Here is a 64,427-nt window from a genome sequence, read left to right as displayed (position 1 = left end):
CTCAAAAGGACACAGTTACTAGCCATTTTTTCAGTTTGGAAAACGTGCCCCCAATAAATGAGATATTTGTAGACAAATTACGTAATAAATAATACTATCTTTAGCTATAGTGTATGCTCAAACAGTCAATGTTCAATTGAAGCAATTCGTTTATTTTTGTTAGAAAGACGCATTTGTAAAGCAGACCAATTCCATCAAAAACATGACTTTATGTTCTTTGTAGTGAATGCGCCAAAAATATATGATCACAATGATTTAAGAAATAGTGATTGTAGTATTTTTTCAATCCGGCTAGTATCATTAAGTGACTTGAAGATGAAAAAAATAAGGGAACTCAACATAGAAATAAAAAGAAATTGGTATAAAATAGTAAAAGCAATTGATGCTTGCAATAAAATAACAAACATCTTGGCAGAAAAAATATAAGGTATTGTAGTTACATATAAAATCGGAGAGAAAAATGCAATGGAATGATAAAAATATCATAAAATAATATGGTAGTATTCATGTTAGATGGGACAATATTTTTTTGGTTCGATAGATAATGTCAACATGTGCTCGGGACATTATTAACTTCCACATATCATATTAGTCTACAAACTACCTGAATTGTTCTCTTATTGCTCTAAATTTACAGAAAAAAATGACGAAAATCGAAAAAATGTGATAAATATCAAGCGAAGAACTAGGTTGCAAAGCAATTTAAGTAGTTAAAACCAAGCGTGTGCAACATTTAATACAGGAGGACCAGATAAAGATAACTGGGTAAAACCGCAGGTCGCACTTTCATTCAACATAGGCTTTCTGGTAATAGCAAGCACAAAAGATTTGGTTATTAATGACATGGGTGACAAATTAGGACTTGGTTTATCAGTGCCGGAATATAGTCGGGTTGAAATCGGATAGGTACCGACATGGGCACAGCAAAGGTTTGCGGTGAAATCAAAACAGAGCACCCAAAGTGCAATTCACGATAAACTGAATAGAATGCGTCGTTCACGGCGAAATTTGACAGTTACGTGTAGCCCGCCTCTTATGTGCCTGGCGGTTTATGGTGAACATTTTGCAAGTCCTATTTCAAATATCGACCATTAATCCGTAGTCAGCAGTACCCTCATTTTAAAATAGAACATTAGAAATCGTGAAAGTCAATTTTGAGAGAAGTGAAACTCGCGGATGTCAGTAGCGCCAAAATCGTTTATAAGTACAAAAACACGCTCGCATGTAGCGCCGATCAAATGCATTAAATGTGGAACTAGTACTTGGATTTTAATGTTAAACAAGTTGTGTCGTGATTAGTCGTGGGCAAATGGTTTTTTTAGTCGAATTATTCGAATATTTTCAACGAACACAACACCGAATAATGAGTATTGTCATTTCAGACAACCGTATTTGGGATGTCGGCCGCCGAAACGATCGCCGTCACAATTTTATTTTTCGGAATTCACTTGAAGTCTGAAAACTTCGCAACAATGCAGCGATTTTTATTTGCTAATTTTGTCAAAATCCAAGGCCGCAGTAAATATTTGACATTCCCAATTAATGATGATAAACTATATTAAAGCACTTTTTATTCAAATATTAATTCTCATGCAACGACGGATATCGCAGTTTGGTTTTTATTTTTTGGACAAAAATTTGATTTCACATCGGCGACGATGTCAAAGACAACTATTAAGGAGTGCTTTCGCAACACAAATTAATTTTATGCTGCTTTCTATCTTTTTTGTAGGATTTGTATCACAGTTTGTAAATTTAGGTTCCAATTTTAAGCGAACAGTATTACTGACCCCGGAATGCGATATTTGTGAAGCTGATAGTTGACTTTTTAATGCTTTTAATTTTATATCATGTCCGTGTTACTTTCATATTAAACAATATTCATTAAAAACTCCACAAATTCGTAATCTCTCTAATACTCAGTGTTGAGAATTCACGTGACTCAGCTTTGGAATAAAACAGTGATACTAAATACTTAAATAAATCAGCAATAATGGCATTTCTACGTGGTCAAAATAATATATCTCCCCAATATCTCGGAAAATTTCCATAGAATACAAAACTTACCAGTCGTACTTATCTGGTTCGACAATTCTAAATTTACAAAAACGGTGTTGGAGCGCTTTATTCAAAATTAGAAATTGAAACATATGATAATCCTTACCCGTAAGTGGGACACGTGGGACACGTTGGACATGTGGGACAAGTGGGACACGTGGTACAAGTGGGACACGTTGGACAAGTGGGACACGTGGTACAAGTAGGACGAGTGGGAGGCGTGGAACAAGTGGGGCACGTGGTACAAGTGGGACACGACATTCTGGAGACACCCTTTATGAAGCATGACTGTTCATTCCATAAGTACAAACATATTTCGAGTTCAAACATTTGTGCATTGGATCTATGGGAATGTGATAACATTTACCGAGGAAATTTGCCTATGTGATAATTCGACCAGAAGCCAACTTGACAATTTACGCAGTTGCACCCAAAACGTTTCGTCACGTAAGCACATTTCCATCAGTTGTCGTTTGCATCAACGTTCGATGACGCGATTTCACAACTGCCATTTGTATTCAACTATCTTTGTCAGGTCAATGACATGTCATTGGTCAGATACGCCACAATTTTGAGGGTGTTTTCAAGAGTTTGCGCTTTACAAGTTGTTCACGAGTTCCATAACTTTTATACAAAATATTCAATCAACTGCCATTTAAGATAGGATTCACATATTTCTCCCGGGGGAGAGGAAAGTCGATATGGCGGCCTAACCATATGGCGAACTACATTCCCCATGGGATTAGAACCTGAAAACCCAATGCGGGGTAACCAGAGGTGCGATGACAAGCGTATTCCCAGCGCTTACCACCATGTACTCAGGGCTGATTTTAGTCCTACCGTGTTTTTTCCAGGACTACATTTTGATTATTAAAACTAGAAAAATAACCTTGCATAATAAATGACCTTTGAGTTATTTTATACATAAATTTTGTTAAAAAAAATACGTAAAATCTGACTAATAGCTTATAAGTAGGAGTAAATGAAACGACATGGACTAGGCACTAGGGTACCAGTATATTGGAAATTCCCAATAAGAAAATCACGCTCGTACACCATCGAGTCAGCCTTCAGGTATCGACTAACTGATCCTGCTCACGATGATCACTGGAATACTCTTCGTCATTGTACATATGGGCCGAAAAGTGGTATTATATATATATACCATAAAAGTTTGTGGAAACTGCAATGTTTTTACTACACAAGAAGCAACGCCCGAAACTAGTTTTCGAGTTTTTATGTTTGTTGTTATAATTGGCTGGTATTTCGGCACATACACCGTCACATATTTTTCGTTCTTATGGTTTATACTAATCTTCACCACTTGCGCTCACAATTTTTGTTAACAAATAAGCTCCGCCCGTGAATTTTATTTTCTAGTGCTCGTGTATGCTTGATGACAATATTCTTTCTCTTCAGTAAGATTGTTGTGAGTTTTTTTGTCACTCGTATAGCGTATGAGTGAGGGCAAATGGGCACAATTTCTAGTTACAACTTTACTTTTCCTGCATTTGCATATAACTTTAAGTCTGTACTTTATGCGTGTAAATATTTCCTTTTTCAATTGATAAATAAACCTCTAAATAAACTCATACTTGAAGAAACTTATAAGTGCTCCCATTGACGGTAGTTCCGTGGCGGCGTCATCATTCCCCTACTTCATGCCTCACATCTGCGCAGTGCGCACGCGTTCCGTACCGTGGTGTCTGACATCTTTATAGCAAACTCTGAAAGTTCTGAAGTCTGGAAGTAGCAACTAGCCTTCGTAGATACAATACAGTATGTCAAACAAGCGGAGAAGAAGTGGAAAAAAAAGAAATTATGATATTGATAAGAAAAAAGCATGGAAGAAGCTGAAAAGAAAGCCGGTTATTCATTGGTATGTCTATATTAGGGCGCTACGGTACCGGTACCGGTATGTCAGTTCTCTAAATACTGAAATATTGGAACTCTCGTTTTTTTTATCGGAACTTGAGCCATTTGGAATTTATTTTATTTTTCTATGACTACTTGTACATCCCGAATTGGGCGAACTTGCACAATCTAATTTCTTCCCAATTTAATTAGGCTAAGTTAGCTGGGTGGCGCGGCGGTGTGGCTCAACGGGCTAAGCGTTAGGAATACGCTCGCCACCGCACCTCTAATTACTCTGCGTGGGTTCGCAGGTTCGAATCCCATGCAGGGATGGTTATGTGCGAGAGGATTGCTGGACTCCTCGCCGTCGTTGGGTGGTTCACGTAACCGCTGGTCGGTTACGGCTTCCTCCACCACCAAGTCCATGCTTCCGAAAAAAAAAAAATACAGTAAAAAACTAATCCCATACCCGACTTGGAATGGTAACCGGACGAGAGGCCGTGGTTCGCCATATGGATAAGCCGTCTTATCGGCTTTCCTCTCCCCCGGGATAAATATGTAAATCCTATACTATCCTTCACGTAACCGCTGGTCGGTTACGGCTTCCTCCACTACCAAGTCCATGCTTCCGAAAACAAACAATACAGTAAAAACTAATCCCATACCCGACTTGGAATGGTAACCGGACGAGAGGCCGTGGTTCGCCATATGGATAAGCCGTCTTATCGGCTTTCCTCTCCCCCGGGATAAATATGTAAATCCTATCCAAATCCTAATTAATTTTATTGAATGGCTGAATGGGAATTCATATTATTGAATTGGAATTGAAGTAAAGATCTGATTCATTAAAAAATATTTGATTTACCCAGTTATAATAAATCATTTCTGACTCTTTACAGCAAACAAATGAATGATGTTTGGGACAAAAAGAAAACAGTTCAACAGAATTTGCGCGATATGGGTCTTGCATTTGATACAAACAAAGCAGTGAAGATTCCTCGCCCTTCTCCGGCAATCATCTCAGAAGTTCCAATTAATCTGATACCAACAGAAGATTTGAAACTTCCTAAAGTTCGGGAAAGTAGGTTTTAATCACAATTCTGCAAGTCTTAATTCCGCAAAATCATATGCTTTAACCTTTTTAGTTTCAGTTCAATTTTGTTTTTCAGCATTTTTGCAAAACTTTTCATGAGTTAAACTCACATACTTTTTGCGTCTGTGTATTTTTATTTAAGAAAATAAATCATCTTACTGAATTCCACATACTCATCAACGATTTTCAAGGCCTCAAAGGTCTGTTTGTCTCAATATTCGTGCTCATTCTGTATCATGTATAGTCATGACTTCCCAGTGAAAACAAAAACATGAAGTTAATACTGTAATGCTTCATTCCAGGTATGGAGGTTGAAGCTGCTCTTGGTGAAAAAGAAAAACGATTTCTTGTGTCATCAGAAGATGTCATTTTCTGTACCCATATGATGGATAAATATAGGGAAAATTACAAAGCTATGGCAAGGGATTCAAAAAATCAATATCAACTGACACCAAAACAAATCAGAGATAAAATAAGGTCTTTCAAAAGATCAAAAACACAATACCAACAATATCTAGACAATAAAAATTGCAAGGAAGATCCAGTTGAAGTTATGGAGTCATGATCAGAATAATATGCATTTTATGGAGGACAATACAGTGTTGTGTAACCAAAAAAGAGCATCTGAGACTGTATAAAAATTAATGCAAAAAAGTGCCAAATTGGTTCTATCTACAGTAGAATTGTTTCAAATTGCTATTTTGTCTGTCATGTTGGTTGTGCTGCTCACACTTTCAATGGATAAACTATTCATTTTTTTGAATATGTAACTGTAGTACCTAAAAAGTCAAATAACATTTTCTATTATTGTTGCAATATACTTTAAAAACGATGTGAAATTACAAATATTATAAGTTAGAAAATTTGAAAAGGTGATTTTCACAATATTTCAGACCTACGTTAATGACTTCCATTCCACATAACTTTTCATAATATACAATTTACAGAAGCTGTTCCACATTCTACAAGTTTTAAAACCAAATTTCGATTTTCTAAAAATTGGTCACGTTTTTTTTTTTCTTTTTGTTCAATGATATTCACAATTAGGCGTTACTTACCTACCTATAAATGTTTGCGAAAATTTATTAGCTGACAGCTGCTATTCAGCAAGTGGGAAATAAATGAATGTTAAATAAATGAATTTCTTTCATCGCATACAAGAACCGGATATTTGGAGAAATCGTTAATTTCAATATATTGTGCCATTCATAATCGAGACATTATTTCTCGTTTTTTTTTTCAGTTCTAGTACTATATTTCTAGCCTTGTGTTAGACTTGTATACTGTGTGTATACATAAATATATATTGAACTATAAATAACAGAGATCTCTAAAATGGCAGATGTCGGTTCGGTAAGTGTTTCTTTACAAAATTTCCTATTTTGTAGCAAAAAATGTTTCTACAAATACCTTGATAAGCTTATCTGATATATAATATTACCGTATATATTTCATAACTTTGATGATGTTACTTTTTCAATTCTGCATAGTCTTACCAACTTATTACACGCTGGGTGAGGCGGGGGCCTTGGTGAGGTATCGGCTTCGAACTCAAAATCATAATTTGCGATGCCATCATAGTCCGGTCTAATCGCCAAAACCATTGCAATTTTGCTGGTTATCAGGCAGTTGTACCCAGTATCAGTGATGTGACAAAGTGTATTTTTTTTTATTCTTGCTGCACAAGTGTGAACTGAATTATGACCAATTTTTCATATATTCAAGTAATATTATTACAAAAGTTTTTATAATTTATGAAAATGTTTAACCAAATACATATATTCCTTATGGAAATCAAATTAGGGGTTGAATACATCATAATTTCCAGCCTGATTAAATTTCAGATATAGATAATGACAATTCTACATGTATTCCTAGTTGCTCATGTCATTTATTTTCTTTTTCAGAATCCCTTTGAGGCTTTGAGTGCAGTGAATGCTTTATCTCAACCTGCTGACAAGTATATTAACGATGTAAGCTGGAATTAATTTATACCTCTTTTAGTAGCAATACTTCTATACATCTTGAAAGTTCAATTTTCTACCATTTGAGTTCAATGTGTGTATTCATATATATATTTTTGTTGTTACATATATGCTATACGTTGCACAGTACCTACAGTTTAGGGTAATTCTCTTTAACAGTGTTTTACTAACTGACTTGCATTTTGATTGCTCTAACACAGTAGTTTTCAACCTCTGGGATGCGGAGCTTTTTAAGTAGTACACAGGCAACTTTGAATTATTGCCAATTTGCCATAATCAACTTTCGAGTTGGCTAAAATATGCCGGCAACGCTTTTTCTCTATCTTCCCTAATATATGTATTTGCTGCACAAAAGTATAAAATGGATGTAGTGCCACATAAAATACTGCCTCAGCGCGTTTCTTGTGCCATTGTTCCCCATCCAAAAGAAGGCTTTTTGTCAGTGGTAGTACGCAATAGGTAAAAGGTTGAGAAACACTGCTCCAACAAGTCCATAACATCATTGGTTTTTAGATCTTTTCACTGAGAGACTATGTCTTTTTTGTGATATTCACATAATAATAAGCTATTACACAGCTAAGTTACACAGCTAACTTGTAAATCAGGATGTATTTTTATATTTGTAGTCTAGTATCGAGCTTGCTTGGGCAATCAAAGCACATGAACATGCAGAAGTATTTTTCAATGTAAGTATTATTACTTTTTAAGTAATGAGTAAAATTTGGTCGAGAATACTAATTTAATTATTCTTGGACTTTGTACACTATTCACTATGCAGATATTTGGGGTGGGGGCATGGGATTTAAACCAGAGACTTCCACCTGCATCAAAGTCCAACGCTTTTATCACTATGCCGCCTGGAATAGTGTTTACTGTGAGTTAATGTTAATATTCAAAATCTTTTCAGCTCATAACTTCAGTTGATCCATCACATCTTCGTCTTTGCAGACAGGATGATGATATATACAAGAAGTTTCGTGATCATTTTCCTGATTTTATAATAGACAAAATTGCTGAAGAAGAAATGAAGTCGCCTGCGGCTAAAGAAGTATCACGCCTCTTGCAATGTTAAATATTATCAATATTGAATGAAACTTATTTTCTGTATGGAAGTTTGGAAAATCCTTTAATTACTTTTTAATTGTATAAACTCAAACATAACAGACTGGATTCACCTAAAAAGATCGAATATTTTCATAAAAGGTATTTTTGGGGTGAGCTCAAAAGGATTTAACTTTTTACTGCTAGGTCTATAAGCATTTGTTTGAATCATGTTTCAGAAATGGCGGAATTTTTGCACCGAATTTAAAGGAGTGATTCAAGACTTCAACTTTGGAACAATGCTTCGTCTTGATTGTAACGGAATATATGATTCAGTTAACTCTATATTTGGTATGTATAACATTGAATTTTATGTAGTAAATGTTGTCATGCAATTGTAATCAAATTTTCTTGCTGTTTTTGAAAAGTTGGCCAAAAGATTGTGGCATATTTGTTATACTATCATTTCTACATTCTTTTCAGTTACGAGAATTCAGTTTTTGGCGATTGAAATTGCAAGAAACCGAGAAGGCTTCAATAAACATGTTTATAATGCTGCCTGTTTGAAAAATAAGACCACAGAAGAGAATAAGGACAGTTAGCACACAAATCCACTCCATGTATCTTTTTCATGTGATTTCACTTTTGCGCTCTCTTGCAATGTTTGTGGGATTGTGCCTTTCCCTCTCATGTCAACTGATACCTGAGAGATGCCACCTCGTCATGCCTTGATAGGATACAGCTACACAGATCTGTTTCTCACAATCTTGTTGTTCAAACAAAGATCCTTGCCTGCCAGAGTGCACAAGTGTGTCAGGCTGATCAATATACAACAAGATTCGATGCTTTTCTGCAAATAGTATCTCCTTTACAATGGTCAAGATTCACGAAAAGCTGCACAAAGGCTGATATCGTTACAACAAGTTTAACTAGGAATTGGAAATTTGAGCAACCCATGATGCGCAGTTTAATTTTGTCTCTGTATAGGCCTATATTCTTGGAGAAATCACTGTTTAAGGTCGTGTGGTCGTATCTTTCAGTGTTAGGAGGATAAATTATTTTGAACCAATAAAATTATGATGCAATGTTTTATTAATTTTTGAAAATCTCTGGTTGTCATTAGATACGGGATGTTGCGAGAAAAGGCCACGAAATGAAAATTCAGAAGTACATGTACCCAAATGTTGGCATCGAAACAATGGAGTGTTCATTGTAATCCACTCTCGTCTTTTATTTGTCACGTCGTGCGGCCGCCGCAACTGGTAACTTTCGGCGCGACTGGCGCTGTTTGGAAGTTATGTAAACCGTGTTGTGTTAACGTGGCTTACTAATTACAGAAATTTGTTTTGAAATGAGAACCCGTTTTGCAAAGTTCTGAATCCCATCACGGGTTCAGTGGCTCTTAAACTTTGTATGCCGCGCCCCCCATTGAAAATTTTTACAAACTTCGCCCCCCCCCCCTCTTTTTGCTTCGAAAAAATGCTTTCGTGATGGGCAGGTTGCTATATATTAAGATGACGCTATATGAGTGTTGGTCTCATAGCGTCATTGCTCAGATTGTTTAGGCATAAAATGCTTCGGAATACAACTTCGCCATTCACTGTCGTATGTATAAAGCCAAATAGTGAGTGGTTGGTCATCATACATTCTCGTTTTCCGCTCAGTTTGCAATACCTGGTAAAGTCAAACTAATTTTTAAGTAAAACTAAACACGCAATAAACCTATGCTTAAATGTATTTTCTGCTTAAACGTTTACATGATACTCGTACAATTTCAATCAATTGTTTACATTCTCACTATTGAGCAATGCAAAAACCATGACACCTCTGAGAAAAACGAGTTAGTTTTCATTATATATGTAATCATCAGCGACGAGATGCTATAGCAGCTAACCCTCAAATGTACCCCATTTCATGTTAAAAATATGAAAACAAAGTTAATTTTTCCCAAAATTCGAACAAAGACTTTCGTAGGAATCAAATTACACCAGTATGGTGGCCCATCGTTGTCACGTGTAAAATTTAAAAAAAAAATGAAAAAATAAAATGAAAAAGCGAAAATAAAAAAATAGTTGTGAAAAAACATGAAAATAATTGAAAAAAATAAAATAAAAAAAAATTTAAATTAAAAAAAAAAAATTGAAAAATAAAACAAACAAAAAAATTAAAAAAAAAATTAAAATTAAAAAAAAAAATTAAAAAAAAAAAAAAAAATTTGAAAAAAAAATTGGATAAAAAGAAAATAAAAAGGTTGACAACGATGGTCCGCCTCGTGGCCCATCGTTGTCACGCGTTTTTATTTTTAGAAAATTTGATGCTGCTTGGGACCAACGTTGTCAGACTTAATCCTACACGCACAAATGTGTTTCCTGGGTTTCTAACTCACTACTGATTTTCATGACCAATATCCAATAAACTCAACATGAAAATGTTCTACAAATTCTCCATGCTACAAGTTCAACCACAAGCAATATATTTATAATAAGGATAAGAGAATATAGAATTGGATACGAAAATTTGTTTTTACGTGTAGAAGGTAATTTAATTGGAAAATGCTGCTTAACTGCTCAGACACTCGTGCGATGCCGGTACGGTATCGTCTGACCGTACCGGTACCCATGCAATCACTCGTGAAAGAATGGGAGATGATGAGTGATTGTATGGCTACCGGTACGGTCAGACGCAAAGCGACTATAACCGACTACCGGTATTTGGTAAGACGGTACGGTACCGGCATCGCGAGTGTCCAGACAACTGAGTAGTTAAGCAGCATTCTCCAATTAAATTTCCTTTATACACGTAAAAACAAATTTTCCGAATTTTCGTATTCAATTCTATATTCTCTTATCATTATTATAAATATATTACTTCTTGTTGAACTTGTAGCATGGAGAATTTATAGAACATTTTCATATTGAATATTGCTCAAGAAAATCAGTAGTGAGTTTGAAACCCAGGGAACACATTTGTGCGCGTAGGATTATGCCTGACAACGTTGGTCCCAAGCAGAAGCAAATTTTCTAAAAATAAAAACGCGTGACAACGATGGGCCACGAGGCGGAACATCGTTGTCAACCTTTTTATTTTCTTTTTATTTAATTTTTTTTTTTTAATTTTTTTTTTTTAATTTTTTTTTTTTTTTTTTCGTTTTTATTTATTTATTTTTTTTTAATTTTAATTTTTTTTTTTTCATTTTTTTTTTAATTATTTTTATGTTTTTTTACAAAAAATTTTTTATTATCGGTTTTTTATTTTATTTTTTATTTTTATTTTCAATTTTACGCGTGACAACGATGGGCCACCATACACCAGGTTTAAGAACATAACAGGTTCCATCCAGTCATTATCAAATTAAAATCTATATTCTCAAGACCTTTGGCACTGATTGAAATAATTATATCTAAGTTCCCATCCGTACGATGTACCTAATTACCCTTGTTGAGATAATAGGAATTTCTGTTTATAACGTGAATCACGAGCTCACGTTTACAGCATTTAATTGGATTTATGATCAACGTATAAATACGACTCCGATATCTTTCGATAGGGAGAAGACGATGTAAACCATTCAAAGCGAGTGTGGATAAATGTTTTAAGATTTGTATTCTGTGTGTTGTGGAAATTTACGAATAAAAACATATAGAGATTTTTAACGCATCTTCAAGCTGAAGGGTGAACGGGTGACTGGCAGTTCTGAGACAATCTACGAAATAGCAATATACGGTAACATCACATTCATCTAACAACCATTTATGCTATAATGCTAAAGATAGAATAAAGAAGTGGACCCGCAATCAAATTTTTTTTATCGTAAAAGCGGCATTATGAAATACTAAAAAAACAAAACAGAAAACACTATGAGTTCTGTTTTGGGGTGGACCGCGACAGATTAAAAACACTTTCTTAGACATTGCAAATCCTATGAATTCCTTGTGTCTGCGGCACACCAGTAGTACCAACCACCACCAACTACCGACTTGAAATAAATTTACTCCGTTGGATTTTATCGCAGACTTAGGAATTTCTGTAACGGTGATATCTCAAAATTAAACGAGTGACAGCATTGCGATCGAGCAGAGTAAGAGTTGCAGTGACAGCTCATATTGGTAAAAATTGGCAAGAATACAAATCAAAACAAAATGTAATCGGGCACTTTGCCACACATGATTATGGTTGCGGATTACAGTGGTATTTTGGATTAGTGGTGCTTTTATTTTATCAACGCAATTGCAGATTTAATTTATCATAATTAAATGAATGAAGCAACCATTTTAAATAAGTATATCTGTCATGGATTTAATTCTTCATTCAACAGAAAAACCATTACAAATCCGTTGAAAAAGTCGACTCTTTTACCGACTGGCGTAATCTCGAGGACTGACTCAGGAGCCGTGTCGCGGGGATTTCGAGTCGATGAATATGTATTTTTCATCTACTAATATACTTTATATGTATTTTAATTGTACTAAATTAAATATACTTTCTGGCATATTATACCATATCTTTCTAATGACGACAACGAATTTGCATGAGTGCAATATATATCAAAACTAAATATAATCGGGCGGTTGCTCACACTTTAATATGTCCGCGGATTGACGTGGTATTTTAGATCGGTAATGAGTTTATTTTGACATGAGTCGCCGCAACCGCGAGTTACCTTGAACACAAATTATTTAAAATAGAGAGACATTTTGAATTCTTGTAGTTATTACGAGACAGAAAAATTGATTATAACACGAAAAAGCTGGTATTTTTAACGAACGCGGAGACCGTTTCAGGAGACGTTACATGTAAATATCCGTTTTCAACTCGTGACCTCTCGCCCCCCCCCCCCCCCCCCCCCTGTGAGCATCTCGCGCCCCCCAGTTTAAGAATCGCTGGGTTAGACTTAGAAACCAAAGTGCCTTGCTTGGAGTGGAAGGCGAATCAAAAATTAATTAATTTTACTGCGTCACCTAGCGGCTGTTGTTTATTTCACACTTTATGCAAGACCAAAGTATATATGACATAGCATTTTCAGACTTTGTGGTAGTTTAGAATTATACCTGTCTTGTTGCTGAAGGTCGCAATGGGAGCGTATTCCAGCGCATTTGTACCCGAAGAAAGTTCACTGGTTTCTTCGGCTATCAAACCATCAGGTCCGGAGTGGATAGTAGCGCATGTAAACACTTGTGGTGTCCCTGTATTGAAGGTGATTTATAAAATATTTGACCGATGCCTTAAAGCTTTCCAGTCGCAGAAACACTCATGAGTGTTCTTATGTGCATTATTGTATTGATCATTTCTGTAGCTGGGTCGTGTACAAACATTCAAACAGATTTAAAATCATTCACCTGTGATTTTCTTTCATCAGGAAAAACACTTAAACTCAGCAGCTGAACAATACCTGAATACAGCAATAGCTAAATCATATTTGGTTAATAATGCTATGTAAACTCTGAGCATACACTAGCTGACTAGGGTCTTCAGGTTCAGCAGCATTACCTCTGTACCTGCGATAGTCTATACCGGTACCGGTATGTGTCGGTTCAAGGACTGTCATACCAGAGTGCAAACAACATACGGTAGTAAGGTTGTTCACATCCCAGCATCCTGTCAATACGATACCAGTTATACTGTAATAGGCTAGAACTCCAAAATATTTTCGGCTTTGAATGTTAAATTTACTTCAAATTTATTTTTATCCATCTTCCAGCTTAAATTTTTTTTATTTTGCAGGTTCAGAGATGTTGGCATCGTTTTTTGCAAATGGGAGCAGACAGGAATGGCACACTCACTCCAAAAGCAAAGATACATTCATCAGCTAATCGATTTGTAAAACAGGTTCGTTTGTCATATGCGTAGTACAAATAGAATATAGTTAATAAAAACAGATAGCTTACAACTCTGATTGCGTATTCAGTGATGTGTCTGTCTTTAATGCAGTATTGAAATGTCTGCTTTTATCATCACATGTTGACAAAACATTTTTAATCCGTATTTTGTTTCCAAAATACAATGTTTTCCAAGACCAGATAGACGTTTCATTTCATTGTGACTCATATTTATCCATTTCGCTATTGTTTATGAAATTTGGCATGGCCCGGATTAACTAGGTGCCCAGTGGTTATAGAGGAAATATTCAATGTTGCTGTAGCCAGCACGGAAAGTGGGTACTGTTGACAAAAAACCCCAAAAAATTAGTTAGGTATACGTGAAGGATGATCTAAATTTGCGCACAATTTTTACAAAGTCTCTGCTATTCTCTTAAATAGCAAGTTCACATAAGCAATCCTTGAGATTTTAATGCCCACATAAAAACTAACCAGCTTTATATTTGTATCAACATTTCAGATTATACAGCTGCTTCCTAGAAATGAGAGAGGTGTAGTGACATTCCAAGTATTCCTAAATGCCTGTGTTTGGTTTGAGGCAGCTCAAGCAGAAACTAAAATAAAAGGTGAGACGCTAGGTATATTGACCAATTTGAACAGCTCAAAACAAAACCAACATACATCTTGACAGCTATATCAAAATAAACTGTATCAAACATTTGTTTCTTGTATTCATTCATGCAACGGAAAAGAGATGAGATATCCTAATCGTATGATCAACCATTGCTTCTTGTCTGGTTACCAGTCCAGGAAAGATATAACCAACTAGTTCAGTTAATAGTAAATGGGGACTTTGGTGATGTCCAGTGGCTAAATGGACCACTCTGCAAGGGCAGGTATTCCATCAATTCTCTTGCACATGATCATTCTCCAGATTCCTTACCTATATATGGGTAGGGTAATTGATTGACGCTCCAGAAGTGTGTGTACCAATATAGAGGTAACTGACACAAAAGTCATTGACAGTGTCATGCTAACTGGTTCACTGATCTCATAAAATTCTGTGAGACGTTTCTATAGAACTGTTGCGAACCGGCTGAATCCCACAACTGGGTATATTCACATGGCTGACACAAGACAGTCCCAGAACTCACAATAGAACTAAAATAGGGAAAATTGGAATAAAATTATGCCCTAACCTGGTACACACACCATGTGAGTACCAATTGATCAGTGGTTCATTTGTGTCTGCCATCCATCAAGCTCTTGGTCATATCCACAACAACATGCTTTTTCTGTTAGTGATATTTTATCTGATGAATCGGGGTCAACCAGTGGATGCAAATTTGTTTAATCGAGTTATTGGGCATCTATATCCAGGAGTATCTCAAACGCAATTGCGAGAACTGGCTGAAAGCACTGTGAAACAGGTATGTTTACATAACCTATTAGTTCACTCAGTTAAATATAAAGATGATAAAATACAAAGCTTCCACGTTTCCTTCATTTAAGAAAACCATGCCGAACTTATAGCGCTTGAACTATGTCACGTTTTACATACAGCCTAACTAATGCATGATCTTCAAAAAGTGAATCATATCATCGTTCCACGACCAGGTTTACATAAACCACAGGGCAAAACCTATAAACTGTAACAAGTATTTTCATACTAGCATATACTTTTATTCAAGATTGATCGAAAAAATCAAGATAAATTTGACGAGGAAGATTTTTTAAAATGGGTGATGGAAAAGCCAGATGATGAAATGAACAACCTGCTAGCATTTGACATCTTACCACCTACTTTAACATCATAACAGGAAAAGCTTCAGAATTTTACGTGTACAAGACTATTTGGATTGTGCATTTTGCTCGCTCGCCTTTGGAGCTGTTTAAGAAATACTATATTTATTCACCACAGTAGTGGCAAATTTCCTTTATATTCAAATGTCCATATAACTATGAAGTACTGGTTGTTAATTCTATCAATTTGCGTCTTTTACGGTGCTGATTGCTAGTCAACCTTTTTTTGTTACTATTTTCTATCACATTTATGCACTAGTATATTTTTATATAAACTTAATTTATGCACTTTTTGAAATATACTGGTAATCTGGTATAATGGTTTTCATAGTTCACATCTGTATCATGTATTTTACTAGCAAGTATAGGATTTCATACTGGGGAATTGACAGAATGTATACCACAGCCTCTCATCCAATTGAGAGGGAAAGTGGAAATTCCTCAAGCCTGAAAAACTATAGGGCTTCAAATGCTGTTGCATGCATGCGTGGAACAGTTCAGCAAGTGACGGGAGTATATAAACAGAATAGTCAAGGTACAAGCATCAGGTGGGTCGTAATTTGCCTAGCCCTGGATTAGTTGTTGGAATCCAGCGAGTCAAACACCTAAGAATATTTTTTTTAATTCTTCAGCGCAACTATAACAAAGCAATCACATCCACATTTTATCTAGAAAATTCTTTTAACCAGTACTAGAGTAACTCGCAATTAGTCTTCAACAGAGAATTCGCGAAAATATGAATGAGTACAAAAAATCTGAGAAAGATCTTAAAATTCTGAGATTCCAGCTAAAAATAATTCACTTGGTTTACATTTAGAAAAACTACCATTTATTTCTAAGAATAAACTTTTGTAAACATAGCAGGACTAACACATCATTTATTGCACATGGATTCCATATGATTGACTTTGGACATAACTGCAGGTAGACTTCTCAAAGTGAATTTTGCTTGTTTGATTAACTGCGATATCTCTGCAATCTCCTCGGGAACAAAACTATTCGCCGATAAGGACCAAGAATGCAGAATTTCGATTACCTGAAAAAATTATAAACCACTGTAAATAAATGTCTACCAGTCTAAATTTTGGTACACCAATAATTCATATTGATGAAGTGATCAATACACACTCCAGAAGTGTGTGTACCAATATGAAGGTGACTAATTTTATTCGCTTACTTCACATCAAGTTGTCTAAAGACGTTACTATGGGAACTTGTCTAACACAGACAGTCCTCAAACTCGTAATAGAACTAAAATTGGGATAAGAGCACTCATCACCCAGGGTGTAATAAATTAGGTGGGTCTATACTGATTCTGGTAAATCCAAATTATAGTAGGTCACTTGTGCAGAGCTTTGCTCGGAGCAAATATATATATATATATACAAATTAGGAACATACCATGGTGAGCTTTGTGTCTGAATTAGGACCAGTTTTACAACAATCTTTTAATGATCTTATTATTGAAGTGCGATGTTCTAGATTTGTCCTAATATCCGCAAGTACTTGTCGAAACGGATGAGAAGCAGAATTTGTGGCAGTGGGAAATCTAACAAAAAAATATACGAGGAAATTGAATCAAGGGAATAAAATGCAGTTCAGCAATTCAGATGAGAAAGTTAAAACAAAGAATTAAATTGACAATGTGAGGTCATAGACAATGGCTGCTATTTGTTGCATTTGATTCATAAAAATAACAAGCTAGTTTTTTTGTTTGTAAAGAGAAGTTCAGTATAACAAAAGTAACAAATCAATTGCTGTAGTTTCAAATAGTTTCGATTTTTAAATTAAATATAAAATATTGGAAAAACATTTCTATCTAACGTCTATAGAGAAAACTTTTTCGCTTTGCTCCGCTATCAGTTGCAAAATTATTCACTACTTTCTGTAGAGGATTTGAAACCTCTTTGAAACTTTTTTTGATTTTAACAATCACAATATCTTGAAAACCTAGACCAATTACCTTGTCAAGTATATGTTGAATATATCAGACATCACTCTCCTGACATAACTATCACGCTTGTAGTCCAGTGACATAAGACCTTTAATATACTGCAGAAAAATGAAAGTTTGTCAAATACAGTGAATTCAGACCAGACAAAATGAAACGAATATTTGACTTCATTCAAAATGAGCAAATATATACTTAAATAAAGTAATATTTAAGGAATTTGAAGTAATTCATCCTTTTAAGCATTTGATATCTGATGGTCGGACAATAAATGGACTAGTTTTTTTCCTGATAAGTCAACATAAATTTTATCCAAACTATTCCACATTCAAATAAACTTTCAATCAGTTTACAATGACTTCCACAGATTCCTCCGTTTACCATAACCCTCTCTAGAATGTATTCAATGTCAAATTTTATAAATTATTCAAAACAGTGAATTTTTGTGGTTTACAAAATTTTCATTCCCCCTAATTTTCTATAAAATACCTATTTTTGCCTATTTAAGGTAACTAAGGTGTTTCCAATGGTTATATTGTTTGCCATATTTAATACGAAAAACTAACACTGGAAGGTAAAAGAAATAAACATTTAGTCGAAAAAGTATGAACAAATCATAATTTAATTCAAATTAATATAGACAACATGAATGGCACCAACTAAGAGGGATTAGCTCGTTGCACTGAGGAAATTACTCTGCGGTCCTCTAGGGCAGGGGTGTGCGACCCGGGAAACAAGTTTTTAATTTAATTTAGTATGTGCGAGTTCGATTATCCCAATTCCTTTGTGTTGCAATGTCTATATCTGAGCTTGTGCAAAAAGAACAACGCATGTCACACGATCAATAACCAAAATTTTGTCTGCAACTACTAGATAGCTACTACTAGATGTTAAGTGAGGGTGCAGCCCGCGGTTTCATCCATTTATTTGTATCTGGCCCTCGCGTATCAAAGGTTGCACACCCCTGCTCTAGGGCATCCAGTTTGAGAACTATCCCTGATTTTGAGCTGGAATGCTTTTTTCGTGAGCAAGCAACTTAGTCAGTCTTACTTAGATAAAATCAGCAAAGATCATGCTCCTAATCTCCTATTGATTAATAGTCTTCAATACGAGTTAATTTCAATATAAATAAAAAACTCACCATATGCAATGTATGACCAATGACTCTCAACACGGTTAAATGAGCATTTTTATCTTGAGATGAATAAATCCATAGTGGAAGAATCAAAGTATCAATGATTTGAATTATGATTCCCGATTTACCCTGAAATATGAGTTCAAAACTAAAATTGATCTGTGAACTTGATTTCAGTTAAAATTATAATATTTTATACGACCTAACATTGGTTGCAAACGGAACATACTGCTCAGAGATCAGCTTCAAGCTTTAGCTTTTTGGAGATTGTAAATTTATTTCAAAATTGTTTTTATTTCTTTTCAAAGTATTTGACATTTTCCAATATGCGGAAATGCATTGACTTGTACAAAATTGCAATAAATACCAAGGATGTCCAATTCGAATTTAATATTCAAAAATCGTGACCTTCGAATATCGTTTTCAGTATTAATAGGAATATTGAATGTCACGCATTTCAATGCTATTTGATTTATTTATGTCTGCTTCATTATGATAATATTATTAAAGCTCTATTCCCATGTTCTTGGATTTTTGAAATGTAAATAAAATATATGCTTTGTGGAATTTTAGACTGTATTCGGAATTCCAGATCATTTTTTTAAAATGTATTTGGAATAGTCAAGTATTTGGTAAAAACACCTATGATCAGAAATAGAGTTATCTATGCACAGAGTAAATTACGAATGACGCAGTATTGGATGAGAATACAATTGACAATGAAAAGTAATATATGGGATCAGGGACTAAATTACAACTTCAGTAAACAAAGAGATCCAGATCTCATGAAAAACGCAAGGTTATCTTTCGAATGAAAGATTTCTTTAATCCTATTCTAAGGTATGAACATTATGATATTCCTCATTGAATCGATATTTTGCTAATACTTTGATAACTGCTTCGAATTCAAATTAGGATTTTAAAAGTGCTGCACACAACTCAAAAAAGCAAGTATAACAGTCATATTTCAGTGAAACCTATTTTGTAAAACTGAAAATCGCATACTCACGGAGGCATACAATAACCTAGAACAGTGCTGAACTATTTGACCGCAAGTTTTATAGATATTCAATGTGGTTTCCCTGTCGGTGGTCGTCGAAGATTTAGAAAAAGAACGTATTACATCAGATAGAGGTGTAAACCATACAGTAGCCTGCTCTCTTCTTTCCTTACGTTCAATGAACGTCTAGAAAAATGACTAGAAAAGTTGAACCTATTTACAACTCGATATCGAGGTGGAAGTGTTGACTGTAAAATTGGCCGTATCTAAAGTTCATATTAAATATATAATTTCATTGGTGGATATGTCACTTGGCAATGGGTTGCTTAGCGGTTACTTCATTCAACTTTCCACACCGTGCAAAATAGAAAACTAATCAAACATCACTAAACTAATCTGATTAACCAAATTCATTTTCCATCATTGCTCTCGAACAAGACCAATAAGAGAACATAAAATATGCCATATTCAAATGTAAAGTTTAGAATGTATTTGAAATAGTAAATCATTTAAATTGAGCCATCATTGGCTATATGTCCAATTTGATCATTGAAATAGCGATTGTATGTGAGAATATACAGTGGTTACAGTCTATAAATGTGATGAATAGCATTTTCCTAATCAGCAATAATATTCCATGCTATTTGATTGTTGAATGCATTTCCCGTCTTTCAATAATAAGTCTGATTAAACCCTTGTTACATTATGAAAGCGATCATCATTATTTACTGATGCAAACTGGTGGCCTAATGGTTAAAGAATTAGACTTGACTATGATGGAATCGCAGGTTAAAATCTTGGGATCATATCTCATGCCCACCACCTCACACAAGACGAGTAAGAAAATTGAGTAGACATTGTAAAACTGGGATGATTCCGCCATTCCGGTCCTTCCAAACTATAGTAGATCTCGACCTATCCGTGGTTGCTTATGAAGTGTTTTGTTCAGAGTGAAAGTGGTATAAATACATCGTGTAAAAATGAGCCAAAAGAACTTTATGAATATAAAAATAAGCTTACCTTAGAGGCATCATATCTTGATCCTAGAGCGCAGAGAAAGTCGTTAAAACACGGATTGATTGATGATGTTGAATTGTTGAAAATTTCCTTAATAACATCAATATTCAACAAAGACCTGTTCACAGAAAAAGAATCAAAAACAGTCGCATAACTAGTTAGGTAATAAACTATTAACCTAAGTCCAGTTTTGGGGAGATATGTAGCGACTCAAACTCAAGAAACTGACATACAATTTTAAAGAGTCTTGGAGAAATTAAGAACAACCCAATCTCTTTCTACGGGATAGCAAGTATATTTGTAAGCTTCCGTTAGAAAGAGATATCGTGGAAAGAGATTATGCTATTCTTAATATTCTTTTTAATACTATCTCGTTCAAGCATCCATGTGGCAACTGACGCGTACGGATACAAGTAGGACGTAAACAAGAAAAAATTACTTGCAGTTCAGTACAAAATACCATCTCTCTGTATTGACATGAAAAAATCGAAATCACTTGTTCATTCGTTAATTGCAAAATTACCTACTACCAAGTAAATGTTGTCAATACATGAATCCTAGTTCAATTTTCCAAAAAATATTAGTTTAATGCAAGATGGATAACAACAACAAGACTGGGGAGTGACGCTGAGCAGTTAAAACGTTTGACTTAACTGTGCCTTCATCGCAAGTAAAATATCTCATACCCAACACTTCACCATGAAGTTAATATATTGGGCGAAATGCATGAATAAACATTATATAAAAGAAATCTATTTTCTAATTTCAAATGAGAAATTTTTGAAGAGTCATATTACCTAGCATTATCTTTCCTAACCCAATGTGAAGCTCATTAAACTGGAGTTTCTGACCCACAGTGGGCCGCGAAAGCCTCAATGGGGGTTGCGGTGAAATCAATTTTTACACGCAAAAGGGCTAAAACAGGGCTACTCAACTGGCAAATCACGGTCCGAATCTGGACCTTTCGAACATTAAATTTGGACCGTGGCTACTTCTTGACTTTGAATGCACATTTATTTTTATTCCACAATCAATACATTTTTCGCTAAACCACTTAAGGAAAAAACTTTCATAGCAGTTGCTATGGCAATATAGGCGTTCTCAGAGCATCGACTCACTTGTTTACTCCCTAGCACAGTGTTTCCCAACCCGAGTCCACGGAGCGTTTGAATGAGATCGCAACGAGCCAGAAATTTACTGCAGCGGGTCGCAAACATTTTTGCGAAACTGAACTATCAGCCAGGTTAAGATTTACGTTAGAATTTACATAACAAATAAAAAGCAAGTTTATTCACATAACATTAATCGAGTACTTATAACTGGTTGCTGAGTAGGACTGGGCATATATTCGAATATTCAACTATTAGAATAGCAATTTACTATTTGAAAATTTGGAAACAGGTGACGCCACAGGTCACTTGCGCGTCGCTTAATCAAACTTAAGGATTTCCGACAAAAACACAAGAGTCTGCACACGCTTCGATATATACCTAAGTGGTGTTTCTCGCGAGTTCAAACAACGAGGAATAATTTTTTTTCTGGTAGATGTCAATGGTGGAAATCCTAATTTTCTAAATTGGAAAGCGGCAATACAAAATACTAAAAATAAAACAGAGAACACCATAAGTTTTGTTTTATGATGGTTCGCGACCGATTAAAAATGCTTTTTTTGACATTGCAAATCGCAAAATTTACGGGTGCTACTGTAGTATACGTACCAGGGCATTTACCCTTAGGATTCTTTGCTTTACTGCCTCCACATTGGTACATACAGTACTGGAGCGCCGTAAGTGTTGTACGAACAGCTCAGATTTGTCGCATTCACAAAAATACGAATCAAAATAAAATACGAGAATATCGGTCAGAGACTGAAGACTTATCGATCGAAAGTTAGGGGATCCCCTAAAACAGCGCGCTTACTCAATAGTTAATTGCTAATCACTAATTAATTGCATCACTAATTAATTAATAACTCACTAATTATATGCCATAATTCGCCCAAAATCAATAGGCTTCTGGTCCAAGATAAGATGAATGAACATGCAAAATCTGGAGCAGATTCAATCTCGCAACCTATCAACATACTTACCAATCCTGAGATCGATAAGTAATGATCACAATTAAATTATTTTAAAGAAAGGCGATGAATATGTATTTTTGATTTACTAATATATGTACTTTAAATATATTTTCAATAAGTACTAAATCAAGTTTGTACTTTCGGGAAATTTATAGCAGGTAGTAAGATTTTTCTAACGGTGATTACAAATTCGCAAGATCGCAAAAAATATGTACCAAAACTAATATAATCGGGCAATATATTCTCACATTATTATGTTCGCAGATTGCCGTGGCATTTTAAAAGAAGGAATGCTTTCTTCCTGTTGTAAGTCGACGCAACCGCGAGTTACCATGAACACAATTAAATCAAAATAGAAAGACATTTTAAATTGTTGTCGTTGTCACGAATTGAATATTGTGCGACAGAGAAGGCCATTATACGCTATAAAAGTCGACTTTTTTTTAACGAACGCGTAATTGCGGCGAATTTCCAATTTTGAAATTCGTTAAAATTCTGTTGTGTTTGGTTTTATCGTAAATATATAGTACTACGTTTTATTGCTTCTTCGCACAGAGTACGGTTGCAATAAACGCAACCGCGAGTTACCATGAACACAATTAAATCAAAATAGAAAGACATTTTAAATTGTTGTCGTTGTCACGAATTGAATATTGTGCGACAGAGAAGGCCATTATACGCTATAAAAGTCGACTTTTTTTTAACGAACGCGTAATTGCGTAATTTTATTGCTTCTTCGCACAGAGTACGGTTGCAATAAACGCACCTTGAGTCCGCAAAGGTATTCGCTGGCGAGAAAATAGTCCGCGACCAAAAAAGGTTGGGGAACGCTGCCCTAGCAGCTAGCATTAGATAATCAGCAAGATGTCAATGGTGGCGTAACAATCGAACTTTTAATTAACGATTACTTGGATACATTTCCGATCAAATAACCCAATTTGCAAAATAGTATACTCTCACTTTTCAGCTCCGAGATTGAAATAATTGGCAAAAACGGAGAAAAGTGATTTCTCAAGACTAACAATTTCCAGATAAGTTTGCTATTGAACACGTCGAATAATGAATCGTTTTGCTAAAATTCTTGTGGACGCTGTGGTTTTGTGGAAAATCATTCTTCGCAACTAATATATTCCAAAGATTTAGTCTTATATATAATTCAAGTCATTGTGATATATATTTTTACAGGTGCAATGAGGAAGAATATTTCACATCTTTTCAGTAAAGTAGGCTATCGTCATACTGAAGCTCGACATGGGCATTGCTTTTGAATTTTGTGAAACGATGCATTCAAAATTTTGTTTGCATAGTTAAAATATATTTTTTGAAATGATCAGACCTCGGTAATTCTTGAATTTTGTGTACGCCTCTTTGGGGAGAATAGTTGAGTCGCCCTGGTATAGTGCACTCAAGCTTCTAAAAAGTAATGTTTAATAATGGGATACATAGACAAAAAATCACAACACTAGCTTGTGATCCTTACTGCAACAAGCCCAGTCAAAGAACTTACGTTACTAGATGAGTCTGGTCCGTTTCATTGGAATGTGAAATAACACATTTCAGACATCCTTGTATAACTGACGATCTACAAGAGTCCGATTCGACTGATTTATTATTAAGAAACAGAACCATCTCTTCATTTTCTTGAGATAATATTCCAACGAGAAATAAAAATCTTGTCCTTAGTTTGACTTCAGATGAACAACTAAAATCTTCCACAACATTTGGAAGTGAGGCTGATATCGGTGGCAAATCCACTGCTGTGTTTTTTCTGTTGATTGAATTAAGAATTTATAAGTACGCTGCCAACTTTCCACACCACAGTAACAACACAGTAATTACCTGGAAAAGTGATTGTGAGAAACCATATTTCAATGGTACAAAGGAACACACAAACTTTTCTGATCACTAGATTGGATAAGACGGTTTGGATTATGATTTTGTTTTACAGCCGTTTTATGGAGCTTCTTAAAAAAGATATTATACATGCTCGTGTAGATTTATAACCATTTGGGCATAGATATTATTAGTGTTGTACCGGGGTCAAAGGTTATCGCAACTTATCGGTATGTGTTACTGCTGTGTTTAATAAATATCCTTAAATAAATCTATAAATTCAGATGCGTTTATATATTAACATTTTTGAGCAACTCCCAGTGTGTCTAAAAACAGGTTTATACCTCAATGTCACCTATTGTCTCATGTCACCGAAAGTTCGGAAAAGTTCGCAGTGGAAAAATATGCTTGCATGAGGTCTTAAAACCGTTTCATTGCACCAATCCATGACACCATTTAATTATAAAAGAAAGAGACTATAGAAGAAAGATAAAGTAACAAGACCACACAAATCCTTATAGAATGCTGTAATAATAATGTACTTAAAAACATTTAGCAACAACTCGGAAAACCAAAATAGTGGGAATATACAGAAAAGATCCATTCAAAGAAGTCATGGCTGTGAAAACAAATTTCACAAAATCAAACTAGGCTATTTAGATATGCAAATATACCATCAGAGATATGGCAACAAAAAAAATTTGCGGCCAACTCAGAATCATTCAAAAATAGCTCCGCTCCTGGATATCAAAAATTTCAAGTAATGTATATCCTGATCGCACTGAAAATTCGGCTTATATGCGCATAACTCTGATCGCACTCAAACAAAATGTGGGATGATGATAAAGTCATATATACATTGAAAGACTTGAAAGATCTTTTTGGGGAGTTTGACAATGATAGTAACTGAGAATGAATTTGAAAGATTTTAGGACACTTCTTACCGTTATTAATAAAAGTGAAACATAACAATAATGGTTATCATTTTCATTAATTCTCTTCTGCAACCATTTGCTGTGATTGGGGCCGTATGATGCGTTACGATTTGAGGGGCAGTTTTTATGCGAGATCGAATTCTATGCAAGGATATACGGGTGTCAGACACCAGATTAGGCGACTTCCAACCAAACCAGATTTTTACCACAAAAACTTAGTAGGCAAACTTTCATAAGTTTTACTGAAAAGAATGCTTTGTCAACCTGATGCCGTCCTAATTTCCATCGTAAATTTTGGCTTCAATTATCACTATTAGAACTATAAAATTCCAAATTTATAGAATTCCAAATTTCCTCTTCGACTATTCCAGCTTAGACTCCAATACAAATAAAAATATTGCCAAATATGGCCCCACAGTTGTGACTCCTGTGGGTGTATACACTCAAAATTGTTTGTTACCGCCATATAACAGATTTATGTAAATACAACTTACATTTGCAATAATAAGAGACATAAATCTGTTACAACATTAACTATTTCTTCTGAATATGTTATTTCGACTCTAGATTTCTCCTTTATCCATGGAATCGATTGATTGACGATGTTTTGTAACAGCAAAACACAACCTGTTATTGATTCTTTTCTCTCACAATGCTTGAGATGTGATCTGGAATATCAAAAATATCAGTTATTTTCTTATATCAAGAATATTTACACGTTTTGCTGCGAGCAAGGCTCTTTACAACCGAACCAATCACTGATATTTACTGATATGCAAAATGCTAAGCTACTATTTTGGAAAGACATTGCTTACCCCAGCGGATCCCAAAGGGGAAACAATAGAATTACGCAGTACTTGCACTAATTTTGCGCGCTGCAGTTCATTTATCTGCTGTGCCGAGTTTAGCGAACACAAGTTAAATTTTCGGTATTTCAATCAGGCAGAGAAGAAGAGTTGACCTTTTGCCTTTATTACTTAGTCATACAAGTTAACGAACTTTGTAATATCGAATACCAGTAGCAATTTTTTTTCTTGTGAGTGCGGCGCGAGTTTTTTCCCGGATAAGTTCTCACCGCAAGAACAGAAAGTTTGGGAACCGCTAACCTACCCAACACTTATACATCTTAGTAATTAAATGCTGAAAATGTGAATCCTTGAAAAACAACAAAAAAATGTAAATTATTTTTTACACGGACTTAGGCTACTTTGGCATAAGCCCTGATTATGCTGTAGCCTTCTATCTTAGTTATCTTATAGGTATGGAAATTCCGTATAGTAGAATAAACCAATGTCAGTATACTCACGAAAAAGTCGTTATGCAAGCAGAAATGTTCTCGAGGACAATGATGGATTCACTCGATCGTGTTTTACTGAGAGCAATTCCAAATCCACTCGCTGGTACAAGAAGATGCTGAGAAGAAAATAAACATTTTAAACATACATTATGATATAAAATGGGTAACCACAAACTTATGACGGGAAAATCAAGCCTGAATAAAATTTACATAAAAGAGCTTAAGCCAATCTTACCAAAGAAAATGTAATGCAGATTCTAGTGGTTCCAGCTCCTACCAATCTGATAATTTTTTCACATTTACACTTTTCTAATACTTCATGAAAATATTGAAATCTATCATCTTTAGCCTATAATTTTTTTCCCCAAAATCCAATTTCTAATATTAATCCAAAAGTTTCAAGTTTAATTTGTATAATTAAAATCCTTAAGTCATTTCCACAAACTGCATTTGGGATGATGTTTCATGGTAGCGTTCATACCGAAAATTCAATGGTTGTGTCTAGCTTAGCTCTGAAGTATAAAAATAAAACTCTGAAAATGAATCCACAGTTTAGAATTTAGATATACTGTAGCTCCAGAGATGGAGTCGAAGCCATTGTTATTTCAAACAAGCTGACCAGCCCTACCTACTACATAATTTAAATACATCATACTTGACCAAGATGAAATGAACTTGAGCTTCGACAAATTTCTGACAAATTTTGCAAATAGAATGAGATGATTCTCCACAATGAATTACGTGCATCCATATTTTGATCACTGCTTGAAAATAATCTACAAAAAAACAAAGAATGATTTGCAATTAGCATATGACATTTGACTTTAGCCAGCGAGATAATAAATAATAAAATGATTCTTCATTGATATATCATAGTTAAGGCATATTTCAAAGTCACAAAAAAATTCAATCAAGGGATGTCCAAATCGAAACAATTTTAAATTAATTAATTTCCAATATTTCAAAATTTTGATTTTATGAATAATATAGAATATTCGCATTTAATAAATCATCACTTTTGAAAAATTGAAGTATGACTAAAAAAGCCTTTTTAAACCCGTAAATATGGAGCCACAATCAAATCACTGTTACTCTTAAATTCCCTACATTTACAAATTATTTGTTCCATCCTACATCGACTTTCAATATGCATGTTGTTATATAGATTATTAAATATTAAATTAAATATAGATTATTCAATTTTGGTCATTCCTGGCGCTTGATGCTAAGGTAATGCCAAGTTAATTCGGACCGATTCCGAATTTCTATAAATCTCAAAAAATGATAATATAGCAGTGCAATTTTTGAATCCGCGTTTTAACTAAATTCTTTCGACAAACCAATTTGACTCCATATAAAATCTTTTAAATTTGACAATTTGTCACATATTTTTCAAATGCTGGTTTAATATTACTGAATGATAATCATACTTGAATACAAATGACATCATTTTCCCACATTTAGTTGATATTGCAGACATATCTATTGAAAATCTCACAGCAAGGTGGACACATGAAAATAAACCTGTAAATTAGAACAACTTGTTTAATGACAATATCTAACATTTAAATAGGATAAGATTTTGTACACTAGGCAACAACAACAAAAGAGTATGGCAATTTGTCAACTGAAATTGTCTCTTTTTAAAAAAAATAATGGTGACTTTGCAGTCTCTGGAAAAATTCCAAAAGTGCCTTGCAGTTTTCACAAAAAAAGGGTGCTTATAAGTGAACATTGCTCCCTACAGTGTTTTATTTAATCTGTGATCTCTACACAGAGCAACCAGGGTTAAGATAAAAATGCAGGACTGAGATGTCAATGCCTGAAATCAAGCTTACCGTAATAGATGAAGCTGGAGCCACCAGAAATTTTATTGGCTCCAGTTCCTAACCATCTAATTATTCATTCACATTTCAGGAGTTTCCCAACAAAAATGTGAATGTTGAAATTTAATTTAAAAAAAAATCAGAGAAATAAATGCTTTTTAATAATAAGTTTGGTATGATGTCACTAAATATTTCAATAAGAAGCTAGAAATATATGTTTCAGAACAGTTTTTTTTTTTCAAGTTTCGTCCTATGTTGAAGTCCTCAATTTAAAATATTCTAATACTTTATGAAATAATATAATTTATCTTTTTCAGCTAATAGCAAAAGCTTCAGCTAAAAATTTGAAACCCTTATATTTGAAGCCCACTGTTACAAAAATGATTTTAGGTTGTATCATGGTGATGGTGCAAAAAAAATGTCTACGGAGCCGAAGCTCAACCAAAACTCCAATTCCAGAGCCTTATTTGAATATACTGTTGCTATGGGGCTGAAGCCATTGTGCTTTCTAACCAACCCTCCAGCCCTGGATGTGAGTGCATTCGTAATGTCCAGCCACATAAGTTAATGAACCACCAGGCCAACAACAAATGACATGAGAACATTGCCTATAAGAAAGTACATTTCCAATAGCTTTACCTGTTAACATGACTTTTTGTTTTCTATAGTCAGTTTTTCCCAGATATGCACTATTTAAAAACTCCAATAATTTCTTCACTGCGTTTATTCTTTCAGTGTCATTCTCACTTGATAGCAAAATCAATATAAAGATTTTATACAATCTTGACATTCCGGTATCGTTCAGATTTTTCATGTCATTCAACTGGATTTTGGAATAAAATCTGGAATGAAAAGAGCAACTATTCATTGTTATTAAGCAAAGTATCAAATCATCTCTTTCCATAATTGAAGATTCTATTTTTTTACAGTTATACCTTGCTTTGAATCTGATAAAGCTTGACAATAATCTACCGGTAACGAAATCTGGCAAATGTACTTTGTATTTCAGATAAAGAAATAAGTTATCCTATTTCTCACACATACTAGCTTGTTAAAGTATCCAAATAAGCCGCATACGGTTCCGAAGTAGAAAGTAAGAAATGACTCCAGTATCCTGTATTAATAAAAACATGCAATGCTCTGATTCCACAGGCATTACAACAACACAATGTTAGCCTTACCTGTCCTTCAATGCACCCCAACATCCAATGCTCAATAGTTCACCAAATATTGATAAAAATCGATTGAAAGAATCTTCATAAATATGTTGTGATTCATTAGCAAGATACTGTTTTTCATATTTCAAATAATTTTCACATTTAGTTATCCATACAAGTGGAGAAAGTGATTTATCTTCTTTCATAGTATACTTGTTAATTCCTGTGATTTGAAAAAGATAAAACAGAGATAAGATAAAGGAATATTGTTATGAATATTATCAGATAATTGGATATCGCTTGTTCGAACTGATAAATAGGAACACCCAAAAGATTCAGATTAAGATTTAAACTATTTTTAAACGATACACTCAACTCGCACTCTGGTTTCGGTTTCATTATTTGTTCATAAATATGTATTACAATTTACAATGATGCTAAATCAACTAAACAATATCAGTATTACTACACAGGAATACAAAGTAAAATTCCTTCCCTCAAATAAATGATTTCCCTCCAGGAATAATTCTTAATTTAGAAAACTATGGCCAAGAGGTATTGATGTTGTTGGTGCTATATTGTAGATTAAATACTTGAGGCTCAAATCTCCTATCTTACCCCCCCCCCCCCCTTCCTTACCCAGGGTGAGAAGATTAGGAAGGCAATGTTGAACCCCATTTATTTACAATTCTTCTTAATGCTTGAACAGAAATTTCTTCAAATTTGATAGTGTAAAAACACCTTAAATTTTCACCATTTACCTGATTTATCACTTTGTTTCACAGAGTTAAGTTTTTTGCTAAAATGAGCCCAAATTAAATGAAAATGAGCAAGTTCGGGTGACGTAACATTGCCTGAAAATGTATCAGAAGTTTTTCTCCAAAACGATGATATAGCTTGATAGCATATTAAATGAGCAGCAACTAATTTTGAATCACCATCACAACTTGTTAAAGAAAGTCTGATCAACCGACTGAGGATTGGCAAATATGAGGTTGAAGTCACAGAATGCACCTGGAACAAAAATACAAGTTACTTCTACTTTTCAGATATTTCAAGGTTCCCAACCATCTTTTTTATATGGCTCGTTCATTAGCTGTTAGCTCTGGACCCTGGACAAGGTGCCACTGCAAAGTAAATAGCTGATATTGGTTGGACGAATAGAACTCTTTCTGATTCACTCTTGGTGAGGTGGAGCACATGGGCTTTGAACAAAAGACTTTAACTCACGATCACGATGACATCTTACGGTAAGTAAATTTCTTAACCAATGGCCATCTCACACTTATTGTTTCTACTATTTATGGAATAGTTTTGTAGCTAGACACCCACAAACGTTAACTATTAGTTTTTCAGCTTATAAGCATAAAAGAACAGTGCTAAAAAGCTAAATTCTCAACACTACCTTGCTCTGTGAGGAGATTTCTGTGAAAACAGATATCCTAGTGGTTAAAGCATACTACTCAACTATAATGGGATCGTAGATTAAAATATCTAGTTCAAGAACCATGCTCACCACTTCATCCATGGTGTGATTAATTGGGTGGGCGATACCAAATCGAAAAACTAACAATACTTTCGAAATAAAGTAGATCATTGCCTTGTACAGATCCTTGTTTAGAGCAAAAGTTGTATAAAAATATACGATAATGAATCGACTCGCAAGTCAGCAATAAAAGTACCATTACAGTAACTTAATAGCAAAACATATAAGTGAATCAATACCTGGTAATTGCCTGTGGAATCAAATGAAAACAAATGTGCGGCATGCCACGTATACCACCAACAGAATGATAAAGAATCTTGTATATGATCAAACCAAGGTAAGGATGGTCCTTTTATATGTTGAGAATCCTGCTGCTTGAGTCTTTTACTTTGAGAAACCTAAATTAAATTCAGAATGTAACCGAATAAAAGTAATTCTATTGTCACACCAAAGACGGGCCAGCCTCAGGCCAATGCAACCCGTATGCAACCATGAGCCCCACACTTCCATTGGCCCAAATCTGGGTGTAAATTATTAAATTTGCTCATTATAAATTAGAATTATGTAGGCCTACTGTATAGATCTGCATGTCTATTCTGTACATGCAAGACTCATAAGTAATTACTTTAATCATAATTTTGAATTCGGCTCCCCACAATCAGTTAATGAATAATTCTGTCAGTCTACTTTACATCAAGTTGTGTAAATGGACTAAAACCTATTGGCAAGGGGGGATATTCACTTGGCTAACACAGACAGTCCCCGAACTCGTAATAGAACTTAAATAAGGAAAATCGGAATAAAATTATGGCCTAACCCAGTACACATACCACGGGAGTAACCATCAAACCGCTAAATGTAAGTGACTGTTTGTACAGAACCTCATTCAGAATAAAAATGTTACACATTCCGACTCCCGAGTACAAATCTCATGCCCACCACCTAACTCATGATGCAATAATTTTGGTAAAAAATTCCGAACTGGAAAAATTCCAGTCTTCACAAAAATAGTAGCTCCTGGTTGCAGCAAGGTGTGAAAATGAATGCAGTTTAAAAAAAAATAACTACAAAACCTGTATAATTGAGAAAAGCAATTCAGAAATCGTCTTCCAAACTGAAGGAGCAATTGCTTTTAATGGAAAATTCACACAACCAGCATCAAGTACATTGGACTGTGTATCCATTGAATCAAGATTATCTGTTGATTTTTGCGTTTGCAATTTTGATATAGTGTAGATACATAGAACAAGAAGTTGTTGAAGACACAAACATGGAAACGGAGTATTGTTGAACAAACTTGATTGAATAAACTGCCCTCCTGCATAATAAAAACCAGTATAATGAACTGTTGGAATGCAAGCATTTGGGCAATTAAAAAAGGGGGTTTAGAACAAAAATACATGGAGACGTGATAAATGGTGACCGTACATTTGAACCCATGTGTATATCTGCGGGTTCAATCTATATGCGGGTGCTAAAAACCCATGGGTTAGGGTTAGCATGGGTTCAAATATCCGTGAAACAACAAAAAATTACCATAGGTGCAATAGTATGTAGGTGTAATTGTCGTGGGTTCAAATGTAATGGAACCGTGATAAATATGCACTTGAAAATGTGCAAAAATTAGTGTTTTTTTCCATTTTTTGAGAGATACTGCTGAAATCGAAACAGAAAACACACATTGCACAAAAAGAGCAAAGTGAAATAAAAAATTGCATTTCAGGATGAAGGTAGAAGAAATAAACCAGTTGTTATTGTGCAGTATCATAACTTAGAAGTTAACATTAATAAATCATAATGGACAATTGGAGGTTTGCATATTTCATTGAATAGAAGTTACTGTGATGTTTTAATTTACTAACATAGGTAAACATAATATACAGGTTACAAATTACATTAGCTTACTATTATTTTTAAAATTGGCCGATAATTTGTGATATTTTTCCATTGCAAATCCTACTGTCTGAGTGATGATTTTTCTTATAATCTTACGATGAAAATCCTGAGCATCAATCTCGATGCCGTTGTTGTAAAAGATCTGTGATGTGGAAAACAACAATTGCAACTGATTTCTTAAAATTATTAGTCTAGAATTTAACCATATCAAATACATAGGAATAACATAACATCTTCCAAGAAATGTTGCGTATTTTGTGCATTGCTAGTATCCAACTGTAAATTCTCTTCTGTCTGATCTCGATGGTCACAATGATAAAGATTACATAAAAACTCATTTGACAAATTACTGGAACATCATCCCAAAACGACCATCAATTTCGTGGTTCCTACTTATTGCTGTTATTCCTACTTATCTTTTTAATAATATCCCGTTCAAGTATTCTTGGGGCAACGGACACAAAAGGATCTTAAATAGGGAGTAGACTGAGCGAGAAAGGGCCTACAGTTGAATACACAATACCATGACACCCTTCTTAGTTGATGATCTAGAACAGTGTTTCCCAACCTATGGGTCGGGACCCAGTGCAAATATTCTTGGGTCACTTGTTTTTCAACAAAAATTTATTTATTATATTATTTGGTATGGTATTGTTGCTCAATGGTAATTGTACATGTGGAAAATATCAAATTGTAAAAACTTGGCAGCATTCATTTTGCTAGGTAAATCCATGCCTTCGTTTCAAAAACTCGGTGTCGGCAAACAAGGGCTGCATTCTCACTTCTAATTTCTGTTTTATATTAGTCATTAAGTTTGCGGGCATAAAAGTAATGCATGCTGTTTAGTGTTTAGTATTTGAGATTTTACATTATTTATTTTAAAAAATATTCTGATCGCTCAAAAAAAAGGTTGGGAAACGCTGATCTAGAACGATAGTTTTCAATCTTTTTGATGGAGCAAAACTGCAACGAAACATGGAAACCGTGTGCAATAGTTCGATTGTCTTTTATTGTCTGAATTGTATAAACGTTGAATAAATATAAAAATCCGTTCCATGGCGAAATTGTTTACCTTGATTGAATCCAAATTTCTGGTAACAGATGAAAATTTTGAAATAAGTGGAAGGAGTTTAAGAAATGTAGAGTTGATGTCCACGTACACATGAAGCAATTCTCTGAGTGGTGTGCTTTTGATTCTTCCATCTCAATAGAAGAATGAAGATAAGTCTAGGAAGCAGTATCATGAGCAGCGAATTTATATAAATGTCATCAAAAAAGTTTGATTTACATTTTCAGCACATGCTTTTCATTATCTTGAGTATATACAGGTTGTGTAGCATTATATTGTTTCCATCAAGAATGGCCAAATCCTAAGTAGTCAATAGTTTTTTAAAATGAAAACAAGAGAGAATCAAAACAAGGTACTTCAATTTAACAATTTTCAGATATTGAATAGGTGTTACTGGAGAATTTAATTGCTCGAATAATTTTTTGAATAAATCTATTTTAAATTATTCTTAAAATCAAGAACTCAAAATATTCAATATAATGAATTTCAAAACGACTTAAATAATCAATCTCCTCTGAAGATCTATATTTGTTACATATAAAATAGTTTACATAACTACTGTACATTGTACAATTCCTTACCATATTCAGAAACTTCTATATCTTCCTCTGATATTCCTTTCAAACAATTTTGCAATGAATTCTGTATCTGATTATTCAACATCACTAACATATTCACTATCTGAATGATAGAATCTGAAATAAAAAGCAAATTAACAAATTGTTGCACAATACGACAAAATTTCACGACAGCTCACAGCTGATTTTTTTTCAACTGTATTCAAATCAGAAAAAGTATCTTTATTATCCAGCGAGTCCATTGAAATAATTTCTAGTACAAAGTTTTTCAAATTGAACGTTCAGCTCCCTTTCAGGATCACAAGCAATGACTTTCATCAGTTACCCTTCACGCTGATTACATTGATTCAATGTAAATTGGCTGCTATTTGTTCAATTTTTCGACTGTAACGCATATATGTTTTTGCTACCATTTGTTGGCTTTTATTATTAAACGTGGTACCGGTGCATCAAGTAACTGATGGAAATTCAATAAAAGCGAAAATTGGATATTTTCAGAAAAGACCAAGGGGCCACAAGTGTTGAGAGTCCTTTGAGAGAGGGCCACAAATAAAGAAAGTTTGAGAACCACTGTCCTAGTGAATAAATCATGATTTGAACGATCTCCTAATATTTTCATCATAAGATGTATTGTGAAGGAGACAAAATAAATGTTAATTAATGACTGATACAGCATACAATAATTCAAAAAAGGAAGCAAATGTATAACACTGGATGGCTCACCAATATTTCCTTCATCTTCGGTATTGCACAGTTGAACAAATTCACAGACAAAAGCAAGTGTTTCATTGATTAATTTTCTGTATTTTTTTGCCACATTGACATAATGAATATTGTTCATGTTCGTCATTTTCATCCAAATTTTAACACAGTCATCAAGATCCTGAAGATACATCATGGCTGGAAAAGAAAATAAGCAAGTTATGACTCGAAAGTTTAACCTATTGTATAGAGAACATAACTTTTGTGCAAAGTGGCCTGGATTACTGAAACTTTGGGTATAATTCTTTGAATATAAGGCTATAACACCTTTTCCAGAAAGTTAGGTTAACAGACAACCACAACCACATAGTCAACCACATGGATAATATAAGAATTCTAAATACATAAAAGAATAAGCACAAGGCAATCCTGATTATTAATTAAAATATATTTGAATCAATGCGGTCTAAAATTATTTCATGCAAGTTCAATTTGTAGTAAAATATATTTTTATACAAATAAAAGTGTAAAGATATTGTCACATATATTAGGTATATTAAAGAAATTAAGTGACATAGAAACACCAAAAGATAAGACATAGTGAAGCAGGTCTGGGGAACCGGAACTGTGGCGTTTTGTTGAAGCTGGAACTTGGCATAATAGATCAAGGTGGAGCTACTAGATATTTTAGTGGTTCCAGCTCTTAACCATTTATCATTATTATTTTTTCAGCTCGTAGTTTTTTTTTTAATTTCAACTGATTTACAAGAAAAAAAAATTAAAATAGAAATGTACCTTGATAAAATAGGTCAGAGCATTCATCAGCATCATTCAAACAACTTAAACACTTATTTTCGTTCATTATATTTCGTCTGTAATCTTCACAATTATGAGTTGAATCTGTAATATCAGCAAATCTGGAACGAAATAAGAAAAAGGCTTATTACCCGTAATTTACTAGTAAATTTAAGCAAAACAAGATGCCAATGACAATTCAATTTCATGGGCATATCTCTCTGCATATGTCTTCATAAAACACTGACACTTTTGCAGTAAACTATTTTACAAGATGTCTCACAAGTTTGCTCCGAACAAGGCACCTACCCAACCACCCACTGAATAGTAGGGAGCTACAATAAGATATGAAACAATAAAACCATACTATCATAATACACATTCAATACTCTACTACAAATGACTTACGGTACTACGTTCCAATATGTATGTGCATTTCCAACATATGTTTCCTCAAAGCTGCTGTCAATTCCATACAAAGCTCTGTGAATGGTACGCTTGCATGCAACAGGTCCAGGGTATTCTACAATGAAAAATTAAACACACAAGAAAAATTAAATTACACTTTTTTCATGAAAAACAGCAGAGAAGCAAGTCGCATACATAATCAAAAATTGTACGTTGATTAATTTATAGGTATACCACATTCCAATCCATACCTACGCACTTGATATCGATTTTTCTCAAATTTTCGTCACTGTGCTGAACACTCCTATGCTTTGCCTGAAAAACAATAATTTAATTATAAAAATTTTAAAATAAAATTCGCTTCATCCATTTTCATTTACTGATAGTTTGAAATCGATTAGTTGGTTTATTACGGTAGTTACGAATGGAAGACATTTTTTCTCGACAATAGCAACGGCAAGAATGTAGCAAAACAATCCACAGGAATGAAGTATAAATCATGTCCCACAAGTTCATTGTTGAAATCCTATTTCCTATTTTATATTCGTATTTACTATTCAAATTTATATAAGTTGATTCCAATATTAATTAATAAACAATAGTAGTTAGTCTTACCCCAAGTATAGGTGAAGAATCAACAAAAGGTTCACTGTTCAATATTCCAGGAGAGAGCGGTGGAGTCAGAGATCCTTCAAAATCCATCTTTTTAGAACTTTTACAAATTACTTGACATAGATTAAAGCTAAGTCAAATTATATACATTTTAACAATACAAATGAACAAAGCAATCCACAACAGTAGAAATATCAATGCAAATAGAGCAGACATTTTTCTCAGAAATGGTTGGTTGGAGAAAAAAAGAAAATGAAGCACAATATAGAATGGTGAAATAAAAAATGCAGAATATTCCGTATATACAGGGTGTTCATGGAGTCCCCTTACAATTTCAAATTTTGTTATGAAATCAGTTCTCAGAATATACTAACCAGAATTGTTTTATTATAATAGTGTTTGACTAAATGAACGCCCCAGATTATGCATCACAATAACCTAAGCAACCTGTTTATATACATTCCAAACTTTGTTATAATATGGCAAACCTTTACTCATTCACTCTACTATATCTGTTTGATAATGATAATGTAGAAATACCAAACTTACAAATATGAAAATAGATGTTGATTATAAATTATCAATATACAGAGCGACCCCAAAAAACAGAACCCATAAATTTCTTCATTATTCCTACGAAAATTTATTAAACACTCCATTCTCTTGTGTTTTTGTACGAATGTACGCAAAAATCTCAGTAATCTATTATGGGTGCTCCAGAACAATGGTTCCGCACCGTTTATGACTCGTGGCCCCCTGTCCGGGGGTGTTCAACACCCATAGCCCCCCTGTTCCTCATTCCAAAAATACGAGCACCCTTTCATACAGCACCGCAATTTACTTTGTTAAAGCCAAAGGCAGCGTAATTGTCATTGTCTCAGAAATTCAAATTATTTATTTGTATCTACAGTAGAATGTTAGTATCTACATAGAATTCGCAGAGCTCAATGGTATTTATAGTGTTATTTTGATTGGTAGATTCCAAATTCCATTCAAACAATTTATATACAAGAAAGTGAAAACACCCTGTGAAATAAACTTATCAGGCTATGAAGTTAGGAAGATCAATGCTGCGCCTAGTATTGTGGCCCCTTGGGGGACCACAGGCCCCCGGTTGGGACCCACTTAAGAATTCCAAATTACCTAGGTTCTGTTTTTTTATCATCTTGTATCAAAACAAAAACAACTCCAGTTAAAAAAATCTGTTTTCACTATTTATCTTTCATAGGAAGTATTTCCTTGGCAGTGCATTAATTAAGTTGGAAAAATGACAAGTGGAATTCCATGATGAGAATTTTTGTATTGTTAAGATCAATCAATCGAACAAATAACAAAGTTCCAACAAAATCAATGACAAACAGTAGGAAAAATCTGGGCAGTGAAATATAGAAAAGATGGCAACTGGAAATATATACAAAACTAAACTTTATTTACAAATCAAAAGTAAACTTTCGAGCATTCTAGACAGGTACAAACGAAAGAAAGCATACATAATGATTTTTTAAAATGAACTAATGAAGAAATTTTACCAGTTCAAAAATTTACTAAAACACATTGAATTTTATTATATTCAATCATAGCATTATTTTCAACCTGTTATAGACATCCTAAAAGACAAAATTCGGAAAACAACACACTATTTTACAATTACAATTGTAATTTGGTAGACTAATTGAGAATCAAAAAACAGTAATCACACAAAAGACTCATGGCCATGAGTATAACTACAAAATATAAAATTGAGAGACTCAGTAATTGAATCAGTATTTATCAAAATAGGAACTACTGTACATCATTTAAATATCAACTGAACAACATGAAATAGAATGAATTCTAGAGTGTAAAACGATTCAAAATCATGTTAAAATGTAAGAAAATTATGAAGCAGACATTTGTGTACGTTGAGCAACTTTCGCAGCGATCAAAGCAGGTTCGATCGTCACACTTTTTGTGCAGTTATCCGTCTTGTAAATTCCAACGAGACGATCGGCAAGTTCGAACATATTGTTTCGTAAACTGATAATGATAAATTGAGCATTCTTTGTGCGTTCCTTGATGTAAAATGCAATGATTGACACATTTTTAAAATCCAACGCAGCATCAATCTCATCCATAACATACAAAGGTGTTGGTCGATAATGGTGAAGAGCAAAAACAAGAGCAAGAGAGCTGAGTGTTTTTTCTCCACCAGAAAGATTACAGATATTTTTCCATGATTTTTTGGGGGGTCTAACGCTGAAAACAATCCCTTCTGAAAACGGATCCAAGGAGTCAACAAATTCCAATTCCGCGTCACCGCCGAGTGTAATCATCTGATACATTTCTTTCAATTTATTAGTAATCACAGAGAAACCGGTTGAGAACTCATTTAAACGTCGCTTACGTAGTTCATCATGAACACCTCTGTATTTATTTCGCTTTTCAGTAATCTCATCTAAATCCGCAACTCGTTGAAGGTAGACCTGTTCTTTTTTCTTAAATTCTTCGATCGCATGCATGTTTGGTTGCATATTGTTTAATTGAGCTTCTTGCATTGTAATCGAAGACTTTACAGTTTCTTCGTCAAAATTTTCTAACTCTTCTTCTGATAATGTAGGAAGTTCAGGTGGGGTTTCACCATCAATTGCAGTTAGTTTCAAGCTTTTAAGTCTGTCATGCCATTTTCTCAGAAGATCGTTCCTTTTTTCAATTTCCACGTTCATATCTTCGAGAGCATGAATTGATTCTCTATTACCTTCCTTCGTCTTGTTCTCACGTTCTTCAATTTCTTGAAGCGCCATTTGACATTCTTGTAATTGAACTCTCACTTCTTGTTTTTCTTTTTGAACTTCTTCGGTTTCTTTTAAAAGTTCTGAAGCTTCTTCTTCGAGTTGCGTCCATTGTTCTTCTAATTTTTTCAAATTTTCTTCATTTTCTGTGATCTCCAATTCTAGTGCTTCAATCGATTTTTCGCTTTTCTGAATGTTACGTTCAGCTGTATTAATACCAACTTTTAGTTTTGTGATTTTCTTTTTAGAAGCATTCATTTCACTGATGATTTTATCAAGAGCCTCTTGTGCTGGTTTCAGTTTCCTGCTGTTAATTTCATCAATTTGTTCATGGTAACTGTTTTTTTCTGCTTCAACTTTTTTAGATTTTGCTACAGCAGAATTGTATTCTTTCGTAACTTTATTCAACTTGTTTTTCATCTCTTCCTGTTTATTTGGATCGGGTTTCGTTTTCTTAACTTCTTTTTCACACGATGGTTTTTGTTGTTCCAACTGTTTAAGTTGAAGATTTAATCCAGAAGCCTCTTGTTCGAGCTCCTCCGTTCTACACTTTGAATTACGCAATTTTCTTTGGAGTTGTTCAACTGCTTCTTCAGCAAGTGCAATCTCACCCCTAAGAGAGCGTAATTTTGTCTCCATTGCTTCAGCTTCACTTTGCATTTTTCGCAGTTGCTCGAGTGGAACAGCTTCTTGTGCAACGCACTTTGATCCCATACGACCTTTCACTACTCTGTTACCGCCACCAGTCATAGTACCGGAAGTATCAATGATCTCTCCTTTTATAGTGACTACTCTCCATCTGCGATCTTTACCATAGGCTACCTTGGTGGCTTCAGAAAGATCGCTAGCAACTAAGGTATCACGTAAGGCGTGGTAAAATGCAACTTTAAACTTTTCGTCACTAACACGTATCAAATCGACCAAGCGAGGAAGTGCAGACCTTGGTTTGTTTTGAACTTGTGACCTATGGCGATCCATTTTATCCAATGCAATGAAGGTTGCTTGACCAACATTATTCACCTTGAGGGCTTGAACACATTTCTGTGCAGTCTCAATATTATCAACGAGAATATTTTCTAGTGCGGGACAACAAGATGATATTGCAACATCATATTTTTCATCAATAGCTCCCAAATTTCCAAGTCTTCCATATATCCCAGGCAATTTTCCCGAGGTTTTTAGCTGCATCAAAAAATCTGTTACTTTCCCTTGAGATTTGGCAGATTTTGAAGAATGCTCTGCATCTGCAAGATGTCCTCTGGCAGCTTGTAGTTTGGTTGACAAATCTTGTTCCTGGGTTTTAAGATTTTGTAAATGTTTTGTCTTCTCTTTTAATTTTGTGTCAAGCTCAGGTAGAGAATGATTGAGATTCTCTCTTTCTTCTCTGCTGCTTTCCAACATCCTAGTTACTTCCTGAATTCTTGAAGTGACCTTTTCAAGAGCAACTACGGCATTTTCATGGTTGCTTGTATAAATTTCAAGTTCTGCTGCCGCCATATCTTTTACCTGTTTTGTATCATTTACAACTTTCATCAATTCCATGAGGGGTTTCTCCTTTTCTTCAATCTTCATCTGAAGATCAGATGTTTCATCTTTCAAACTTCTCGTGACTTCAGTAAGATTTTCATCTGCTTCTTTTTTCCTTACTGCAAAACCCTCGAGTGCTTTTGTCAATGTTTCTAAATCCCGTTCATGAGCGCTTGGCACTTCTTGGAGTTCCTTGAATTTGCGTTTTTCTTTTTCAACTTTTTTGGCTAAATCTTTTGCCTTTGCTTTTGCGTGTTTGCGATCTTCAAAGACTTTGATGTTAGTCTGTTCTAATTCACCCATTTTATCTTTTTTTTGCTGACACAACGACTCTTGCTTTTCCAACATCTTTGAAATCTTTTTGACTGTTTTCACTTTCTCTCTTCTTTCCTCTGTAATCATCTTGAGCGCTTCTTCCATTCCAGTCATTTTTTCTTTCAGAGCATCTCGCTGTACAGCATATTCTTTCTCTTCTCTGCTAATATTACTAATATAATTTTGAACAAGTCTGTTCTGCAATTCAGCCATTCTATTCTGTGCTTTTAAGAAGTCAAGTGCTTCATCTCTCAAAGGTTCGAGCTCATCTTTCTCTTTTTCGACATGTTTGACTCTTGCGAGTCTTTCGCCGCGTTCTTCACTCAACTCTTCTACCAATTTTGCCAGTTTTTCAATTGCCTCCTTGAACCGAGAAGAACCAATGATATCTTCTAAAAATTCCAGCATTCCTTCATCATGTGCTGTTTGTGCTTTTGGTTTCATCATGGCAATTTGTTCAACTTCTCCTTGCAGAATTAAAAACCTATTGTGATCCAGATCAATTCCACTTGAACGAAGGAATTTGGCTACTTCCTTAAAATGAACTCTTTTTCCATCAATGCAATAGTAAGATGAATTATCCGAAGAAGCAGTACGAGAGACACAAAACTGACTGTTGGGCACAACTTCAAATTCATCTTCACTTGTATCAATAATTGATTGAAAATGAACTTCAACAGTACAACTTGTTGCATTTTTATGATTTTCACTGTTGTGGATCATCACTGATACTTTTTTTGACCTCAATTTGTTGGAACGATACCCAAAAACGAAAAGCATAGAATCAATAACATTGGACTTCCCACTTCCGTTTGGTCCAACAATTCCAGAAAAGCTTTTGTGAAATGGTCCAAGTACTTGAACTCCAGCATATGATTTAAAATTATGATTCACAATATGAGTTATCATAAGCCGTGGTTCGCCTGCAGCACCGACACCAACAGCCAATGGTTTAGGTGGGATTGTAATTCCCTCTGGAAGATCAAGTTCCGCTACTTCTTCACTTCTTTCATCATCTAACTCCATTGGTGGCTCTGTGTCAGGATCAGGAGTATCCATCTTATTATCTTCAGTATTTTCCGTGGCAGTTTTAGTCATTTTAATATACTTTATTTAAAAAGACCAGAAAATAATACCACAATATTAGTATCAAATATAAATACGAAGCAGTGCGATGGCCTAGCGATTGAGGCATCAACTTTAACTGTGTTGGTATTACAGATTAAACATATCAGGTCCTAATCCCATGTCACCCACCTCACCCAGTTCGGAATACATTCAGACATTGGGATAACAATGCCGAAGCAGAAAGATTCAGGTGCTTCCATACATGCAAAAATACGCACTCGTAGCAAGTTTGAGGACTTGGTTCAATAAAACAAACACCCTATTTGTCTCCAAAATGAGGAGTGTCTGCCATGACAACCCAGACTGTCTCGTAAAAAGGAGGTATAAATTGGCAAACTAGTACTGCGCAATAACCTAAAAAAGAAGTGCAATCTAAAAACATCACGATTGGATTTCTTGAAAAAAATCATCCGATTTATCAAATGAAAAGAAAATTTTACCATAGCATTCAGAGAGTTTTCAGATGAAAACGCCATGTTGGTCACATGACGGCCGTGATTAATTTACCATGGATTATAATCGAGACAAGCATGGAATGATCTGACGCATCTGCCTTCAGACACTCTCGTTTCAGAGACAAATAAGAATGTTTTTTCATTGAACCAAATGTCGGGACATCTTGAAATAAGAGAACTGTGTCCTACTGGATAAAGTACCCTTTGACAACAAATTCTCTGGGAGTGGCATAAATATAATTACCGATGGAGTTCATCATAGTTTGTGTTGGCGGATGCGTCAAATTTTTTGACCATATTGGCGCTATAGAGATTATAGGGGAAATCATGCAATTCTAATTGGGGATATCGACTAAAAATAAAGTGGAGGTATTAACGCTTACGCAGAATATTCTGGTTCGCTCAAAATTCGGAAATTCATATAAATTAACACTAAAAATATGATCATTCTGATGTCCAGCTACAATACAGTGAGGAATATTACTTCTTAATATATACTAAAATTTCCCACATGCTAGTCTACTGCAGTGAAACATTAATTAGTCTAGGCATCTGAGTTCAGGCTGTCGCAAGAGTTGGCCCGTTCTGCCGTTTGCAGGTTTGTTTATTATAAATATCAGTCCTGCAGTCTGTCAGTGACAAAACTTGTAAACTGTTAAGGTACGTAAAAATGAGCTTTGGTCAAGCATGCGCCCAGACATAGGCCTATCAGTCAACATGAGTGTCATTATTATTACATTTGGCCAACATTTTAAAAACTTACTGCATTCCCTTTCTACCAAATTTTATGTCTTGTCAACAGAAGCCAGAACAGCGAGACAGCAGAATGCTCAGATCTGCTGATACGGTAGTCTACGGCAGGGGTGTGCAAACTGCGGCCCGCGGGCCAAATGCGGCCCGCAAGAAGAAGTTGTGCGGCCCGCGGAGAAATAACGAATTCGAATGGTGTACCCGCAAAACGAGTATTTATTCTTTTTCGTCGCAAAGCCCATACCAGTCATATTAGCAAAACAAGCTAGCAAAATTCTGTTGCAAAATACACGATTTATATTACAAAAACGTGTTTCTCACTGCATTCGTTTGAAGTCGGTGTGACAAAAAATTTAAATATCAGTTTCTTCAGAAGTTTATGCGTTTTAAATCTACTATTTCTGCAAGAACCCTTAATAATGCCGTAAGATCAATAGCAAATATGCTATAGGCAATTTTTGTGCTTGAAACTACCAGAAAGCCTAAATTAAATAAAGGTGCGGCCCGCGGCTTCACCCAGTTACTTGTATTTGGCCCGCCAATAAAAAAGGTTGCACACCCCTGGTCTACGGTACCGTACCGGTACCGGTATCGGTACTGCAGTAATGCAAGTACCGGTACTGAAATGGCATTATGTCAAAACTGGACAAGTTATACGAAAACCGATAGTATGTAAGTTACCGTATATACCGTAATTACTTTTCGAAACGTTTTTGTTTTTAAGTACAATGAAAAATATCTATAAACTATTCGTATACCTGTCACTCATGGACTATATGAATATCAAAATAATACATCAAATATAATAGAAAGCGCGGGAATCGCGAGACCACGAGATGGCGTGACCCATAAAATTCGTCATGAATGGGCCATTTCACGGGTACAAAAATGCATGAATATAAACTTACCCGGATCAATCAAGGATAGGATAGGATTTACATATTTATCCCGAGGGAGGGGAAAGCCGATAAGACGGCTTAATCATATGGCGAACCACGGCCAGTTACCGTCCAGTTACCAGTCCAGGTCGGGTATGGGATTATTGGACACGTAGTGGACATAACGATCGTTTCAATATTATGTTGTTGTTGTTGTTCTTGTTCTTTGACACGTTTTTAAAAAGTCGCCTTTCTCTTCGAATACTGGACCAATTGCTTTGAAATTTTCAGTGGTTAAAGATTAATTTTTTCGCTAGAAGGCTATTGCTTTTATTTATTTCAAAATTTTGCGTGAATTCTATGAAATTTGATATTTCGTCTAATATTTTGCTGTATTATTTTTTATCCATGGGAACACGGATTTTAGTCAGTGTCATGACTGGCTGTACGTTTTGATTCTGCAAAATTCTTGCTACTGGAAATTAGGAACTTTTTTGAGGGTACCGGTAGCGTCAAAGGTACCGGTAAGGACTGATTCGCTCTGGTCTGACGTGTCCATATATTTGTGCGTAGCTCTCTTGTTAGTTATCCCGTAAATATGGTTAGCCAGTTATTTGTTTTCCGAAGCATGGACTTGATGGTTGAGGAAGCCGTAATAGAATGAGGCCATCGATGAAAAAAGGTAAGTAACATACAAATGGCAAATCGATAGTAATAACTCAGTAATAATCGATAGCAATGAGTCTACGAATCTTTCTATTTCATATACCCCAGAATATTTAAAATCCGTGATTATTATTTTTTTCGCTATTGTATGGGTAACCAATAACATTAACTATTAACATTAAAGTTTAATGTCATTGGAGTAACTTAAATGCTTTTGATGTAAACACCAGAAAGCGTGGATACCCGTGATCAGTGGCGCAGCCCATGGGGGGTTCAGTGATTTCCCTACACCCCCCCTATACCCCCCTAAAATTTCAAACACCCCCCCCCTAATTTTGAGGTGCGATTTCACACTGAGGGGTTCTAAACCGCAGTCTGCGGGCCAATTACAGCCCGCGCGACGATTTAAAATGGCCCGCCGAACTTGAGTGAAATAGTTTAACCCTTCATGTGGTACCTTTTGAGTTTTAGATACCGTCTATTGTTACATCATTATCACAGTTTAAGCACGTTTATTTCGTAACAATTGAATTATTCCGGTATCTTATGTATACGTATGGGTATTAGGATTACACACTGCAGTATTTTAGATATCAGCCGTATATTAAGAAAGCTTAAAGATGTCACAAAACGAAAACTAGGCAATGAAAATGACGTTTTTTAGATGAATGACAGCGTTTTTATTTCTTTATTGAAAAGAATCAAGCTTCAGCGATTTGTCTTCTTACCAACAAAATATTTCAGTTCTGAAGGAATACAACATTATGATCAGTTGACGAGCTTATTTCAAAATTTAATTCATACAAAAGTCAAACAAACATGTTCCAAAAAATTAGAAATGTGTAACAAAACGTAAGTAGCCATTCATACAATGCCAGATGAGCAAGTAACTTCCTTAGTCACTATCAGTTGCAAATTACTTGTTGAAACGTAGTAGTATATATTTACGGTTGAAAGCCGTGCTTGTTATCTATTCCCCGGGAATTCTATCAGCTAAATTTTCTAATTATTGATTTCATTACATAACAAACTGCGATGCTAGGTGTATCTAAAATCAAGCTTAGAGCCTATTTTGGTGCCTATTTCTCAAAATTTTCTCAGGCCGCTTGAGCGCGCCCTGAACCCCAGCCGTGTCGTCCCGCACTTTTCCTCGCTCCCCTTTTCTGGCCCTACATTTTTATTCTTCTGTGGATTTTGGCTCGCGTCAATCATCTTGGTCAATCAACAATGTACATCGTTTCTTAAATACATACCATTTTGTTAAGAATACAAATAGCCTAGTTTTATCTCTAATAGCAAATTATTTACCACCCTCTAAATTTTGAAACACCCCCCCAACTTTAACTTTTTATTCATTAATTGAAATTTTCGTCGAAAATTTTTGTGTTAACATTATACGAGGTTGGAAACGCTACTTTTCCCGAGTTGTGATGCTATATAAGATAATTGATCTAAACCTAAAGTATATTCAATCAATTTTTATTGTGCTGAAATAAATTTTACTCTGTTAGGTTTTACAGCAGATTTACAGATTTTTTGAACGGTTTTACCTTAAAAATAATCTGAGTGCTAGCATTGCGATTGAGCGGAGTCAGTGTTGCAAGTACGGCTCAGATTTGTCGAATTCGCAAAATGGCAAAAATACGGATCAAAACAAAATATAATCGGGCAGTTTATCACATATTTTTATGTCTGCGGATTGCCGTGGTATTTTAGAATTATGATGCTTTTATTTTGTCGACGCATCCGCAGGCTTATAATTGAAGACAAATATTTTTTTTTTCAATTTCCAAATTCGATCAAGATTATTAATCTTTTTTTTTAATTTTGAATATCATGGTTTTAATTACCATTTAAAAAAGTCATATTGCCTATACGAATTATAAAATCATACAATACCAAATTATCAATCAAATATATGTAGATATTACATCCATGTTCATTTGAAGTTCAGTATGGTTGATTCATGTCATAATATTAATTTATAATTATATTACCATTAGTGATTAATTTGCATGGAAAAATAAAAGTTTTAAATAAGATGGGAATAAGAAAAACGTCCATACCATGATTATAGGGTTTTTCTCCTTAGTATCCATGTCAATGATCCACAAAAAATACGATAGTAGATACCTATGAAATTTAAAGTAAATAACACTATACCACATATAAAGCATAAAAAAATTATTAAAGCAAGACAATTTAAACTAGTCGGTATCGGCCATGGTTTGATTACTTTGCATAACAGAAAAAGCATTCATTATTCGGTAAAAAAGTCGGCTCTTTTAACAAGTAGCTTAATCGAGGCGAATGTTCCGCGTGGATTTCGTGGCGATGAATATGAATTTTTGATTTACTGCTAAACTTTATGTGCATTTTTATTGTACGAGATTGAATTGTACTTTATGGGATTTTATATCAGATCTTGAGGATTTTTCTAACGGCGATACGTATCAAAACTAAATACAATTGGGCAGTTTATCTCATATTTTTATGTCCACGGCGGCTGTTTCAGACGTTATTGGGAATTTCCGATTTTGAAGGAAAAGTTGCTATGTACCAGATGCCAGTGAAACAAAGTAAAAAATACTGATTTGAGTGTATTCGACTTCAAACTGTGTCTTAATATATAAAATAAGCAAAGAGTGTGCGATAATTCATGATATAACTGGGAAATATGTGGTTTCCAACCTAATTCGGCGCCAATTGTTACCATCAAATATTCATTGATTTTATTTTTCTTAATTTTTCCCAACATCTCAATGTACAAAGCAGAAACTCATGTAATGGTTGTCGAATTCACTTTCACGAAATGGGTCTAGAAAATACCAGACAATGTAAGCATTTTGCTATAGTATATTATATTTGTTTTTTATGCAATGAGATGTACGCAATGAATGATATTCTGAATATTCATTCCTTTGCGTTTCTCATAACTACTACGCCGGTAAATGAAGATTATACCGCTTCGCTTTAAAACCTTGAGCTATTCTTCTGCGACTTATTTTGTCACACCTCGTACTCTTGATTTCTCGCAAGTTTTCAGAGAGTCCACGTTGACCAAGAGTTCAGGTCACATCACACTGAAACACATCCATGTGTAAAATGTAAGACACGAAATCCATAAGCAGCTGGAAAGTTAGAATTTTAGATTTTATTTGATAAAATTTGTAAAAATAATATGTAATAATATTTCAAAATATAACATATGTTAATATTCTTTGTTTTTATTAAACACTATATATTCGAACAACGCTTGCAAAAATTGTCTTTACAAATAAAAATTTACCAGTTGCGAGCTGAGAACAACTGACTAGAGACAGAATTTGAACAAACATGTGCGCAAAACATTTATTTTGCATCTCGAAATAATATACGTTCTGCAACATAGATAATTAAATTTTATACTGACAATATTTTTATCTGTAATCTTGTGTTTTGACGACATTATCACTTAAACAAATGATAGTATCTCAAAGTGTAATTTGAAAACATTAGGAGTGTCTATGTTACTACAAGAACATAGTACGCCGCAAATTTTCAGTATTCTGTTTGTTAGTAATCTTATCCAACTTTAGGGATAAATTCGTTATTTCAGGTAAAATACATTAAAAAGACTGGAAATTGCTAATATCGAATTTCTCCAAATTCATGAATTGGATCGATATAGGGCCCGTTGTAATTAGACAAACAAATGACAACCAAAAATATATTTGGATCGATGACATATGAATGTCTTGTATTTGAAATCAAGTCGTCTGGATCGGTGTCGTTCGTCATGTCTTCATCGTTTGTTCTCCGTGTATAACTACAATATTAAACTACTTCAACAACGTTCAACAACATGTTCTTATATGCTACACTGTTTTTATATGCTAGAGAGAGTGAGATTTTATTTCCACAAAACAATGTTTCAAATAAAAAAGAACAGACAATATTACAGATTTTAATCGAAAATGCAGTGCAGTGGATAATTTAAACATTGAGTTGTGATGGTCAGTATGAAAGACCTTTGCAGGTCACCGAGGCTCCCGACCATTTTGTTCACTGTGATCAAGTCTTAATAATGGATTCATTGGATTGTAACAATATAAAATTTAAAAAAACACAAGACAGAAAAACGAGTCGACAAATAAATTTTTTCTATGATTCGACACTATATAATCATGTTTATTGTGGAGTTCAGAGGACATGTGTAAAATTATACTACACTGTGATCAATGACATTAAACAACATGATAGGCAACTCTGACGTCACTCCATAAGACTACAGGCGAAAGATCGTATTTCATGATACGCTCCAATGCACATATTTCTCGTCACCTTTCGCGTCCGTTTTCCGCTCGCTTTTGCTACTCGGCGTCTTTTATACGTGTAGTACCTGCCTTTTTGCGCCTGTAAGGAAACAAAATAATCTCTATATCTAAGAAGTTTTGCTCACTTGTAAAGCTGGAATGGCAGGCAAGCTGTAAAGAGCAATTCTGAACATCATAGACGTTTTTTTTATCAGAGAAGATTACAAACGCGATAGCGGAAAGATTTGTGTGGAACATTTTGCAGATAATGACAAAGTTCAAAGTTAGTAATTTTAATGTTTGCGCTTAATCATTGAAATTTCATTTAAATAGGGTGTCATACAAAACTGTGCTGTGATACAATTCCATAACACAAAGTTTGCACCTATTGAACTTGCTTTTGTAGGTGAATTTATTAGACATATTACATATTCAGTTAATCGTAGGTAACATTGCTGGTACATAATGCATCGTAGATAGGTTTGTTTAAATTTAGGAATTTAGCTCATAGCCCACTAATTAATATTATTTTCTATGCAGGAGGTTGCAGGGCTGAATTCAACTTGCAGCCTTACCGATCACCTGACGATGCTCATTTAGTTTGGCTCGAGCAAGTCTTCTTGAAATGCTTGTGTGGATGGAAACTACCTATATTTTTTGCCTTCCTCCGATTTTAGACAAATTTATTCTGAGGGATTTCGCATATAATTCTCATTGATTGTTGGCTGTTTATAATTCCTATTGATTGTGAATTCTGATTATAACAAAGAGTTAAAATTTTTTTACCTAATTTACTGGCACATTTTTCTTGCCAATACTCCAAGCTGAGGTAATAAACAAGACAATACATTTATGTCATCTGGAAGCAAAATATGCACATTAATTAATAGTTTGGCACATTGAGATAATACATCATGACAAAAAATACAAGTTAAAGATATGTATGACCATCACATGGTAATTAAAATAAAATTAATAGGGGCTGTGGAGTATGAAAAGTTCAAGAAAAAAACAAATGTTCATAGCTCATGAACTCTCAATTTTGCCTCCATTGCTTTGTGAAGGCCAACATATTTCGAGTGGCTGAATTGGTTTACCTTTATGATAGCAACGATTTTGTATTTAATATAGCGAGATTATTTCAATTTAATTGAAGTGATATTATTTCCCAAAGCAATGTTTGAATCGTCTAGAATAGATCAGTGGTGTCAAATTCATGGGTTTTCGAGAGCCGCATTGCATTTTGGAAATTGTAAAAAGAGCCGCAAACAGTTTTTGATAATGTATACTTAAAAGATATTTTTAAGATAGTTTTAGTTTGTGACATATATTGTGATGCAACCAAACAGTTGGATTAAGTTTTATTATTTTCTTCAATTTCAAATGTAATTACATATTAATATTTGCATGTTGCATTATTGCAACATTTGCAAGTTACTGTATTTATTATAAAAAATCATAAAATTCTATGTACAACCATCAAAATCATTTTTGAACAAGCTTTGGATAAGGAAAGAATAATACATACACTAAAAATAACTTAATCGAAATATATGAACCTAAAATTAACAAAAATACTACAGTATAAACTCAATGTTTTAATAATTACATTTGTCCTGACGTTTGGCATCTTTTTGTGTCACCAGCATGCTAAGGCCAGGCTGAAATGATTTTATAGTACCAACTCTAACTAACGAGGCCACATGATCATGGGTTAAACTGGATCTTTGCGAATGTTTAATTAATTCCAGTAATGCAAAAAAGTTACTTTTATCATTTCATGTATAGATCAGTAAAAAAACAAATGACAGATTTTTTCGACAAGACATTTCCCACCACATTGCGTGGCATAGGATTGCTTGAATTATTATTGATATTGATTTTTAGTAACTAAGTCGTTGTATAATTATATTAATATACAAACACATGGAAATTTTCTGTTCGAAGTTGGTCTTCGAATTTGTCATATTGACCGGTGAGCTTATTGTGTTTTTTCATTGTATTGATGGAAATATGACAAATTAAACAATGTGCTTCAGAACTTTGTAAAAGCAGAAATATTGCAACTCCCATTTTCTTCGAAAATGCCACCTTTTTCATGTACTTTGCGTTTAATTTAATCACTCAAGTGTTTTATTCAAGTATTCTTTTACTAGCTTGATGTGTATTCCTAATTGGGTCAAAATGTGGACGAAAAAAAATTAATATTCCAAAACTACTTTCAGTAAATTGTTTTCTGTGTGAATAATCAATTTCACTTTAAAAAGTTTGAAAAATCTATTACATTTAGATAAAATAAATTCCAAAATACTATTACAATTATTGTTAAGCGTTCGAGGGCCGCACTGGAAGTTCTCTGGGGCCGCGAGTTTGAGATCCCTGGTCTAGATTGAAGTTGTCCAAAAAATATATGATAGTATATTATCAGGAATGATGATTATACCCCTTCCGGAATTTCTTCTATAGTACTACCTAAAGTTGATGAACCAAATATAACACAGGTGCAGTGAGTTACACGTAATCCTCATTTTCCAAAGCTGTTTTAAGTATGTCTGGCGTGTTTTGTGCCTTTTTACAAATAAGACCGCTTATGCAATCTTACGCTTTGGAATTTTTAGTTATTTTCCTCAAGCCCTGCAGGATGTGGGGGCCATACACAACTCTACCGGAGGGTCAAATGTCTTTGCATGCCTCCATAGGTTGTTTTTCTATTGTAAACATTTATGGAGTACTCTAATTAAATTTCTTGGAATCACACTGTCACTGATATGTCGCCAGACTTCTGATATCTCCCCTTCTGCTATAGTTGTCCTGTGAATAAATAATAGGAAATTGAGATTAGACGAATAGTTGAAAGTTTTGCTTTATGTCGGCTTAATTTCTTGATTGATATACTTACTATTTCTGTTATTGCCTCTTGTGCTGCAGGAGTCTCACAATGCTTAGACAGGTTTGTCCACAACTTTCACATCTGAAGAAAGAGAGGAGATTTATTAACTTTCGTTAAGAATAAATAAAGCAGTATATATGATTTAGAATGAAAAAGCTAATAAATCCAATATCTCATGTTTTATGTAAAAAATATTTTACTGAATTTGGTATATAAACCAACTAATAAAAGGGTTTAGTCAGAAAACTACAAGCATTCGTGGCTCCAAATACTTGAGAGATCAGACTATACAATATAGACCGGTAGGAGTGAAATGTTAGGTGAACTTGTTAACACTTTGATTCAATACGCAAATAAAAGTGAATGGCAATAGTATGTTACAATGAGCAGTAATCAACAATGAGTATATATCCTCACTGATTAAAAAATTCTAACTGGAGGTGCATGAACTATTTGAAACCATAAGGGGTAAGTAAATATGTAATTTCGGCAAATGGGCAACTACTGAATTAATAACTTCGTAGTATTTGACAAAGGCTGGCTTACCCACATGTACTTAACAGTGCGATGCCCGGGTGATATACAACAATAGTATTTACCTTACCTTTTTCCGATTTCTTTTTACATTAACTTTCCAAAATATCATTAAAATCGACAACTGTCAAAGCAGGCACGAACACCATTCGTGCTACGCCTTGAAAGCAGCACACATCCGCTCGTTTTCGTCTCGTCAAGGATGTGCATTGGAGCGTGCTATCGAATACGATCTTCGGACAAAAATGCCGGAGTTGCGCATCATGTTGTTTAATGTCATTGCTGTGATCTAGTACGGTGCAATACTATTCACTTTCACAGAAACCTGTCTCGATATAGATAAAAATGAATAATCAATATGGCGATAAGAATTTCACATATTCAATCATTGGACAAAACTAGAACTATATTACATCAATAATAATGTGGGACATATTAAGTATAGAAGCTTATACTAATAAGTTTAAACTATGCTGATATACAATCAGAAGTTGAAAATGTAATGCACTGCACATAAATAATAAAAACATGTTTCACTTATCAATTATATTATTAATGAATCAGAAGGCAATTATTCTGAGTATTTGGTGAGCAGGAGTTTTTTCATTTTCTTAGAAAACAATAATGAAGAGGAATTTTTCATTTCAAATGGGACATAACCCCAAACCTGGACACCATTATATTTTAAGGATTTTTTTCCAATATTATTTGAAACCTGAGGTAGAAAATAAGACCTGGTTTTCTTTGATCTAGTATCATATTTATGTACATCTTTTAGATTTGTAAAATAGTCCCCAAAAGCGAGAGAAGAAAACAATTTTCATGGCGATGCATAAATTTTGCTATTTCCAAAGTATGCATTTCTGACAGCTGCAGAATTGCATGCTGACAATAAAGTTGGAGGTTGGTTGTACGACTATTCTCAGCAAATGATATGCATCTTAGCACTTTATTTTGTAGAACTTGGATTGGCTGTAATGAAGACCTAGATGCTGATCCCCAACTAAGAATTCCATATTGCAATCGCGAGTGAAACAGGCTATAGTGAACTGCTTTTAACGTTTTAAAATTCAAAATGTGTCTTAGTTTGTAAAAAAATACTAACGGTTTGTGATAACTTTTTGGCTAGCTGATTAATATGTGGTTTCCAGCCTAGATTATTGTCGATCGTGACCCCCAAATATTTTATACTATTAGTTTGCTCAATTTTGTTACTGCCTAGAAAGAGCTTGAAATGGGCACTATTTTTACCGTTATTACAGAAAAGCATAAAATTTGTTTTCGAGTAATTTAAAGATAATTTATTCACCTTTAGCCAAATATCTACATTTTGTATTTCAGTGTTCACCACAGTCTCAAGTTCGCACAGAGATGAGGCGGACTTCAACAGGGACGTATCATCTGCAAATAGCGTTGAATAAAAGGAAGATGCAGCTGGTAGATCATTCATATAACATAAAAATAGCAAAGGGCCAGTTGTGGAACCCTGCTAAACAACTTCATTGAACTAAGTAACATTTGGACGTAGCTATGACATGGAGTGATATTGTGTATTGTGTGATTCAATGTAACCAACATATTCCTATTCACCGTTGTCCTACTTTAATTAATTATACTACTTGTACTGTTACTTGTACCTTTAAATATTTATTACAATCTAGACTATAATTTGGCAATAATAGGCTCTACAGCTCTTCATGCACCCAATTCTGGCAATATTGGTTTGGCATTTTTGGCAATTGACTCCAACTATTATCAATTCGGCAGTGGCAAACGTTATAAATTTATTAATATGGTGTGGCAAGTAATTTTTATTTATTTTTATTTTTTCAACTACCCGTATGTAATTTATAACTTCTGTATGGTTGTGTGTGTGTGAGCGTGTGTGAAATATTTCCATTATTTTAGGTGGGTGAACAAGTACCACTTCTTCTTGGCAAAACCTTCCATCTTGTATACATTTTGTACGTGTTAAACCTTATCTAAGGTTTTGTTTGCTCTCCTGATTTCATAATCAGTTTTTATTTATTTTATTTACCAATCATTTTATTGTTATGCTGATTATGGAGTCGAAATAAACTTATTATTACTTATTATAATGTGCCAGTAACACCAGAAACACTTGAAAAGTCCGATCCCAAATAGACCGTACAATTGGAAGCTCAATTTAACTGTGGAAGTAACAGCGAAATGACGGGAATTCAACAACAAGAATTACTTTGTTATTAAATTTTAATGATCCCTTATTTAGTCATATAAGTAGTGTAGATTTAAATGCAATTATTCTTTTAATATCAATAGTTCGATATAAAATTTGGATTATGAGAAATTCTATCATATTTGAAAATAAGACACCTGACATAACACTTTTTAAAAAACAGATAAAAATGGCCCTAATGCATAGAAAAAGTATAGAAAGTTCCAGAGTAAACAAACCCTTTGAAAAGGAATTGCAGAATTTATGTGAAGCAATTACTTAGGTTAATGATATGTTTTATTGTATAGTTGCTAATTTTTTTTTTTCATTGTATTATATCCTTACAATTATTAAAACAACCTCATTATTATGACTAATAATCACTGACGAAACAAACTGAAAAAATCATAAAAATCAATTTCATCATATGGATTATGAATTCAATGGAATATGGACATTTTTTTGCATATTTATTAAAATCACTCATTGAGTGAGCCAATCAAAAAAAAAAGAAAGAATGACTTTGAATTCTCCAAGTAAATACTTTCATGTTCATCAACAACACACAATCTTCAAACAAGGGACTATATCACGATCATCTAATTCACTGTTAGTTTTGGTTTAGCAATGTTAGATTCAATAAATATAGTGATACAAACCGATATGCCTTTTCGCAAAGCTAAAGTACATAAAATGACTTCGTTAAATACCAATAAGACATTCCCAAGTGTTCAACCACCCAACCCAAGTACACCCCCCCCCTCCCCCCTTTCGGAGGAAATTACATTCCGAAATGCGGGAAGTCAAAATAACAGTAAATTTTCTTTAAATACTTTTTTAGTTCGTGCGCGGATGACACGGGCTACGATCCTTTGACACGTCATGCCTATGCTATGCCACTGTCGTGTCAATGTTCCTCAGCGCATAGACGCAGAGTACGGTACCGTACCGTACCAGTAACCGTGGGAATTTTTGATGTAGTTCGTACCGTACTGCAGGATACTGGTAGTCTACTTTGAGGGACAGATCATTTCAGACAGCTTCTGCTTTAATTTTTATAAATTTAGTCTGTGAAACCGTCAAACTTTTTCGGAAAACCGTCAGACATTGGGTCAAACCTGCAAACGGTAGGAATCCGCTTTTAAATTTTGTGACACATGGTCACAATACAATGTATGACAAAACTGAAAAAAATTATTTGGCTATATTAAAAATATCATGTTAAAAAATCCTAATTGGCGATGGATTAATTTGGCAAAAAAAAGATAACAGTAATATATTGAGGCTTTTCCAAGAACTGAAGAAAGAAAAACTGGCTAAGTTGTCAGTTTATCGAATTTCTATCTACTGATAATAAAACGGAGTCCTAGAATAAAGTCTTGTGGTGGGTGGTTATAAACATCGCCATTTTAGTAGGGACATATCCGATTTTAGAAGAGACATAGCCATTTTTGTAGGGACATTGCGGACATATGAGACATACGGTAGCCAGCTACCTTGTGTGGTACAGATGTACCGTAAGTTGTATCATTATACTTCAATAACAGCATACAGGTATACTTTAATGTCAGAGTATCATTTATCATAGTTTTTCTTGAATTTAAGTTCATAGATTTGAACTTTAACAAATTCATGTCATCTGTCATAATGTAGTAATACTAATAAATGCATACTGTATTTGTATAGTGCCCCTATCAGACCATTATAGTCTGCATTTATGAAATGTATAGGCCTATATTATACAAATTCAAGGAATCCTGGAATGTTAAATTCCAAAGTTATTAATTTAAAGTTCTGCATACAAAACTGAACGGATTTGTGGTTATCAATCATTTCTGTTAAATGCTATTCCATACTTCAGTACTTACAGAATCTCTCAGAGGTAGTAGTATAATAAGTCCAAAATACTGAACTGGATTCGATAACGTACAGGGAATTATGAGAAAGGTGTATATTGCTCTCCTGTCTGTTTTATTCATCTTTAAAGTGTGCAGTGGACATGGTGACCATGATCATCATCACCATCATGAGGATGAAGAAACAATGATAAGAGCTGGGAAAGAGAAATGGTTTAAACCACCTGCAGATGATGAGCATGAACATGATGCTCACCAAGGTCATGAACATCATCATGACCACCATGGGCATAATCACGGCCATGACCATCATCATGGTCACGGCCATCAACATGGCCCTGGCTGCTCTCATGGGCACGGGCATTCTCACGATCATGGACATGCTCATTCTCACGATCATGGACATGCTCATGGTCACGATCATGGACATGCTCATGGTCACGGACATACTCACGATCATGGTCATTCTCACGATCATGCTCATGGACATTCTCATGATCATGGCCATAGTCATTCCCATAAAACAACTCCCAAAGTAAAGAAGCCACGTACTTTCACTGAGACTGTGGACATGTGGTGGCAAGCAATATTCGCTACTATCCTCATAAGTGCGGCACCATTTTTTATATTATTTTTCGTTCCACTTGAAAGTAATGCAGCAGAGTATCAGCCTTTGTTAAAAATTCTTCTTAGTTTTGCATCGGGTGGATTACTGGGTGATGCATTTTTGCATTTAATTCCTCATGCAATACATCCTCATACCCATGGGGAGGACGGAGAGCATGATCATGGGGACCATGATCATGGCCATGATCACACAGGCACAACAATTGTTGGACTCTGGGTTCTTTTTGGTATTGTATCTTTTCTTGCTGTCGAAAAATTTGTAAGGCATGCTAAAGGTGGTCACAGTCACCATCACCATCACGATGAACATAAAAAAGATGATGATAAAAAGGATGCTGATGCTTCGGAAGACGCTGGAAAGGAGACTGGAGACAAAGCAGATGAAAAAGTTCAAGAGGAACAAAAAGGGAGCCAGGATGAAGGTTCACAATCGGAAGGTGAAACTCAAGTAAGACAGAGAAAAAAGGGAAAGGAGGATGAAACTAAAAAAGAAGATGAAAAAGATGATCAGAAAGACAAAGATGAATCACTGGTAGAAGAAGGAATGAAAGTTGCTGGATATTTGAACCTTGCTGCTGATTTCACACATAATTTCACTGATGGATTAGCAATCGGTAAATTATTTTTGTCATATAGAATCAATGTGGTGTTTTTATCAAAAAATGTGTATTCTGAAATAGAGTTTTTTACTTTGTATGCACCCAAGTTCAAATTCTTTTATTAAGCAATGTGCAGGTAACTGGCATAATGAGCATAACTTTAAAAGCTTCCTGTCCAAAAGTATAAATCTTCATAATAACATCAATAAAACTTTCCAATATAATGAAGTTTAAATCTCTCTAAATGACCATCACAGTTGCAAGCTATTTATTGCATCGCAATTTATCTAACTTTCTAACACGAGTCCAGATTCAAAAATTTTGCACCAGAAGAATGTGAAACTCTGGTGGAATGAGTTAGATATGCTTATGATATGAATTGATGTAAAAATTATGCAGATTATCAAAATGGTCATTTTTCTTTCAAATGTATAATATCACTATTTTACTTCAGGTGCTTCTTTTCTTGGAGGACAGACTTTAGGAATCATCACAACTCTTACAATTTTACTGCATGAAGTTCCTCATGAAATTGGAGATTTTGCCATTCTGGTACAATCCGGATGTACCAAGACCAAGGCCATGTTTCTCCAGTTATCTACTGCCACGGGTAAAGGATTCTGCATTGTTATAGTTTATCCAATCAGAAATCGTATGATGTTTCTAATATATTCATAATTACGGTGTACGTAGTTTGTGTCATTCTTTGCCATTGGCAGATGATATTAAGTTGGGCTTAGTTAGCTCTGTAATCTGAAAAGCTAAGAATACTCCTAGCAATCTGTTAGTAAGTGTTTCACACCGAATGTATTGTTTTCAACCTCACAGGAAGAAATTTGTGTGGACTTGTATATTCTGGGATGCTTCTTTTCTCACTTTCGATCAAGACTTCTATTTCAATATTTTATATCAAAATTTAAAATGTAAACTACCGTATATAGAAAGCCAGACAAAAATGGTGTGTCATAAACAAACTTTCAAATTTAGTAGTAGGTTTATTTCTGCGTTCAATTATGAGATTGTCATCTTGTAAAATATATTATTTTAATAGGTGCAATGGCTGGTTGTATTTTAGGCCTTTTGGCTGAAAACGTTGGTGAGTCTGCTGTGTCTTGGATTCTTCCATTTACTGCAGGTGGATTCATTTACATTGCCACTGTGTCTGTTATCCCAGAGTTGTTAGAAGAAGCCAAACCAAAGCAATCTATCAAAGAAATCTTAGCTATGTTTGTTGGAATAGGCATGATGGTTTTGATAGGATTCCTGGAGTAATGATTTTGATTCATTCTACGAATTGCTTGAAATTATCATGTTGGATCTATCTAGAACTTTAGCTAATTGTAACTATCCTGCTGTCTTGAGTTATTGAAACTAGTATGAAATTTTTTGATATGAAGCTATTATATTATGTATTATAAATATTACCTTATCGAAGAACTTATTTCTTTTTTTTCGTTTTCTCCAAAAAAGTGCTACTTTGTGCGATATTCTCTTATGGAAGAATTTAAAATATTGTTCAATTAGGAAATGTCATTTTGTTGCCTCAAATAAGGGGTTCTCAGCATTTATGTTCTTGTTTACCTCCTGTAAGTAAACTTTTCCCCCTTTATATCTACTCATATAATGCCTATAACTGTTCAAAAGGGCCTTGGAAAAAGGATCTGAGTTCACTCGGGCATCTACATTCTCAATCTTTTATTTATTATGACTAATAAATAGGAAATTTCCCCCAAATGTTGATCAAACTTACCCCGCTTGAGAACCAAATGAGCTAAAAGTGTTTGTCCGACATGCTATTACTTAGCCAATGAATTTAATCTTACATGATGATAGGTAATTAAATCACAATGCAAAATATTGTTCATTCTCGCCTTCATGATGTATCAGTCACTAGAATTATTTATTTTCTATATTGAATATTGCACAATTGAAGCTGCCATAAAATTATGTATGAATGTTTTGCTATTTTACACTTCCGATTGTACATGATGAAATAAATATTGGTGATGAAATTATACAATGCATGTAGATGGTATATGCAACAAAATATGTGGCCCATGTAGAATTGACGAGCTTCTGTGTTCTTCTGCCTACGCCATAGAGATTACGGCTAAGAAGTCTTACTAATAGGGCATACCACTGCCTTTCATCTGGTTATCATTAGGGCTGGGCAAAATATTCGAATAGCGAATCGAATATTAAATTATTCGAATTGCATTTTACTATTCAAATATAGGGTACCACGTGATCTGCGCCGCTTCACTTGGACACAGAACGTCTCTGAACCGATCGTGAATTGCGCGAGAATTCACCTACAACGCTCGCTAACAGACAAATTTGAAAAATCGTCTTTGCCTGGTGGTGTTATTTGTTTTCTTTGCGTTTCGATCGTTCATTTCAATTCCCCATGTTGCACAAAGAGGTACCGACACGTTCCCTAAATTTAGAAACTTAAATCAGATGAGGTATTTAAAATAAATATTCCAGATTTTAAACTCCGTAGGATTGACGACACGTGATTAGCCGTTTCATGCACGAACCAAACATAAATTTGTTTAACGAAAATTAAAAGTTGAATTAACTTTTGCGTGAAACCATACATAGTATAACACGAACAAGCTATGACCAGAAAAGAAATGGCAGGACATAGTTCTTTTAATGTACTTTCAAATAATTCTTTTGTGATTTCTTTCATTCTTGACCAAATAATGTTTCGAAAGTGGAAACATTTCACTCGGGCATGCATGGCGGGTGGAGTGTAGAAATCGTGAACAGGAGTATGGCGTAAAATCAATCTCGATGTAACAATCAATTTCGATGTAACAACGCGCACTGTCTCGTTGACGAATTGTTGTATCGTCGGAAATGATGACATTTGTTATATTTTGAGCATTTTTGCACTAATATATAGGGCTTGACATTATCAAAATTTTCAAGAGAAGTAAAAGTGAATTCGCAAATTCCGTAAATAAAATTGTGAATTACTTGGTAACGATATTAGCTATAATGATCGCGCGGTTTGTTGAAATAAAACGTCGGAACTTGGAAGAGTTAGTTATATTTAGCGCCTGGCCATCTATTAGGCATAAAAGTAAATAAGCGCAATTTTTTTCAGCATTAAGTCGCATATGTAAATTATTATTCAAGAAGCGCTGTTTATTAACGTCATCTCGTCATATGGCCACGCAGAAATGCCTTTTTGTCGAATTATATAGTCACTATTTTAAATCAACATTCGGGATTGACGCAATCGCAGCTTTGCGATGTTTATCTGTAAAGTAACATAGACACCATAGAAAAGCATAGCAAAGTTAATTACGGTATTGTCTTAATAAATATCTACATCCCGGTATCGATAATAATATTACCGTTCGCTTAATATTGTGACGGTAAATTTACAAACGTTGATAAGTAATATATATGAAAGCCAACGCAAATGATAAAAATTAGAATAATTCGGGTTTTTACATCAATCCTTAATGGTTTGAAAAGCTGTTTCCGACGTGAACGCACGGGTAAACCCGAAATATAAACGTCGATGTCCGCCGACCCGAAAGTATTAATACTTGCAAATAACAGAAAGGGCGGTATTATAGATTATATATCGCCGCAAAAACGGTCACGGTGACAAAAACAATCAGCGATTATGACGAAATTAACCAAGGGAACCGTAACAGACGCAAACCACCCTGCAGTGGCGAGTAGTCCGGCAGTCCTCTCGCCTATACACGGCGGTTAGAGAAACTACAGACTAGTTGGTTTTTTATGTGAACAACACTAGGAGTGCAGCGGTCCTCTCGAGCCTAATTATCCAATACGGGGAAAATTATATTCAAGACGTTTAGCACCCGACAATGCAAGACATCTTCGAATATTAATGCTGATTTATACGAAGGGACAAGTTTGATTGTAATGTCCCATTAGTTCGGACAACTTAGCTGGCACAGCCATCTTTACCATTAAACTTATTTTGGAAATCCAGCTTTTTTAAGAGAGTAGACTCATCATCGCCATAAGACTTCGCCCCAACCCGAAGTAACTAATCAAATAAATTTATTAACATAAATCACAAAGGCAACAAAACACATTCTCCGCTAAACCAACATTCAACATTAACAAACCACGATTGCAGTAAAGATCATTTTGGCAATGATTGTAAAAAGGAAGGAATTATTAAGGTAGAGTACTGTAACAATTTATGCTGTATCATTAAAGCAAAGGAAACCCAGGAATTGGAAATGCAGAAGCAAATGAGGCAACTTCATCTTTAAGAGATTTGACTTTTGCACATATGTCTTCATCTTTGTATAGCTTATCTTTGAAATCCTTGAAAGGTGCCTTTGGTCCAATAACTTGTTGAATTTCTAATGTTAATTGAATACCCCTGACAAAATCACAAAGTATTAAATATACATAACCTGGAATAAGAGTTGGCACAGTAGAAGTAGACAAAGAGTCCTAACTTCGATGTAATAGTGGTATATTAGTAATGATTTACTGAATTTCAAATTAGAGCAACTTCAAGAAGAGAAAAATTTGATTCAAAAACATCTGCATCGATTTGATGTAGTGCACGTTTCTATATCAAGCAGAAGGGGGGATGCATTTTTAATATCTAAAAGAGTTGAGTAACACCTTATTTCTTATATTCAATGAAATAATCTTAAGTAGGGAATAAAATTCGATGATCGTATGCATGGCAAGGCTCAGCAATGTATCACATCGTGCTGAGCGTTAGGAATACGCTCGCCGTATGGGTTCACACACAGGTTCGAATCCCATGCAGAAATAATTATGAATGAATATTGCTGGACTCCTCTCCGCCGTAGGGTGGTTCACGTGACCGCCGTTCGGTTGTGGCTTCCTCCACCATCAGGTCCCTGCTTCTGAAAACGAACAACTGGCTAACTAACCCCTTGCCTGACATCGACTGTCAACCGGATGAGAGGCCGTGATTATTTTCAATATAAACTGATCGAAAACAAACCTGTCTATGAAATCGGCAACTTTATCAAAATCTGCTTCTTTGAATCCTCTTGATGTCAAGGCAGGAGAACCAAGGCGAAGACCGCTGGGTCGTAATGCAGAAGTATCCCCAGGACAAGAGTTTTTGTTGCATGCAACTCCTATTGCTTCCAACACTTTGTCAGCCCTGTTACCATCAGTCCCCTGTAATCATAAAAGTTCAGAATTATGTATGAATTACATATACATAAATAAAATCAAAAAAATTATTATCAAAATTAAATAAAATAAATTTTTGATTAAACTTATTTATATTTAAAAGTTTAATTTCGAAACACTTAGATATATCAGTTTTGAGTCTCGCTTTCACGTAACTGCAATTTAACTAATGTTTAATGGTCGTAGCACCTAAAAACATCAATGGGTATGAAGCCGGAGTCCAGCTCCGACATAAAAGAATGAACCATAGTTTGAATACACTATGGCTCAGGAGTTGGAAGCCTCTGTTATTTTAAACTAGTTCCTCAGCCCTGCTATCAATCCAGCAAAA

General features: G+C 34.6%; 7 protein-coding genes and 1 long non-coding RNA gene across 9 annotated transcripts in view; 5 read left to right on the top strand and 3 right to left on the bottom strand.

The window, feature by feature from the left end:
* Window positions 1-3,709: 3,709 nt before the first annotated feature.
* On the top strand, window positions 3,710-6,248 carry LOC120336407 (nucleolar protein 16-like). Its single transcript, XM_039404078.2, has 3 exons — window positions 3,710-3,937; window positions 4,812-4,993; window positions 5,308-6,248. Exons 1-3 carry the CDS (start codon window positions 3,840-3,842, stop codon window positions 5,568-5,570), a joined length of 543 nt encoding a protein of 180 aa, XP_039260012.1. The 5' UTR covers window positions 3,710-3,839; the 3' UTR covers window positions 5,571-6,248.
* LOC120336408 (protein PBDC1-like) lies at window positions 6,220-9,123 on the top strand. Its single transcript, XM_039404079.2, has 6 exons — window positions 6,220-6,358; window positions 6,913-6,978; window positions 7,617-7,676; window positions 7,898-8,038; window positions 8,271-8,382; window positions 8,515-9,123. The coding sequence occupies exons 1-6, from the start codon at window positions 6,341-6,343 to the stop codon at window positions 8,631-8,633; spliced, it is 516 nt and encodes a 171-aa protein (XP_039260013.1). The 5' UTR covers window positions 6,220-6,340; the 3' UTR covers window positions 8,634-9,123.
* Window positions 9,124-9,926: 803 nt separating this feature from the next.
* LOC144419849 (uncharacterized) lies at window positions 9,927-12,764 on the top strand. The gene is made up of 3 exons (XR_013474315.1): window positions 9,927-10,021; window positions 11,344-11,754; window positions 12,347-12,764. It is a non-coding gene; the product is annotated as an uncharacterized LOC144419849 (long non-coding RNA).
* A 201-nt stretch (window positions 12,765-12,965) lies between these two features.
* LOC120336927 (uncharacterized) lies at window positions 12,966-15,923 on the top strand. Its single transcript, XM_039404723.2, has 5 exons — window positions 12,966-13,225; window positions 13,753-13,857; window positions 14,368-14,473; window positions 15,150-15,277; window positions 15,539-15,923. Exons 1-5 carry the CDS (start codon window positions 13,103-13,105, stop codon window positions 15,662-15,664), a joined length of 588 nt encoding a protein of 195 aa, XP_039260657.1. The 5' UTR covers window positions 12,966-13,102; the 3' UTR covers window positions 15,665-15,923.
* Window positions 15,924-16,034: 111 nt separating this feature from the next.
* On the bottom strand, window positions 16,035-37,561 carry LOC120336926 (protein MMS22-like). Of its 2 annotated transcripts, none has more exons than XM_039404722.2 (24): window positions 37,431-37,561; window positions 37,067-37,130; window positions 36,816-36,930; window positions 36,408-36,529; window positions 35,634-35,810; window positions 34,914-35,027; window positions 34,336-34,466; window positions 33,273-33,405; window positions 32,441-32,685; window positions 31,607-31,765; window positions 30,643-30,895; window positions 29,906-30,104; window positions 29,364-29,566; window positions 28,329-28,422; window positions 27,554-27,674; window positions 26,908-27,014; window positions 26,096-26,269; window positions 24,341-24,601; window positions 20,757-20,871; window positions 19,746-19,922; window positions 18,743-18,865; window positions 17,614-17,702; window positions 17,052-17,199; window positions 16,035-16,686 (listed from the first exon to the last, which is right to left on the bottom strand). In XM_039404722.2, exons 1-24 carry the CDS (start codon window positions 37,515-37,517, stop codon window positions 16,525-16,527), a joined length of 3,573 nt encoding a protein of 1,190 aa, XP_039260656.2. In that variant the 5' UTR covers window positions 37,518-37,561; the 3' UTR covers window positions 16,035-16,524. The 2 variants fall into 2 exon arrangements, with proteins under 2 accessions (XP_039260656.2, XP_077975967.1); XM_078119841.1 differs by having other exon boundaries at window positions 37,075-37,130; window positions 37,431-37,512.
* On the bottom strand, window positions 37,558-43,172 carry LOC120336925 (structural maintenance of chromosomes protein 4-like). The gene has a single exon (XM_039404721.2). The coding sequence runs from the start codon at window positions 43,133-43,135 to the stop codon at window positions 39,305-39,307; it is 3,831 nt and encodes a 1,276-aa protein (XP_039260655.2). The 5' UTR covers window positions 43,136-43,172; the 3' UTR covers window positions 37,558-39,304.
* Window positions 43,173-57,676: 14,504 nt separating this feature from the next.
* On the top strand, window positions 57,677-60,932 carry LOC120336184 (zinc transporter Slc39a7-like). Its single transcript, XM_039403796.2, has 3 exons — window positions 57,677-58,927; window positions 59,367-59,522; window positions 59,964-60,932. Exons 1-3 carry the CDS (start codon window positions 57,769-57,771, stop codon window positions 60,182-60,184), a joined length of 1,536 nt encoding a protein of 511 aa, XP_039259730.2. The 5' UTR covers window positions 57,677-57,768; the 3' UTR covers window positions 60,185-60,932.
* Window positions 60,933-62,948: 2,016 nt separating this feature from the next.
* LOC120336526 (serine hydroxymethyltransferase, cytosolic-like) overlaps window positions 62,949-64,427 on the bottom strand; it is a 4,429-nt gene continuing 2,950 nt past the window's right edge. The window contains exons 8-9 of the mRNA XM_039404219.2: window positions 63,900-64,081; window positions 62,949-63,296 (exon numbers count right to left, since the gene is read on the bottom strand). Of these exons, the coding sequence (XP_039260153.1) occupies window positions 63,122-63,296; window positions 63,900-64,081 (357 nt within the window). The 3' untranslated portion in view covers window positions 62,949-63,121. The remainder of the gene's footprint in view (window positions 63,297-63,899; window positions 64,082-64,427) is intronic.

This window comes from Styela clava, chromosome 2, assembly GCF_964204865.1.
Source record: "Styela clava chromosome 2, kaStyClav1.hap1.2, whole genome shotgun sequence".
NCBI classification, from domain to species: Eukaryota; Metazoa; Chordata; class Ascidiacea; order Stolidobranchia; family Styelidae; genus Styela; species Styela clava.
Note: the sequence above shows the minus strand (reverse complement) of the source record. Positions and strands in the feature narration are given on the sequence as shown.

Bases quoted from the DNA above. Each gene is read 5' to 3' on its own strand.
- LOC120336408 (XM_039404079.2), top strand. The intron at 7,677-7,897 runs GTAAGTATTATT...AAATCTTTTCAG, and splicing joins ATGCAGAAGTATTTTTCAAT to CTCATAACTTCAGTTGATCC. The intron at 8,383-8,514 runs GTATGTATAACA...CATTCTTTTCAG, and splicing joins TTCAGTTAACTCTATATTTG to TTACGAGAATTCAGTTTTTG.
- LOC120336184 (XM_039403796.2), top strand. From the start codon at position 57,769: ATGAGAAAGGTGTATATTGCTCTCCTGTCTGTTTTATTCATCTTTAAA. The intron at 58,928-59,366 runs GTAAATTATTTT...ATTTTACTTCAG, and splicing joins CACTGATGGATTAGCAATCG to GTGCTTCTTTTCTTGGAGGA. The intron at 59,523-59,963 runs GTAAAGGATTCT...TTATTTTAATAG, and splicing joins CCAGTTATCTACTGCCACGG to GTGCAATGGCTGGTTGTATT.
- LOC120336927 (XM_039404723.2), top strand. From the start codon at position 13,103: ATGGGAGCGTATTCCAGCGCATTTGTACCCGAAGAAAGTTCACTGGTT. The intron at 14,474-15,149 runs GTGAGACGCTAG...TTTTTCTGTTAG, and splicing joins AGCAGAAACTAAAATAAAAG to TGATATTTTATCTGATGAAT. The intron at 15,278-15,538 runs GTATGTTTACAT...CTTTTATTCAAG, and splicing joins CTGAAAGCACTGTGAAACAG to ATTGATCGAAAAAATCAAGA.
- LOC120336407 (XM_039404078.2), top strand. From the start codon at position 3,840: ATGTCAAACAAGCGGAGAAGAAGTGGAAAAAAAAGAAATTATGATATT. The intron at 3,938-4,811 runs GTATGTCTATAT...GACTCTTTACAG, and splicing joins AGAAAGCCGGTTATTCATTG to CAAACAAATGAATGATGTTT. The intron at 4,994-5,307 runs GTAGGTTTTAAT...GCTTCATTCCAG, and splicing joins ACTTCCTAAAGTTCGGGAAA to GTATGGAGGTTGAAGCTGCT.
- LOC120336925 (XM_039404721.2), bottom strand. From the start codon at position 43,135: ATGACTAAAACTGCCACGGAAAATACTGAAGATAATAAGATGGATACT.
- LOC120336926 (XM_039404722.2), bottom strand. From the start codon at position 37,517: ATGGATTTTGAAGGATCTCTGACTCCACCGCTCTCTCCTGGAATATTG. The intron at 34,467-34,913 runs GTAAGGAATTGT...TCTTCTATTGAG, and splicing joins TATAGAAGTTTCTGAATATG to ATGGAAGAATCAAAAGCACA. The intron at 27,015-27,553 runs GTATGATGTATT...TTTTCTTCTCAG, and splicing joins GTTCATTTCATCTTGGTCAA to CATCTTCTTGTACCAGCGAG.